Here is a 59,173-nt window from a genome sequence, read left to right on the forward strand (position 1 = left end):
AATGTAATCTCCATAATTTGTTGTAAAATTTCTAAAGAAGTGTAGATTGATGTATCCCCTCTCTTTGCCCTAGTATCATATCCGCCTGTAACAACCATTTGTATCCGCTTTTTGTGAAATATACCGCTGTTTTTTCACCCGTCCACACCCTTTCATCATGAATATCCACTGCAGTGAGTGGGATGGATAGAATTCTGGAAATTTGCTCCTCCTCAAAAAGCTGTCGTAACACATCAATTCTCTAGGTAATATGATTAGAATTAATGAGGTCTGCTACTAATGTAAATTTAATATTAATATGCTGAAATCTTACTTTGCCATTCCCAAGTCCTGGGATCCAAGTTTCATTCCAGATGTTGATCGACTTTCCGTTCTCCACTCTCCATCCCATTCCTTCCTCCAATAGTTTCCTCGCACTCTAAATACTTCTCCAGGTAAACGAAGGGTGAGATCCTAACCTCGCATTCATAAAATCATTATGCGGAAAATACTTTGCTTTCATAACACGCGCAAATATTTGGTTTCGTAATTAATCTCTAACCTTATTTTACAAGTAAACCTATATTAAACTTCATCAAATCCCTAAAGCCCAACCCTCCTTGATATTTCGGTTTACACATTTTTTTTCCAATCACACCAATAAATTTCTTCCCTATTTTAGAATTTCTCCACCAAAATTTACTAATAATATTTTAAGCTGACGACATAGTGAAACGAGAAATAAGAAACATTGCATAGCATAAACTAGAATGACTTGTAATATAGTATTAATAAAAACTTCTTTTCCTCCAAGAGATAATTGACGAACACTCCAACTTTCAATACGTTTAATAAATCTATCTCTGAAACTTGCAAACGCCTCCTTTTTTTGCCTTCCAATCATAGTCGGTAAACCTAAATATCTCTCTAGATTACTCGAAACCCTTACCTCAAGAATTGCTCCGATCTGTTCCTGCCTATTGAGTTGAATATTGCTACTAAAAAAATCAGTGATTTCTCAAAATTAATCACCTACCCTAAAACTCCATATTCGTTCACAATTGTTTTAATAACACCTGCGCCCTCTAAACTTGCTTCCCCAAATAATATACTATCATTATCGAAGAAAAGATGAGTTAAAGTAAGTCATCATTTCCTCATCCTTACGCCTTTAATAGCTCATTTTCTTTTTGCCAATTGAATGAGTGAAGAAAAACCCTCTGTACAGATAAGAAATAAGTATGGACTCAAAGGGTCCCCTTGTCTCAAACCCCTTGAAGGATTAAAATTTTCTCCTCTAATCTTATTAACAGAACCGAATATTTCACCGATTAGATGCACCCCATCACAAGATTCATCCATTCATAATAAAAACCCATTCGTTTCATTACTTGTTCAATAAAATTCCATTCAACCCTATCATAGGCATTGCTCATATCTAATTTTAATGCAAAATAACATTGTTTTCCCTTTCTTTTTTGTTTTAATGTTTGTAAAACCTCTTAGGCAATGATCGTATTATCTATGATTTGTCGACTAGGAACAAAAACTGCTTGTACCTCATCAATGCATTTGTCCAACGCAGTTCTAAATCTATTTACAACTGTTTTGAATATGAATTTATACACAACATTGCATAAACTAATCGGCCTGAATTGTGTCATGCAATTTGGGGAATCAACTTCTGGAATAAGTACTATACTAGTATAGTTAATAGCGTTGACCACTTTTTTTATTAAAAAATTCTAAATAGAACTTTGTGACCTCATCCCCCACAATATGCCAATACTTGTGGAAACAAAAGCTAGGAAACCGTCCATACCTGAAGCTTTCAGTGGTGCACTACCTTTAACTACTATTAGAATTTCTTCTGGTTTAAACTCCTTAACAAGCTCAGCATTCATGTTTTCTTGAATGCATGTCGAAATTCTTGATAGTACTTTATCAGTGTTCCTCGTATGTGATGATATGAATAATTCTTTAAAATATTTCGTTGCCACCCTTGCCTTCTCCTCTTCTCCCACAATCCACTATTCATTTGACCCTTTTAGTTTTTTTACAGTGTTCCTTTTCTTCTATTGATTTGCAAAGTTATGGAAAAAATATGTATTTCTATTGCCAAATCGAAGCCAATTTACCCTTGCTCGTTGTTCCCAAAAAAACTCTTCTTTATCGGCTTCCAAATTTAAAGCTAATTTAACTTCTTTCATTTCTGCCAACGCCTCATCGTCTGGATCAATTGAGCACAAATCTTCCAATCTTGTATTCAATAAAGCTAACGCTTCCCTTTTATTGGCCAATATTCATTCCATCTCTTTTTTAAGGATGTCCCGTAATTTATTCAGCTTCGTAGGAATCTCATCCATATTTTTTTCCCAAAATTCTTTAACTATTTGTTCACAGCCGTCCTCCATAACCCAATTTGCATTAAATTTGAAGTTTTTTCCTGGATTCGAAGTTTCAATCCTCTCTAATCCCAAATCCACCAGGATAGGACAATGATCAAAAAAAGCATGCGATAAATGTTTTAAATGATATCATGGAAAAGTCCCTCCACCAAATTGAATTTGCTACCCCTCTATCAACTCTCTCTCGGATATTATTTTCAGGTAACCTCCTTCTTTCCCAAGTGAACCATCTCCCCGAAAAACCCAAATCATGAAGATCAAACTCCTCTAATGCTTCTCTAAACTGAGTCATATTTCATTCGTTTCTCAATCGCCCTCTTTTTTTTCAAAAGATTACATAATTTCATTAAAATCGCCCACGACTAGCCTATAAATCGCCCTCTAATGCTTCTATAATTTCATTAGATCTTGATAACATCCCAAACTCTTTAGTAGTTCCCACGACACATTTTTTTTATTCTCTTCCGGGGCACCATAGAACCCTATAAATCTCCAATGTGGCATACCCTCTCTTTCCATAACTTCCATATCAATATGATTAGCAGAATAACTTTTCAATTGTACCACATACTCTCCCTTCCACTTAATCGATAATCCCCCTTTAGAACCCCTTGTTCCCACATCAATTCCATTACTAAAGCCGTTTTTTATTCTAACCTTTTACATTATGTTTTCGCTTAACTTTGTTTCAATTAAAAACAAAATATGGGGCTGAACATGCCTCACCTTATTTTTAAGGCGATTTACCGCTCGTGGTTGCCCCAGACCACGAACGTTCTAACTTAATATTTTTATTGCTCCCAGTAGACACACTGACCAGCGTCTGCCGATCTCTCAATAGATTCAACCATTGTACAAATAGATGCATTCCCCATTGTTGTTTCTTCCCTTGTTCTCTGTCTTTTCTTCCCCTCACAAATCCTAATTGCCTTATTCTCCATTATTTCCTCCCTTCGGTCACTTGTACGTGCTTCTATATCAACTGCAACTCTTCTTTTACACTCATTATTTCGTCCATCCACATCCATGGTTGAAGAACCAGTGGCCCTTTAAAAATCACGCGTCACATCCTCTCTCAACCATCTATTTCTAGTTAAACGTTGATTCCTTGACGGCGCTTAAATCCCACCCAAATTTAACTTCTTACACCCCAATTGTCATTCGTATTGGGCAAAAACCTTCCCCACGTCCCAATTTTCCACATAAGTAGCAAAACAACGTTAAACATTCATATTGAAAGAAGACATATCCTTCTCGCCCTTGCCTCAAATTCAGTTTTTTCTTACGTTTCAAAGCAAGTCTGACATCAACTTTGACTCTAAATCTCATTAATCTTTGTTCCCCATTGTAATCAATGCAGCATTATATTGTAAAAATTGTCCAATAAAATCACCTAGTTGTCTTGCCAAAACCTCTGATATAAACTCATAAGGAAGATTGTGAACTTGAACCCAGAAATTAGTAAAAACCAATGAGACTCTCAGTGGGTCTTCCCCTCTAATTAAATGATGAAAAACAATAAGATGTCTATTGAGAGACCAAGGTATGCCATCTAACACCCTTTTTATATCCACTTCATAGACAAATCAGAATAAATACCTTTTTTCCCCTTAAATCCGAAATAACTCATCCCAATGGGTGCCATAAATTTGCTAAAGTTCTTTTCAGAGAGGAAAAGTGAACCACACAATTTATTAGAGCTCTCCCTACCAAGCAAAAATGATTATTATCTTCTATTGCAATTTGATCCTTTTCACACGTTATTAGATCCTCTTCATCATCATCAATGTTTAAATTCACAAGTTCTGCCTCCATTGTCCAAAAAAATCAATTAAGCTAGATCCACACCAATAGTACAATTCGAAAACCAAGAGAGAAAGATGTGCCTTTAGCAGACGAAGAAAAAACTTGAAGCGTGCTAGCGTAAAAACCCTAGCAGACAAAAAAACTTTTTTATTTGGTACCTATTTTTCTATAATAGAAACATAATTCAAATATAAAAAATTGAAATATGTATTTTAATTATGTGATCAAGTTTTTTTTCTTTTAATTCCATCAAATAAATTGACCTGGCTTATTTTTAAAACTTGTGATGACTTGACATATATATCTTGATTTTTTATACAATTGGATAAACTTGTTGCACATTTAAAAAGAAAAAGAAAAAGAAAAAAATATAGTAAATTGTACAGAAATATTAAGTTATATATGTTACATTATCATATAATTTTTTAAAAATAAGTAACATCAAATTATTTGAAAGAATTACTAGAAAAAAGTTGACCCAAAGATTAAAAATATGTACTTGAAAAGTAAAAGGACAAAAATGAACAAATCATAGAAGAACTAAATCAATTAAAATGTATAATATGAGAACCTTGTGTAAAATTTGACGAATCTCAACGACATAAATTCTCTGTTAAGTTTTGAGACACAACCACGTAAAGCTTTCGAGATCTTTAATATCAACATCTATTCACTGTACCCTAACATGTATGTAAAATTATGGTATAAAATAGTGACATCATGTTATCTATATTTTTAATAATTTTATGTCACATCAATATTTTTATCTTGAAAATAATTAAATCCAAATTAAAATTCTCAAAATTTAAGATAAAATTACTAAAATGACATAAAACTATTAAAAAGATAATATCTCTAGTTCATACAATTATTTGAAAAAACTTAATACTTTGTCGTATAAGGTACGTAGGCACAAATGATTGCAAAGTCAGTAGTGGAAAAATTATACTCTAAATCGTGGTGTTAATTGGAATTATCAGATATGTTTGAATAAGTCTCCAATTGTTACTAGAGGTTGTTAACTATTTTCTTGTTTCTAGTTGTTAGCTACTTCCTTATTCTTAGTTGAGTAGTTGCTAAATAAAAAAAAGTATTTTGCTGTAATTTGTTAGTAAGCTTGACTATATATATATGTGTCAAGCACATGAATAAAATGTAGCAGTACTTTCAATCAAATACTTTAGCACTTGTTTTTTCTTTCTAACATTCTGGTATCCGAGCCAAGTTCAAGCCTGGTAAAGCATAGCCGCAGCTAGCTAAAACTAAGAGAGAATGAGAGTAATGGCAACAGAAAATATGTTCGTGCAACCTGCAATTCCTAAGTTCGATGGTCACTATGATCATTGGACAATGTTGATGGAGAATTTTCTACGTTCAAAAGAATACTGGAGTTTGGTGGAAACTGGAATTTTGGTTGCACTTGTTGGAACGACACTTACGGAGGCCCAGCAGCGTCAATTTGATGAGCAAAGACTTAAGGACCTGAAGGCGAAGAATTATCTTTTTCAAGCTTTGGATCGATTCATTCTCGAGACGATTCTTAAGAAGGAAACATCCAATGACATATGGGACTCTGTGAAGAAGAAATATCAAGGTTCGACGAGGGTTAAGCAAGCTCAATTACAAGCATTGAGAAAAAAGTTTGAAACACTCCACATGAAGGCTGGTGAGGCTGTGAATGATTATTTCACATGTACACTTACTATTGTGAACAAAATGAAAGCTAATGGTGAAAAAAAAAAGTGACAGAGTAGTTGTGGAAAAAATATTGTAATCCATGACAATGAAATTCAATTATGAGGTTTGTTCTATTGAGGAGGCACAAGACACTAGCAAACCTGTCCATAGATAAATTACAAAACAGTTTGCTAGTGCACGAGCAATAGATGATTAGCCTAGAAGAGGAACAAGTTTTGAAGGTGACATATGGGGAATCTTCTACTCGAGGACGAGGTTGTGGTGGCTATCGAGGACGAGATCGAGGATGTGGAAGGGCAAACTTTGACAAATCCACTATTGAGTGCTTTAATTGTCATAAACTAGGGCACTTCCAGTGGGAATGTCAAAGCAAGGAAATCAATCATATAGAGATTTCTGAAGAAATGCTGCTCATGGCATGGGTTGGTCAACTCGAAAGTGACGATTGGTTTTTAGACTCCGGTTGCAGCACTCACATGTGTAACAGAAAGGAATGTTTTGTAGACTTCAATGAGCAATTGTAGACAATGTGAAGCTAGGAAGGAATGTTTTGTAGACTTCAATGAGCAATTGTAGACAATGTGAAGCTAGGAAATGATGCTACATTGGTGGTGAAAGGTAAAGAGAATGTGCGGCTACAGATTAACAATCAAATACAGGTAATAACAGAATTTTTTTATGTGCCTGATTTGAAAAATAATTTGTTAAGTTTTGGTCAGCTTCAAGAGAAGGGCTTAGCTGTGCTTATTCAACACAACAGCTGCAAGGTTTATCATCCTGAGAGGGGTGTTATCATGAAATATGTGATGCCTTTAAATCGCATGTTCAAAATTGCAGCATTGTTTCTACCATCTGGTACAACTTGCTTCAATACAATAACTAAAGATGTTGGTCAATTATGACATTATTATTATGGTCATCTAAGTTTTAATAGACTCAACACTCTACAGCAAAATGAGATGGTTTTTGGTCTACTGCAGTTGACAAAACCATCAAGAGTGTGCAAGGAATGTCTGAATAGAAAGCAACAACGAGATCCATTTCCTAAGAAGAGTTCATAGAGAGCTGAGTTGTCGCTGCAATTGATTCATTCTGATTTATGTGGCCCTATTCAACCAATGTCTAACAGCAACAAGAGGTACTTCATCACTTTCATTGATGATTATAGTAGAAAGATATGATTTTATTTTTTACATGAGAAAACAGAAGCATTTAAATTCTTTAAGGAATTCAAAGCTAAGGCCTAACGTGAATCGGGTCGACAAATTAATAGTCTCTAAACAGATCGTGGCGGTGAATTTACTTCATCAGAATTTTTAAATTTTTGCGATGAAAATGGGATAAAAAGGCTGCTTATTGCTCCATATTCGCCATAGCAAAATGGTGTTGCCGAGCGTTATGAATATGGTTCGAAGCATGATGATCACAAAAGGTATCCCCAAGACTTTCTAGCCAGAAGCTATCAATTGGGCAGTACATCTTCTCAATAGAAGTCCGACAATAGTAGTGTAGAACAAGATACCAGAAGAAGCTTGGAGTGGTCAAAAACCTTCTGTGAGATATTTCAGGGTCTTTGGATGTGTGGCTCACGTGTATGTGGGAGATAACTTCCGAACTAAATTGGATAAACGTAGTGTAACCTGTGTTTTATTGGGAGTTAGTGAAGAATCATCGACTCTATAATCCAAACAATGGAAAGATAATTATTAGTCGAGATATTGTATTTGAAGAGGACAGAAGTTGGAATTGGGAAGAAGGATTCACAAGCTCAATTCAATCCAAGTTAGATTGGAATGCTAGTGAAAGTAATGCTAAAATGGATGATAATCAGGAGGAGAAGGAAATATTGATGATGGTTAATATGAAGTTGCCGAGAAAGAAGAAGTCCAAGGACAACAACATTCAAGAAGGAAACATAATAAACCTTCTTGGATACGAGATTATGTAACGAGTGAAGGGTTGTCTGATGATGATTTTGAATCACACCTTACTATCAACAAAGGAGATGACCCTGTTCACTTTGAAGAAACTGAAAAGAATCCAATTTGGAGGAAAGCCATGAAAGAAGAAATTGAAGCTATAGAAAAAAATGGAACATGGGATTTAACTAAGCTTCCAAGGGGTGCTAAAAAGATTGGAGTCAAGTGGATCTTCAAAACTAAGCATGATGAGAATGGATATGTCAGTAAGCATAAAGCACGATTGGTGGTTCGTGGATATACTCAAGAATATACTATAGATTACACGGAGGTGTTCGCTCCTGTAGCTCGCTTGGAGACTATTCAATTGGTCATTGCCATAGTTGCTCGTCATGGATGGTCCATTTACCAATTGGATGTCAAGTCTACTTTCTTGCATGGGAAATTAACTGAAGATGTTTTTGTTGAACAATCACAAGGGTTTGAGAAAAAATGGGGAAAAAGAAAAAGTCTACAAGTTGAAGCGTGCTTTATATGGCTTAAAACAGGCTCTTCAAGCTTGGTACAGTCGTATTGAAGTATATTTTCTTAGCCATGGATTTGAAAAATGTGAGTATGAACCCACTTTATTCACTAAGATGGAGAAAAAGAGTATTATGATAGTAAGCTTGTATGTAGATGATTTGATTTATACAGGGAATAGTGATGAGTTGATGATGGAGTTCAATAGGTCCATGAATATAGAATTTGCTATGACTGATATGGGAAAAATGAAGTACTTTCTCGGTCTTGAAGCAACACAGAAAGTTGATGGTTTTTTTGTATGCCAAAAGAAGTACATGACAGATCTTTTAGAAAGATTCGGAATGAGCAACTCAAAATCAGTTCATAATCCAATGGTTTAAGGAAGTAAATTAAGCAAAGATAAAAATGGAAAATGAGTTGACAATACACTCTACAAGTAGATGGTTTGAAGTCTAATGTACGCGACTGCCATACGGTCGGACATCACGTACAGTGTGAGTCAAGTGAGTCATTTTATGGAAAATCCAAAAGAGCTTCATTTTGCAGCAGTAAAGTGAATCATACGCTATCTCAAAGGAACTTGTAAATTTGGATTGTTCTATTAGAGAAATCGAGGGAAGGATCTAATAGGTTATACAGATAGTGATTATGCTAACGACGTTGAAGACAGAAAAAGTACATCATGCTATGTATTCATGTTGAGTGAGGCTACTATCTCATGGAGTTCGAAGAAGCAACCAGTGGTAAGTCAATCAACAACTGAAGCGGAATTTATAGTAGCAGCAGCAAGCTCATGTCAAGCTGTGTGGCTCAGACGGATACTTGAGGCAGTGGAAAGAAATGAAACAAGTCCTACGGTAATATATTATGACAATAGTTCTGCCATAAAGTTATCAAAGAATCCAATTATGCATGGGAGAAGTAAACACATCGATGTACGGTTTCATTTTCTAAGAGATCTTACAAGGAATGAAATAATTGTGTTGCGACACTGTAATTCTCAAGAACAAGTAGCTGATGTCATGATCAAGCCACTCAAGCTGGAATATTTTGTTCGAATGCGAAGCAAGTTAGGAGTTGTAGCAAATGTAAACTGAATGTTTGCGATAATTCAGTTTCAAGGTGAGAATATTAGATATGTTTGAATAAGGCCCCGTTCTTTATTGCGTTTTAAATGGACTTTTGCGTTAAAAAGTCCTTTTCTCTTAAAAGGAGAGAAGAACGGCCTCCATCTTCTCAAAAAATTCTCCATCTCAAACGTCATTTTCTCCTGATGGAGAAGCTGAAAATTTCACCATCTAAAAAGCTAGAAGTGCTTTTGGCTGATAAATGACCAAAATAACCTGTCTTCTCCCCCTTGGAAAAACGTTCTTTCCTCTGCTGTGAAAGTTTTATACCCATTTTTTTCACATTTTCACTGTGAAAGCTCCTTCCTGTTCTTTGTTCCTCTTCCGTAGGTGAGTTCGTTTTCTTCTTCTTCTCTTTAATTATTAGTTATGCTTTGTTTTTATTTACTTTTTAATTCTGGCTTTTGTGCCTCTTTTGCTTTACTGTTTTGTGCCTCTACTGCTGCTTTGCTCTGCCTCTTTTGTTTTGTGCCTCTTTTGCTCGCTTCGTAACTCTTCCAAACTATTTTAGTTGATAAGAATAGAAGAATCATGGTTTTAACCTTGTGCTGTGAATCAGTCGAGAGAAGAAAGTAGAAATATGACAATGGAATTTCCATGAATTTATAGTAAACTCAAAACAACATAATTCCTAACTAATTGTCTGACTCTAAACTCAAAGATAGACTCAATAGACCACTCTTTTTCTGTTCTTGGAAGCAAATCCCATACCTTTTGTAATGGGTATTTGACTTCAATTTGTCCCAGACCTTTTCTGTTCTGAGTTTACTTTCTATAATTTTCCATGTGATGTTGAAAATGGAAATAATCAGGCAGGTTAGAATTTAAATGATAGGGATTCTGGGAAAGCAATATCCTCTTTGTATATCTTATGTCCAAGAATATTTTGTAAAGCGAGATGTAATTTGGCTTATGATATTGTTTTCCCCTTCTTTTACATACGCGTCTGTATCATGGCATATACAGTTGTTTCTGCTTTCATTTTTGGTTTGATATTACATGTTACTTCACTGTCATCATATATAGCTCAAATCTGTTTGCTAGACTTTAGTTTTTGGCCCTATAGGATGTTCCATAATTTCTAATTTTTGTGAAACAGGCTGCTCATCTGAAGCATCAATCTCTATTTGTGCATCAATCTCTATTCAGGAATCTTTGATGTTGAATGTGTAATCTCAATTAAAGTTATTCTCTTGATGCATGCATTCTCTTAACTTTTTGATATATAACCATTGAGATGATTTCATTTTGCTTGCTGAAGTAGCCCTTTTTTCCTTTGCTTTGTGTACATAGCTTCAAGAGTTAGTGTAAGTTTTATCCTCCCAAAGTTAAGAGAGGGGACTGCTGATGGAGTTTCCTGCTTTAAAAACATGTTTTGCATGCTTTAACTGGCCCCTCCAAATGCAAAATTATCAATTTTTGTTAGTGTTATAGGCTGAAGGATAAGAGACCAAGAATGTATTTGATAATATTGAATTGCAAGTTGATGCGAATCATAATTAAATTTATGTATCATTGCTATAAATGTAAATTGTTTGACATGCAGAGATGCTCTTGATGCTTTGGGATTGGTTCGGTAGTGCTGTAGGAGAATGCTTATGACTCATGTTGACCTCATTGAGAAGCTTCTGAACTACAACAGTAAGCTGTCTTTCTTTCTTGCCTTCATTCTGTTTGGACTTCCTCTGTATCTCATGCTTCTGTTCATCTTAGTGCTGGCTTTGTTTAGAATTGCTTTCTCTACTTACTGCCTTTTTTTTTCTTTTTTTTTTTGTGGTAGCATTGGAGAAGTCGGAGACCAGTTGAGGAAACATGTAGAATCTAAGGGTTTGTTGCAGTTTGTGTGAGTGCCTGTCAATGATTCTCAGTTTTGTTTAAGTGGGGCCGTGTTTGAATCCAGAAAAGGGAAGGAAAGGACTTAAATAGTACTAGTCTAGTTTGTTTTCTTCAGCTCTATGATGGATCGTTGTATGTACGAAATTAGTGGGATTTGAAATGCTGAAAGTGATTGGAATGCTTTGCTGTTTGCTGGGATAATTGTAGGATCAAAGACTAACTTTTGTTAGTTGCATTGCTACAGATGTGTTAGTAAGTGTAGGATGAATGGGAACCTTAACCGAGCATTTTAAAATCAATAATGACATGACCTTCTGGTAGCTTACAAGCTAAGTGAGGGAAGTGGGAATGAAGCAAAAGACACCATTTAATTATATCATTTCCTTTTGCTTGTGTCTGTTTGTCTCGACTTTCATTTTCATATGCTTATCAAATATAAGTATTATATTAATCAACTCATTTTCATATGCTTATTAAATATAAGTATTGCATTAATCAAATCATTTATTGAATATAACCAAATTATTTTCATATGCTTATCAAATATATCATCTAGTTTAATCAATTCATTTTAAATTGTAAATGTTATTGACAAATTTTTAGTATTTATATTTGGTATATAAATATCATCCCTTTTAAAACTTTAATCTAAATATATGTAATATTTTAATTGTTAGGTTTATGTTTTTAATGTTATGTTAGTATATAATATGAGTTATATATTGAAATACATTTTAAAATAAAATAATACAAATGTGTTAAAAGCATTAATTAAAAATAAAAATAATTTTATAATAATACAATCGTGTCAATATCTAATTACAAATATTTAATTTTTATATTTAAATATTTAAATATAGTTTATATATTCTAATTAAATTTTATAAATAATCAATATTAATTACTTAGAAATATTTAAAATTAATATTATATATTAAAATATTAACAATAAGTTATAATAAATTATTTTTTTATATTTTTGCTAAAATATCATAATATTAACTAATTTGAACATTATTTAAATACATATTTATTACTTTATAATCTCATGTCTAAAATGGACATTTTATTCTTCAAAAGTACTTTTTGACAGCAATGCCAAACACTCAAATTTCTCAAAAGCACTTCTCAAAAGCACTTCTCAAAAGCACTTCTCAAAGTCTCCAATTGTTACTGGAGGTTGTTAGCTGCTTCCTTATTCTTAGTTGAGTAGTTGCTAAAAATCAGCAAAGTATTTTGCTGCAATTTGTTAGTAAGCTTGACTATATATATATATGTGTCAAGCACATGAATAAAATGTAGCAGTACTTTCAATCAAATACTTTAGCACCTGTTTTTTATTTCTAACAGGAATCACGAGATAATCATATTTATAAATACATTATTCTTTTGAATTTAATAAAATGATATATATTTAGTAGAAAGTTAAATAACAAATAACTAAAACATCAATTAAGGAATTTTTCTTAAAATAAACAGAAAGGTTTTAAATCATTTGGATGCCATCTATATATTCACAATTAATTAAAGATTATTTAAAATAAGTTTAAAGTTAAGCTTGAGAATTCTAAATTGTCACCTATTCACAATATGTTTATCTTTTATAAAGTTTAGGTTTGAATAATCTTTGTACAAAATAAAATTTTAATTTTGGAGATTTATATAATTCACTTTTAATTTTCACTATTGTAAAAGATTTTATTGAATTCCTTTTGAAATAAAATGTTTTATTAAATTTGGTGTCACACTAAAGTTTTATATGATAAATTGTTGAAAAATTAAATCAATTGAAAATTAATATTTTCAATGATTTAACTTTTAAATATGTTTGATAATCTAAAATAAAAACAACATGATAATTTTTCTACAAAATGTGAAAAATATTTTGAATTAAGTCAATTTTATTTTATTTATTTTAATATTATATTATCCTATAAAAATTTACCTTCAAATTTTGATTTTGTTTAGAATAATGTGCAATTTTAAAATTTAAAGATAATATGTAAAATAATTTTTTCATAATTTAAATTTTATGTTTAGCAAGTAATCTAATTATATTCGGTATTTAATTTTAAATAATATATTAACCAGATTGTATAACTTAAATTGAGAACCTATATTTTTAATACTTCATTTTTCAACACTTTCTTTAAAATTTAATTTTTCAGTTTATCAAACAACACCTAATTTAATAGTAATTTTAAAAAATTCATTATAGTATAAATATCAAATTAAGATAAATATATAATATACTTTGGAAAAAGATTACCCTCTAAGATTTTTTTTTTTTTTTATCTATAGTAGCAAATAACTACCATACATTATTTAAAAATTTGCTTTTATTTTATTTTATTTTCAAAAAATGATTTTGAATTACTATTATAAAAAAACTCATAAAGTGGATGATATGAATCTAAAATTTTGATTTTTGCAATATCCTTGTGTATTCAGAGAAAAATAAAAGGATAGAAATGCGTTTAGTTAGATGTTAAAAGTTATTAGAGATGTTGTTTAATTAATTTACGACTCACGTTTTCAAATCTTTTAACTTAAACATTAATTGGTTGATTCATTTTATAAAAATATACAACAAATGTAATTTAAATCCAAGCCACACTTGAGGTGATAAACACTCTTGACCATCAAACTATCACATAGGGTTTAGATCTAATTATACGATATAATATTATTTTTATTACCAATTCATCGTTTAGATCTAATTCAAAAATATATTATCCGAGTTTTAATTTATATGAATAAAGGTGTACTCCTACAGGCCTACGAAATATATTAGAGTCAGCTTTGGTTCAGGCCCACTGGTCCTTCTTCACCTTGAAAATAATTTGAAATATTAAGGGTAGAATTGGATTAGCCATGAAAATAGTTGCTGTGAAATTGTAAATAGTGGTGATATTGAAATTGGTTATTGAAGTGAGTTTAAAATTAATAGTGAGGAATGTTTAAATTTAATTTTGATGAAATAATAATAAAAAATGGACTATTAATAACATTAAATTAAAATGACTCTATAATTACTATCTCGTTAAAAACTATTAAGATTATATTTATTTTAACTACTAATAATTAAGAATTACCTAAACAATATTTATATTAAAATTAATTTAAATAAAATATAGGTGAGAGAAGCAGTCCAGTTCATCAATTGGATCCCAAACTTGAAGGGCCATTGAGTTTGAAATTCTCTCTGGAAATGCATCTAAATGCACTCAAATAATTTCCCATCCTTTAAAGTTGAAGATGCAAATGCATTCAAAGGAAATCTACATTCATAAAATATTAGTCCAAATTAAAAGTGATTTAATTTGGTTAAAGTTTATTAAGTTTTAGTTATTAAATAAAATATGGGTTGAATATGTGTAGATACACTAGTAATTAATTTCTAACGATGATAAGTTTATTAGAAATTAGGGTTAATATGCAAAAGTTATATATTAGGTTATCCTCCTAAATTACATACATACATAACTTTTCTATTATCCCATGTGCTAATTTGAAGGTTAAAGTTACTAAATCAAAGATTCCAAGAAATCAATGAATTTAAGTACACTTTTGCATCTTATTTTGTTCTTGATAAATTTACATGACAGATTTTAATTTATTAAGTTTTCTTTTTCAACCCACTAATTTTGGATTTTGAATTTTATGAGTTTTGGATATTATTTGATAAATTTTCAAAGTTGTTGTATATTGGGATAACAGTAATATAATCTTTTCCAAAAATCATGAATTGAAAAGATTTTCAATTTTGTGTTGTTTAGAACAAAGACTGAATGCAAAAAGTCCAGTCATGTGCTTTGGTTCCATTACTTACGGTGGAAAGTGAAAACAAAACTATGACAAGGTTAGAAGAGAAGTATTAGATTTGAGTAAAAAGGGTTAAGTCTTTGAATTTAATTTGTTTGTACTGTCAAAGATGAGACCAAGATAACAATGAAGCTTTGACTTGACTTTTGTCATTTTTGAATGGGTTTCAAGGGCAACCAAATTGAGAAGAAAGAGGGGAGAAAGGGAAAGTTTTGGTGCCAATTATGTCGCAAAGCAGTGGATTCTGGGAGGTAATGCCACATCATCGCCATTTAAAGATAAAAATTGGATAACGAAGTAGTTTGGGTAGCGTAAGTGTGGTTATGAAATTGTTTTTTCTTTCTAATTTTAACCAGAATATGAAATGCACGTGTTAGGTTGTATTTGGAAGATTGGGCACATGATTTGATACAAGATTGTTGTCAACTCATTTCTTCAAATCCAGCTTTGACATGCTTCTATTTCTCTCTCTCAACTCTTTTAATCATCTCACTCAAATCTCATTCCCTAATCCACTTTTAATAAGAATCACTTCTAGGATTTAATTAGAAAAGTTATAATTACTCAAAAGTTTCCATTTCTTAAAATTGATGTTATATGATTTTTTCTGTTTGCACTTCTCTTTTACAGTTTAATTTTTCTATGAAACAACTTTAAACGTCACAAAGCTACAAATCAAAATTCAAACAACTTTTTTTTTTAATCCCCGATACTAACCGTCAAATCGACTTGGATCTAAATTATGTTCTTCTACTCGTCAATGGGTACTAATTCATCGTACGGATCGTCCAATTAATCGTCACTTGAAACTCACTGATGGAACTTTAAAAAAAAAACACTTAATAGGCCAATAACTTAAATAAAAACTTTGGAATAGCTCAATGACAAATTATAACTTTTTTTAATTAAGTGACCAAAACGAAATGGTTACCTATTGCTTAGTGAATAATAGTATAGTTTAGCCATTGTGTTATTTTGGGTGAAATTGTTTGCCAACTCGCTTTATACATATTGGATTAAATTAATTAGTCTATTATTAAAAAGATTCAATGCTAAATTGTAACATAGTTAACATTTATTGTGTCAAAACTTTCATACAAAAATATTTTTTGTTTGTAGTTCAATTCTAAATAAAATACTCCATTTGTAGAACCATAAAAAACTTTCAAAATATTGATTCGCTACATAATAAATGACATTTTTAAACGGTAAATGTTAATTTTGTTGAAAATTGTCTTATTTAATTTTTTAATAGTACGGAGACTAAATTAATTCATATAATAGTAGAATGACTAATTTGATCCAATCCTAGAAGGACGTACCATGTACATTCACATATCATTTTAGTCCTCAATAATATGTGATATTTTGATCATATTACATGTGTAATAAACTATTTTTATAAATTTACAATGTTACCATTGTTATTATTTTTAGAATTTTATGATTTTTATAAATTTTTAATTTTATAATTTGAACCATATTTTGATCCTATTATATGTGTAATAGACTATTTTGACCATGTTTTTACAATTTAATTGTTTTTATAAAATTATTATTTTTAATAAAATTTTAATTATGGAACTCTGAAATTTATGATATCATTTTCTTTTTCCAATTTTTCTTGTAAATGTAGCGTATGCTTTCCAATATTAGTTTTCACCATGACAAAACGAATAAATATTTTCAAAAGAGAACCCTATTTTGTAATTTCCTATCGGTTTATTAATCCTACCCGCCTTTTACAGTCATATGACACCGTCTCTATCTCTATCTGCCTCCTTTATATAATTTTATTGCTTCTTAGATTACAATATCACTATAATCAAATCACGAAGCTGAGACTTTAAGATGTTCTTCTGTTTCTTTTCACACTGCCAGTGTGGCCTTTGCTTCTATTTTTTCTGATCCTGTGGGGGATATCCCTAAGATTTGCCTTTTTAGTTTCCCTAAATCTTGAGAGGATGAGTTGGCAGTGAACTTTTACTTAAAGCTGCAAATGAAGAACACCCTTTTATTTAGACACTTCGTTTCCTTGCTTATTGTTGGATTTTGTTGTTTGAGCTCAGTTCCAGTTTTGGCTCAAAATGGACCGCTCACAGATCATGTCAAGCTCATTTCTGGTTGGTGTTCTATAATTCGGTTTAGATTCCTACTATAATGTGAAGTTCCTGTTTAAGTTTTCATTTCCTTTTGTATTTTGATTGTTTGCTTTATGTTTCCTTTCTCGTGTTTGGTTGCTGAATTGTAAGGCAGATTGAAGTAGTTGGTTGGGATCATTGCTGGTTTTGAAAGATCTGATCTTTTGTTTTCTATTTTTGCCTTTCCCCACTCTTACTGTATGCTTAACCCGTGCGATTAAGAGAAAGGAAAGGGGTTTTGTTCCTACTTGTTGTCTCAAATTGTTTCATATTTACTGTATGTTTGTGGTGTATGCAGGAGGGGTGAATTTAGGTGCATGGAATAATGAGATATCAGAACTGCCACAAGCACCAGCGCCAACAACTTATGAGTCTCCAAGCACGCTGGTGTTGGCAGCACCAAGGACAAATAGGCCAGACCTTCTGCGCCATTTCAAGCATTTTCACGGTGGTTGGAATATTACCAACCGCCACTACTGGGCGGTAAAGTCTTTAGTCTGCCTTGCTTTCTTGATAGCTTTTTGATTGATCTGTTTAATCTAATTACTTTATAGATTGTTCACTTTTAGCAGTATTGGACTGTATATACATATATATATATTATACTTGAACTAACAAATCTGCATCTTTATGCTGATGTTAGATTGCAATCTGTGTCAAATGATAATAGATTGTTATTGTCAATAAGAAAGTGTAATTTATTCAACCAAAAACCGAAGAAGTTATTTTATACTATTTTAGGAAATGTTGAAGATATCATTACGCTAACATGTTTCAGCGTGCACCTTGTCCTTAAGGATCGTATCCTGCTTGCTAATATGTGTATCAGATATTTCTGATCAGTATTTTCAACTGTTTTGTGTGCAGTCAGTTGGATTTACAGGGGCAGTGGGATTCATATTTGCTGCGTTGTGGTTTGGTTCTTTTGGCATATCATTACTGCAGATGGAGAGTAAACATCAAAGGAAAAAGAACGGATCATTCTCAAACAATTTGTCTTATACTACTCATATTGTTCACTAGCGCTGCAGCGTAATAACTCGAACTTATAGAACTTCAATGTCTACAATGTTATGGAGCTTTTACTATCTTATTTACTTTGGTTTTGATTTTATTGGTGCCTTTGCTTTTCAATAGAAAACAAAAACGATAAACATATAATTAACTAAAAGCAAGATGTGGAAAGCAAAAAGTAAAAGCAAAGCACCGAGAAAATTATCTTGTACTTATTTATGCACCTTCCCATGACTGTGTGTGTGTTTTATGCTCATGTTCTTTCTTGTACTTATTTATGCTCATGTTCTTTTCTTTATCTAAGCCGCAAATTGTTTCTTAAACAGGATTGGATGCATTCTTCTTTCATGGTGAAGTGTTGCATACTTTGAAATATGTTGTAACCCAGTCAGACTACACTGTGCAAATCCTAAATAATGTTACACAATACCTTTCTCTTGCAAAAACCATCAATGTGGTCGAGTTGTTCCTTCCTTCCAATGTCATTACTGACACCGACAAGTTGAACATAGATCTAAATGCAGCAGCAGATACACTTACAGAGAATACCGATGAAAACGCTGTCAAAATAAGAAGAGTCTTCAATGCCGTGTATAGTCCCCCTAAACCATTTGATATTGCCTCATTATTGTCAAACTAGCATGCAAATCAAAGTATTTCGAATTTGTTTTCAGGCGATTGGCATTGATCTCCGTGGCAGCAGTGATGCTAATTTTGGCCCTGCTTGGTCTTTGTAAGTATATCACTATAAGATATTACTGACTTGTATCTTATATGTTTCTCGACCATTACCATGTCTTGCCGATCTGAAATTTTGTTCATAATTTTGTTGCAGTGTTGTCTGTTCTAGGGCACCAACATGCCATTCACATGTAAGTTCTTTCGGGGCCTACATAATGTTTTTCCATTTTCCGTCTATACTTTTACATGATGAAATAACTAAACATCAAACTTTTTACCACATTTACAATCCCTTGTTTTCCGAATTTTCAAATTAGTTATTTTCCTTATCTTATTGATCACATTTAGAATATAAACAAAAATGAAAAATAGGAAACTTGTTCTGAAATTAAATGGCACTTAGTCTGGGAATTCTTCTCTTTCGGTTATTCTACAACTTCACATCTCTTTCTGACACTACCAACAAATTGTTGCAGATTCATAGTGAGCGGTTACTAGTTTCTATTACTTTCATCCTTTGTGGAGTTTTTGTAATCCTGAACAAGTAAGATGTTAGACTTAAAACTTTTCCTACATGCTTTCTTGTAAGAAATCTAAAATCCTGTCGGCATCCGCATGTTTAGAGACTGCTAACATTTGATACAAGATGCATTGGCACCTTTTTGCATTTGCTAATTCAAGGTTGCATGCTGAAACAATATCTCAAATGTATGAGTTTTGTGGCCGTAGTTTGTTTGAAGAAATTGATCCTCCATGTCATTTCTACTTATTTGCTTTTCCCCCCTATTACTGTATATGATTACTTCGCTGCTGTTCTTTGTTGGAAGAAAGCTTAAAGAAATTTAACATTGAGTTGTCTACAACAAAATGCCTATATAGATGTCATCGTCTGATGGATGAATGACCTGTTTTGTGTGTTTCAGTGTGATTTCTGACACTTGTTTGGCTATGGAAGAATGGGTGGAAAATTCGCATGCAGAGACTGCACTTAGCTACATACTTCCTTGTGTTGATCAAAGAACAACAAACCATACACTCACTCAGAGCAAACAAGTCATCAATAGTTTAGTAAAAGTTGTCAATACATATATTTACACATTTGCCAATTCTAATCCTTCCCCAGATGACAATCGTTATTATAATCAGTCCGGGCCTTCAATGCCTCATCTATGTTCTCCATTTGATTCTCAACTCCAAGATCGTCAATGTGGGTCAAATGAGGTGTCTATGACAAATGCTTCTCTGGTATGTTTATCAAATTTGATAATTTGGTTTGAGTTTTTTCTTCTTTTTGTTCACAATTTATTTCCCACAGACATTACCGAAACAATTTTGTCTATCCAAAGTGAACAAAGAGTCTTTGAATATTGAATAGTTATCTTTGCATGTGAAGCTTTTCTACCTTCAAGCTTTAGCTTTAGGTGATACAAACATATTTAGCCATCGAAAAATAAATAATTATCCATTCAATATTGTGTTACCAATTTAGTCGAGATTGTAATCTAAATAAATTGTTGCTCTTAGCTTTTGCATGTAAAGATGTTCCGCACTCCACAGAAATAAGGTTTGTTGTGTGTTTGTGTTAGTAGCCAAATACCTAAGACCGATGCATAACTGGAAAGAGGTACGAAGATATATGATCCCCCAAGAACCATTCAAATACATGAAAAAACTTGGAAAAGAAATGAGCATACCTGTGTTGAACATATGTCCATATCCGACATTCACACTCAAGTCCTAGTAAAATAGCCTAGCCATTTAGTGTTTGAGGATAGCATGATATTATTTGTCGTTACAACTAAGTTTCTATGAACTTTCAGGTAGAATTCACAAATAGTATAACTTTTACCCTTGACAATGATGAACACCACATTGCAAATCATGTACTAAAATTTAGAAGGCTCCTATTCATGCACGAAAAGTTCGACTAGACTAAATTTTTATATTTTTCAGGTTTGGCAAAACTTCACGTGCATATCTAGTCTGTACATGCCATAGTTAGAATTTAAACATTTTAATACCGAGACAGTAGATAGAGTGATGATCTTGCTGACAATCCCCGAGCTTGAAGCTCGATCTTTAAGTCTATAAAATGGAAAGACATAAACAAACAAAGTAAGCTTTTATAGCTTAGTAAGTCTATAGCATAACTAAACATATATATAATATAACTTTTAAATTTAATTCACTGAGATTGCAATTAACACATATAACTAATATTCATACATTTTTTGTACTGAGACCATTTTATTTATAGTCAAATATGTGTACTGTCGAATGCGTTTAACTGAATATATGTATATTTATACCAAACAACATTACAACCGAATGTATATAATCGAGCATATATATATATATATATATATATATATGTTAAATACATATCATATCCGATTGTGTATGTATACTCATGATAAACTTATAACCAAATACAAATCTAATACATATGATGAATGCATTCATCTCCATCAACTGCATATTTATATGTAGATACTTCTCAATTTCATATGTAGATACTTATCAAATACATATCTTGAATATTTATACGTATACATTTATCAACTGCATAAACTGAAAGCATAGATGTATATTTTACAAATTCATAGATCAAATATATACATATTCATTAAACACACTTAACCGAATGTATATATGCTCATCAATTAAAGATAACCAAAATCATATAACTGTACACTTAATCACATACTTTAAACAGATTCACTGGCACTTAGCTTGCTAGGATTAAAGCCTGATTCAGTACACCGGCACTTAGCCTGCTAGACATATAGTCTGAAATGTTTCACCGGCATTAAGCCTGCTAGACGTAAAGTTTGATATTGTTTCACCGGCATTAAGCTGCTAGACGTAAAGTCTAAAATTATTTCACCGGCATTAAGCCTGCTAGACGTAAAGTCTGATATTGTTTCACTGGCAATAAGCCTGCTAGGCGCTAAGCCTGAAATCCCAATTTCACATACACAAAATAATTCCTCGAAAAATTCTTAATAGCAAACACATGTTCGTTGTAGTGCATGTTCAATTATAAAAGAGTTTACAAATCATACTTTCAATTCAATTCAAGTATTTATAAATTTATAAACATATATATAATCAAACCTCACATATAAAAATATAAGATTTTATATCTTTAATTCAATCCAAGAACCTATATACGAATATACATATAGATATACTCGAACTCCCATGTACGTATTTAACATTTATACCTTTAGCTAAAATCATAAACTCATACATGTATATACATTTATATTCGAATCTATATGTATATATATACACATTCTTGTCTTTATCTAAGTTCATAATTTATTCATGTATATATATAATTACTTAACTAAATTCAATACAAGAAATTTACATGTATATATACACGTTTATTCGAAATAACATATATATATTTAATTTCATACCTAAGTTCAATATAAAACATATACATGTATATTCATACATATTTAAATCTCCACATGCATACTTAATATTCATGCCTTAAAATATATTCAAGATTTATTCAAGTATTTTCATATACATTCCAACCCACATATACATACTTATTCAAATTACCTATACAATTACAATATACATACCTTTAATTAAACCAAGAATTTATACATGTATATACATATATGTATTCGAACCTTGTGTATACATATATAACCCTCACACAATCAACTAAATTTAAGAACATATACATATAGATACCTATATAAATATTTGAACATTATATATATATATATATATATATATATATATATGCCATTCATACTTTAACTTAATTCAAAGATTTATATAAGTATATACCTATATATTCGAACATTGTATATACATATATACCATTTATACTTTAATTTATTCAATCAAATTACTTTTATTTATAGCTCAAAAAATACAATAGACATACATACATACATACATACATACATACATACATACATACATACATACATACTAATTTAATAACATTAAATAGCTAATAGACTTACCTCGGACGGTGAAAAATCAAAACCGGACAATTAGTCAACTATTTTAGCTTTTCCCCGATCCAATTCCAATTTCTTTGGTTCTTGATCTAAATATATTCAAAATGAGCTAGTTTAAATATTATTACATTCAATTTAGTCCAAAAACACATAAATTGGAAAATTACCATTTTGCCCTTGACATTTACACTTTTTACAATTTAGTCCCTATTGCATAAAACACAAAATACACAAAATTTGCCCACACTATATAAGGGCCGCATATTTCTATACTCCTACAAGTCCACACATTTCATTTATTTCACATTTTAGTCCCCCAAAAGTTTAATTTCACAATTTAGTCCTAACTACTCAATTTCACCAAAAATTCAAAGACAAAACATGTTAACTTTCACATATCTTTCATATTTCATCATTAACTAACAAAAAACTCAAGCATTCATCAATGGCATGACACAAAATCAACACCAAATTCTAAAATTAAAGCATGGGTCTTGTAGTACACAAAACAACGATATCAAAAACGTAAAAATTTTCAAAAACAGAATAAAAATGAACCTCTAATTTTGGATGAACATAGCCAAACCTTTCAAAGCTTCCATGGCATTTTCTTCTCCTACTTTCAGCTAAAGAAGATGAAGGCTAATGTAATTTTTATGTTTTAATTAACATATATATTAATATTTAGCCATTTACTTAATTAACCTTGGTTTCTAAATATATAATATATAAACATTAAGGTTAATTTAGTCCATAACCATCCACTATCTATATAGTGGGTTAATTTCACTTTTAAGCCTCCTAATTAAAAAGACAACCACAAATAGATGCTTTTAAATTAAAACCCTAAATTTTTATTTTACGCGATTAAGCCATTTTTATTAAATTGAGCACTCAAACAATCAAATTTTCACACGAATTTTTCACACATAGTAATTCACATACTGCAAATACCATAAATAATTTTAAAATATTTTTTTACTCAGATTTGTGGTCCCAAAACCACTTTGTCCGATTAGGGTTAAAATCGGGTTGTTACATAACTAGCTAACTAACTAACTAACTAACTATTAGTTACTCTAACAAACCAAACCAAGATATAGCTTGTGGCACTGTCTCTGGTACTTGAACCCATTGATGCACCCCAAGGTCTAGGCCACTGAAATGTAGAAGATAAGATGGGAAAGGGAAAGCAAAGTGATGGGTGCTCAATAGTGGCGACATTGGAGGCGAGTGGACTGAGTTTGAGCCATGAAGATGAGGGTTCTACCTTCAAGTCGACTGGATGCCGAGGAGACCTTATCGACGACGATGGGTTGAGGCTTGTGACCTTCGAATGAACTAAAAGGGGAAAAGTCTAAAAAATCTCATTACTTTTCTAGGTAGAACCTAGACTTTCTCTATCAAATCATCGGTCCCAACCTTTAATCAAGCTTTAAGATAAAAAAGCCTAGAGAGAAAAAAATGATTGGCCGAGATGTTTAACTAATTTTTGATCTGTTTAGTCTAAACCGATTAAAATACCAAAATATTTTTGTATTTAGATCGTAATAGAAAATCCAACTAAAGCTTAGGAACTTCTTCCATCAACGAGTCTCCTTCCACCTCAATACGTTCAAAGCCTTCTGATGATGTTGGATGATGGTGGAGGAGGTGAAACTATTGGTCGTCGATTTGGTATGTTAAGAAAGAAAGTGAGAGTTCAAAGAAAAAATGTGAAAAAGAAATAATTTAAAAAAAAAGAAAAAGAAAGAGAAAACAAGAGGAAAATGTGAAAAAAAATGTAAATAAATTAATTTTGGAAAGAAAATATTTTTTTAGACTTATTGCTAAAACACCATTGAGTTCTTAGTCAATAAGTCAACCATAAGCCACGTGGCACTATTTTATTAATTAATGTGTCATGTCATCAATTTTTTAAATCACGTTAAAGTTGGGTATCGTTTTGATAAAATAAATTAAACTCCAAGTATAAAATTAGACATTTTAAAAATAGAGGTACCATATTAGAACAAACCCTAAAGTACAAGGATCATTAGTGCCATTATCCCAATAAAATAACTGGATGGTCCAAACCAAATTAACTAAAAAGACCCTCCCATCTTTTAATGAAAATGGGGCGTTTTATAACCCTCAACCCTAGCACATTTTCTTATATGCAACTATTTAATTCTTTCCATTGCTGAAATTGCAACTTTTCTATTCTCATTTTCATCAATTGGTTGTTTCTTCTCTTCTCGTCTTCATCAGTTGATTGCTTCTTCTCCATCTGTTTCCTAGTCGTTTGTGTCTTTTCGTGTTCGTTTTCTAATATTGATATCTTGATCGTGTCCAATATCTCTCTCTTGATGTATTATGACGTGTCTAGTACATATCTAGACATATCTACGGCATGTACGTGTTGGACACCCATACAAAACCGATACGACGAATAGAAAGTCCATTTTGCATAAAAGATCGAACGTCCATGTATTCGCCAATATCCCTAGATAAACTCGTGGGATCTCTTGAATTCTATTCAACAACGTGAATTATGCCTGCATTACCAATAAGTCTATTATTAGCGCCAGTAGTTATCATAAGGGGGTTCACACCACTTTCTTGATCCCTTGCAAGTTTAGAGGACCACAGATGAGGCTTTAATTTACAAAAGGTATAAAAATAATTTTTAGATTCTTCCTTCTTTCCTAAGAGAATATGTAATAGCCCGATTTCTGGCTTAGTCGGAACAGTGGTTTCAGGACCACAAATCCGACGAAAAAAAAAATGTAATGGCTTGAATTTTCAGAGGTGTCGGAACGGTGATTCGAGATCACTAAATTCGACAAATGGGTAGAAAATATTATTAATTTAGTAAGTATAAGTTAAATATGAAGTTAGGAAAATTTTGAAATAGTGAATAGTGCACTAGAAATAAATATTAAAATAATTAGAATCAAAATGAGGTATCAAGACCTCGGGATTTTAAACTGAGCCATAAATATTTTTATAAATATTTATGGAGTGTTAAAAGTTAGTATTAAAGTTTCGTTAAGAAATTTTAAAGTTCGATAATTAATTGAACAAAAAGGACTAAATTGTAACAAATGCAAAATTTTGGGAAATGATTAAATAGCTTAAATGATAAAAGGAAGAGGGCTTAAAAGGCAAATAGACCCAAGGTCTATTTGGGCTGGACAACAGAGGCATGAAATCAGCAAGAAAGTAAGGAGAATTAAGGGCAAAATTGGAAAATTACAAAATTTGCTTAATAAAGTTAGGACCCAAGTGGAATTATCTAGATTTCTCTTCATTTTCTGAATTCTCATCAGCTAAAACACCATGGAAAGGCTTCTTCAAGCTGGTTCTTCATATTTTATTACAAGCAAGTTCAATTCTTGACTATTTCTTGAAATTTTGTATTTTATGACTTTTACAACTAGGCCCACTTGTTAAATTCATTAGTTTTAATTTTATGAAAGAAGTTGAAAGTTTATATGAATATGTGCTGGAACTATATGATGATTTATCATGAAATTAGAGCTTTAAATTGTTCATATGCTGATTTTATTGAAAGAATTGAATAGAAAGTGAATGTTTGGGACCTAATAGTAAAAGAGTTTGAAGATAGAGTTATATGTGGAAATTCTGAATTCCAATAGTTGTGTAACAGCTTATAATGTCTAGGTAAAGTATTAATTGAGAAAATTAGATTAATTGAGGGTTAATTGAGAAAGGACCGAATTGTATAAACTGTGAAATTTGGGGCAAAATGGAAATCAACATTTTGCACTAAAGCAGTTTTGGACAGCAGCAGTAGTGTAACTTTGAAAAATCACTAAAAATTGTAGAAATTGAATTAGAGGATGAATAAAATATGAAACTAAAACTTATTGAGTCTAGTTTCTTATAAAATAAATGGTGTGAGCAATGGAATTGTAAATCATGAGATATAATAGATTTTGTGAGACAAGGTCAGAATGAATTCGGGTTCCCCTGTTCTGACTTTGAAAAATCATTAAAAATTGTACAAAAATGATTATGAGTTATAATTTATATGGTTAGAATCCTTAATGTGTCTATTTTTATGAGAAACAAAAGAAAATATTATCCGAATTCTGTACAATGAGATAATTAATTTTTAGTGAAGAGTGGTCGGAACTGTCAGACAGCGAAACAGGGGAAACTTTAAAGAATAAACTGTTCTATTTGGCTGAACCAAAAATTCTGAAAATTTTATGGTATGAAGATATGTGAGTCTAGTTTCAGGGAAAATTAACGGATCTTAATTTGGAGCTCTGTAGCTCCAGATAAAAATAATTTAGTGACTCTGACTCGAATAAACAGCTTTGAATATACATGTTAGTGAATATTGAAATTATGGTTAATGTTGTTTAAGTGTGTTATACACATTAAGGATGTGGAGTGGAGAGGAGGAGGAGGAAAATTGGGAAATATATGAATGATTCGTGTATAAATGGTCATATGTTTGATTATAACTCATAAACGATGAAATATGAATGATGCTTATTTTTGTGCATTATTGGTCATGGTTTAAGCTCATGTGTGAAAATAAAGTTTCATAGTATGTGTGTATGGTATATTCAGTATATGATTTGACATGAAATAATACCATGAATGGTTTATGAATTAACACATGTTGGTAAGCCTGATATATGAATAAATGATCAAATTGAGCGGAACGCCGGATTTGAGTACTTCTGATCAAGTGACAAAGTGATAAGTGGTAGCTTTAGCTACACTTATCTGATCAAGTGACAAGTGGGAAGTGATAAGTAATAGCTTCGGCTATACTTATCTGATCAAGTGACAAAGTGATAAGTGATAGCTTCGGCTATACTTATCTGATCAAGTGACAAAGTGATAAGTGATAGCTTGGCTATACTTATCGATCAAGTGACAAAGTGATAAGTGATAGCTTCACTACACTTATCCGATCAAGTGACAAGTGGAAAGTGATAAGTGATAGCTTGGCTACACTTATCGATCAAGTGACAAGTGAAAAGTGATAAGTGATAGCTTGGCTATGCTTATCGATCAAGAGACAAAGTGATAAGTGATAGCTTTAGCTACACTTATCGATCAAAGACAAAGTGATAAGTGGCTACACTTATCGATCAAGAAACAAAGTGATAAGTGGCTACACTTATCGATCAAGAAACAAAGTGATAGGTGGCTACACTTATCGATCGGGGACAAGTGATAAGTGATCATACGTAAGACCATAGTTATACTATGGCAAAGTGAAAGTGAAGTACTCAATTTTTCCGTGACCGTTCCTAATTTGATTAAGGATGGTAAGTGACAAATGGGCCCAAAAGAATTAAAGTAAATGGATAAGTGGTAGTGTATTTATATCGAGACGATGTTGTTATTCAAACTAAAGTGATATTTTCATTGCTAAATTGAGAATTTCATAAATGTGTTATTGAATGGTATAATCAATAAACATTGAGTTAAATGGTAAATACGTATTAGTTTTGAATTTGATGTCATTGAATTGTACGTGAATTAAATGGAAATTGCTAGTGATATGATTTAAATTATGAGCATGAGAAATTGCGAATTGAATGAAATGGAAATGAAGCATTAAATTGCATGAGTATGTATCGGGTCTCGCAGGCCCTAATTATTATGATTATAATATTTTGAGGATATATTGTGAAAAGTTATAGAAACATGTTAATTATTTTGAAAGTTTTAATATTGATGAAATTTTATAACTCGGTTAAATACGTTTACAAGTGTATGTGTTTTGGTAATGCCTCGTACCCTATTCCGGTGTTGGATACGGGTAAGGGGTGTTACAGAATAAGCCTTAAATAATCAGTGGCTTCATGTGGCCATATGAACTGCACGGGTAACACAGTCACGGTGTTCGCACCATTGTTATCATCAATTAGCTGCCATCTATTAGGGCTCTGATTTACGAGATAGTGCTGAAACATGTTTCTAACAGTTAGAACTTCCTCCAAATATATTACGCGACCTCAGAGAAGCCTATAATATTAAGCCTACCCTACTTCAGATATAAAATCTCATTTTCACAAGCACATATTCTTACTAGATATGGACCATTTGGTTGGAAAATCAAAACCAATCCCAAACTTGTATTTGACTCGTATGGATTTCTAGCGATTTAGGCAAAGGTTTGAGGATCAATTGGAGATGATCGATTCTGCTCCTTCATGATGAGTAAAGTAAAACATTCCCACCGAACCTCCTCGGTTGCATGCTTTGATTTGATATATATTCTAGAAAAGAGAGATCAATGACATCTCCTTTCGACGACTACATTCAATGAAATAGGCCACTACGACCCACCACAAGAAACCAGATAGCTGCCCCAGAGCTATCTTGTATTTATTGAGAAAATGGCAGAAGAAGGGGTGGAGTGGTAGATGAAAATTCGCTTCTAACACATGTAAGAGAACTAGAAAACTTCCATCGGTGGTGTCACTTAATCGGTTTGACCCTTTAACAATTGAGAAGTCATAGGAAAATTTGGGTATTTGAATTCCCCAAGAAACCAAATGACGACTCATTTCTTCCTCTTTGGTGGTGCAAACATGCTTTCGCCTCCATCGGAGCATTTACTTCATGGCGTTGTGAATGTTCACTCCTTAAACCACTATAGATGCCTTGAATAACACGATCACTTCCTCTAGCCCTAACCATTGTGCCTGAATAAACCTAGAAAAAACTAAAAAAAAAATTGGGAAATTTTAAGAAAATCACCTCTGAAACATGATTATTCTCCCCAACAACAGCTCCTTCTAAAAAATTTCAAATTTAAATAGTTTGATTCTTAGGGTTAATGTAACCTCCTTTTAAAAGAGTTTTACACTTTTAACTATTCGTGTACCTGAAAATGAAGGCACAATCAACTATATGTAATTGTACTACTCCTCAACATGTGGTGAAGTGTATGTGACAATCTAAAGCAAAAAACATATGCCATAAGCTTCTCTCTCAGCAATCTCTCACCTCACGAAGTCAAGTTCTCAAAAGAGTCACTTTGTAACTCTTCTTTAAACTAGGTGGGGGACAAATTGTTATGGTACTTGTCATTACCAACCTACTACCTGGTTACCCGATTGGGTCCTAACCTGTAGTCTGCATGTTCGCACGTGAGGTGTTCGCATTCTTTTATGAGATCGTGCGATGTGGGTTCGCACCACTATGAAAGCAAACGCACATCTAGAAAACACATGTTAACCCTAGAATAGAGTATGTATTGGCATGCATGGGGACCTACCTACAGCATCTCATCCATGAACAGTAACCATATCATATAAATAAAGAATCTAACCCTTTTGAAGGAGAGACACTCAAAAACATTCAACAATACACATATAATTATATTTATCCAATATAAAAGTAATTGATGTATCTATTTCTTTAAATGTGTATGATTGAATTAAAATTAAAGTTTCATGGATACATTTGAACCACAATCAAAGTTTATGTATATAATTGCACCAAATCAAAATTCATGTATAAATTTACATATTAAATCAAAGTTCATGTGTAATTTTAAGATTTACCCCTATTTTATTTGATTTTATTGAGTTCCATGTTAGAAAATTATATAATCATATCCATCAAATTTCTAACAAACATGAAACATTATCTACGAAGCTTTCTAATGCTATTTCTTTACGGTTGATAATATAAACGTAAAAGAAAAAAAGGAAAACCCCATGCTTTCCACGTGATATTATGGTATGCCATCTTTGTTCCAAGTCAAAGTCCAGTTTTGTCATTTCCATTCTTAGACGGTTTCAAATTCAAACTTGAAGTTTAGGTCTAAGTTCCATGTTTCTATATATGTTCCAAAGTGTTTTTGGTTGAAAAAAACCAATCCCATTTTGGTCCATTCACTTACTCATCAAATTATTTGATTTCTATGAAATTTTAATTTTAAGATTTAACAAAGCGATAGAAAATAATTAAAAGATAAACATCGATTTTAGATTTTTTTAAATTTTAAATCACTTAATTTTTTTCTATTTTTTTTAAATATTAATTTTACTATAGGTTTTTATACAATGTCTATAACTACTAATCATTTATTCTCAACTTTTAAATAAAAGAATAATATACATTCAAATTTATATCTTTTATCTTGACAATAATATTAATGCTAAAAATATAAATGTCTCCGTAGATAGTAATAATGTCGACACTTTATGGAAATTTAGACGTGGCATATTTAAGATTCCAATTAATTTGTGTGAATTTGTTCAACGTTTCTCTCATTTCTTAAATGAAATGGAATGCAACTTCCAAACAATATCCCCACATCCTCTGAAGAATCATTGAAATGAATATCAATATTTTAGGCCATTCAATTTAAAGTTGCCTTATTCCCTTTTACATGTTTGACTCTCTAGAAATAGAGATGTTGATAATTGAGTCGGGTCGGTTTGGTTCAATCCAAAATATGAGTTTAAAGTTTTGTCTAAACTCATCTAGATTTGTAAATAGTTAACTCAAGTCTCCATTTTAAATCCGTTTATATTATTTTTTTCAAAACATTTAAAATATATATTTATATTATTTAATATTTAATTATTTTATTTATTAAAATTTTATATATAGTCACTTACCAATTTTTAATATTTAATTTTCATATGTTATACATTACATAATATATAAAAATAGCATAATATAAAACATTACTAATTTAAAACGGATTAGATCAAGTTCAAGACTTAAAAGTACAAGTCTGAGCTTGACCCATATTATAAATGGACTTAATTTTTATTTAAACTTATTTTTCGAGTTTAAAATGAATAATTTATTTAAGAATATGCTTGGCCTCGGGAAAGTTGAAGCAGAGTTGTAGAGAGTAAAAAGTACTTTATAGTTTTTTTTGAATTATTCTCCCATAGAACGGTGCATGGATTAAGCATTTTTAGAAATTACAGAAAGGAATACGAGAATATTATGCAAAGCTAAATAAATAAATAAAGCAATGAGAATATATGAACAATGAAAACTCAGATATCCCTCCATCCATCCAAAGTTGAGAGAATCGCCTTGTGAGCATTAATTCAACCACCTATCACATCTCAGTTTTAGATTTACATGCATGCGCCCCGCTTTATTAATTATCCTCAAAATTACTTCTTTTTTTTTTTTTTTACTAACTTGTGGTTAATTTTTTTTGTGAGGAATTTATATTTTTGTATTATTAATATTTTAATAGTTATATTTCACATTTTAGATCATACATGTTAAATAGGATATAAATTAATAGTTTTAATTATTTATTTTATATTAAGAACTTTGAACAGTTCAATAAATAATAATATATAAGACAAAAATAATTTTATTGATAAACTTTAAGAGTATACAACAATAATGATATAGGAATAGGAAAGATATATAATATATGCTTAAAAGAATTCTAACAATATTAGATTAGTTCAAAATTTTATTAATAAACTTAACATCATATATACGAAAATTCAAAATATGGATACAACTGAAATCATACAAAAATATATACTAATACCCATACAAAAACAAAAGGGATAGCGGTATGGACAACAAAAAATAAAAGGGAAGACCATAACGCCAAAAAGCAATAACTTTAATTCCAAATCTCTTGTTTTGGACCTTCCTCGATTTTCTTTTATAAGAACCATACAAAAGCCCACTCATTTTGCATAGAACTTATCCCGCCTTCTCTCTATTTGCCGGAATACCAAACCCTATCTTCTTCTTCCTCTTCACTTCACCACATACCCCCTCTTCCCTTGTCCCTTTCCCTGTCCCTTTCATCACCATTACGCTGTTAATCCCCATCCCAATATCTGGGTTTCTGAAGGAACCCCTAAAGGAGAAGGGAATAATAATAAGAAACACCTCTCTTTTTCTTGCCCCCTTTCTCACTGATTCAATTTTAGCCTTTCGTTTCTTTTGATTCAATTTATCATCTCATTCTTATTTTTCTTTTTTAATTTGAACCTATTATTCTTTATTAACCCTCAAAAGATGGCGATTGCTTGGTCTGAAACTGCTGCTTCAATGGAGGCTTTATCTTTGTCTCCTCCTATGTCCCCACCCGTCATCCTAACCCAAGACGAATTGAAAAAAATCGCCGCTTACAAAGCCGTTGAGTTCGTTGAGTCGGGTATGGTTTTGGGTCTGGGCACGGGTTCGACAGCCAAACACGCCGTGGATCGAATCGGGGAGTTGCTCCGGCAAGGCAAGCTCAGCAACATCGTAGGAATTCCCACATCGAAGAAAACGCAGGAACAAGCTGTTTCTTTGGGCATCCCACTTTCAGATCTCGACAACTATCCCACCATTGATTTAGCCATCGACGGGGCGGATGAAGTGGACCCGCATCTCAATCTGGTGAAAGGGAGAGGTGGGTCGCTTTTAAGAGAGAAAATGGTGGAAGGAGCATGCAAGAAATTTGTTTGTATTGTTGACGAATCCAAATTGGTTAAACATTTGGGAGGGAGCGGTTTGGCTTTGCCGGTTGAAATCGTTCCCTTTTGCTGGAAATTTACTGCAAATAAGCTCCAAAAGTTGTTCCAAGGGTCGGATTGCGTGGCCAAGCTGAGGAATGATGGTGAAGGGAAGCCATTTGTGACAGATAACGGGAATTACATCGTGGATTTGTATTTGAAGAAAGAAATGGGGGATTTGCAGGTTGCAAGCGATGCTATTTTGAGGATTGCGGGTGTGGTTGAACATGGGATGTTTCTTGATATGGCCACCACTGTTATTGTTGCAGGTGAGCTTGGAATTACTATCAAGGATAAGTAGAACTATTTGGGGGGGCTATTATTCTAACCCTTTTTCGTATTTACTGAATTACAACTATTGCTTTTGGCATCTATATTGATTGATGATGGGAAGAGGTCGAGGCAATTAATTATAATTGTAAGGGAAGATTGGGTTTAGGAATGTTAGGATTGTGACAGCAATTGAGCTATCAATTGTTATGATAATTTTAATCTTACACTTCATAGTTTTTCCTAATAAAAAAAAATAGTCCAATTCAACTCATTTGATAAAACTTCAAAGTCATGCTGAAATGGAGATAAGCAACTCATGTTTAACAGGTTTTTGATGCTTATTTATGATCTAATGTTGAATGGGGGAAGGAAGATGAGATTCAGCTGCGTGGGCGTCTAACTCTGGTATACTTGCGTCGCCTTTTTGACTTGATCAAAGTCTAATCGTGTTGGAAGACCAAAACCAAACCTACGACTGAAAAGTGATTTATGTACATAGAAATATTGGAATGAATTGGACTTTGGCATACATTTCAGCAGCTAAAATCTCCATTATGTGTGTGTGAAGAAAGAGGGATGATCATATTACATTAATGCGCACAACCTAGAATTGCAACAACAAATACAATAGACCTATTTGGTACTATTTAAAAATTAAAATATTTTTCACTTCAAAAATAATTAAAATATTGTCAATTTATCATTAATATCAAAGTATATAAATGTGAAGAATAAAATGTATTTTTAATATTAAATGAATTAATAAATTAATCTTGAATAATTAAAACAATAAAGAAAGAAAACTGGCAAGGTTACCGAAATACAACCCTTACATAGGGGTGTGCAAAATTCGGGTAAAACTGAAAAAATTCGGTTAACAGACTAAATTCGGTTAATCGGTCGGTCAACCGAATTTTTTCGGTCAAGGATCGGTTAATTATTTTTTGATTTTTCGGTTAACGGTTAATTCGGTTCGAAACTGGTCGGTTAACCGAATTTTTTTGGTTTAACCGAAAAAATTAATAAATAAAATTATAACATATAAATAGGCCTACTATTCACCTAAACTCAATCCAAACCCAAGTATTCAACTCAACCCAATTACCCAACCCAACCCAATCATAAAAATTACAAATAATTTAATAAATAAAAAAAATTCTAAAACTAAAACTAAAGTCTAAAAGTCTAAAAATAATTTAATTATGTAGTGATTCAATTCGGTTAATTCGGTTAATTCAGGTAATTAGGTTAATTCGGTTAATTTTTAACCAAAAATAAAAAACATATAATTTTCGGTTAATTCGGTTAACTGGCCGAATTAACCGAAAAAATTTCGATTCGGTTAATTTTTTTGAAAAAATTTCAGTTCGGTTAACTGTTAAAAATTTTGAAAGGTCAGTTAATTCGGTTAATGTTATTTCGGGTCGGTTAACCGAATGAACACCCCTACCCCTACTATCCTGGCCATATAAAGTGATTTTCTCCCCTTATAAGAGGCTCAAGCCATTATTTACGGAGTTGGTCTAATAGTTTATTAAAGTTTGGTCCTTTAATTTTATCTATTAATTGCTTAAGTAAGGTACATGGATTAAATTGTAAAAGTCTTTATCACTATAAGCTTTTAAATAGAAAAAGGATCAAAATGACAATTAAACCATAGTATATTATGTGCTAGTGGAATATGATCTCAAATTCCACCTAGGAATGTTAATGATTGATTAAGTTAAACTAGTTATACTTATGTTAATTAACCTAGCATAATCATATTCTAATTAGACTATATTTATTAAATTAGTGGGAAAACATGAAAACATTAGTCATCTTCTTCATCCTTGCCGAATTTGAGAGAAAGAAAAACCTAAGAAGCATTCATACATCCGGTCCTCAATTGTTAAGATAATTCAAGTTCTTTTCTTGTAATTTTCATGTTTTTTAGGTTATGAGAGCTTGATTTAGCTAGCCTATGTACCAATTTGCAAAATTGTTCAAGTTTTTGAAAGTTTTTATTATTGATTTCTTGAAGAAATTGGTGTTAAGTTGATAGGTTTTAAGCTTAGATGTGAAAAAGACTATATTGTAAAGTTTAATTGTTAGTTTTGTTCAAAAGGACCAAATGAATAAAATGTAAATTTATGTGAAATTTCAATAATAATAGATATTAGAGGGTTCCTAAAGGATGTAATTGAGATCGATTTTGAAACCGAAGCTCAAAATTGAAAGTTATTGTTATTTCGGTTTTAGGGACTAAATTGAATAAAATGAAAAACTTAAGGAAAATTTAAAAAATGGAATTAAATATGTTCACGCATATAATGAAATGATATAATATGTTTGGTGTTGATGAATTGTTTAAAATAATTATTCAAATCGAGAATTGGATCAAACCAAAGATAATTGGGAAAAATCAAAATTATCGATTGTTCATTGCAAATTCAACTTGTTTGCGATTTTGGCTAGGTAAGTTCATATGGTATGAATGTGTCTTAATTATTATGTATTTGATTTGTGTATATATGCTTGATTGTGGATTGAATTGTGTCAAATTAGCATGAAATGTGAGAATTGGACTAATTTGTAAAGTTATGTTTATATGTGTTTAAGATGCCCGAGTGGACTTAGTAAATATCAGGATACGATTGACATGTCAATAGGGTCTTGTATACACTTGTACGAATTGATTACAAATGATTACCGAGATACTGCATTTGTTACGGATCCGAAGATACATGTGACACAAGTTTAGTCTAGACTGGTAACCTAATGTTGTTTTAAAGGTTTAGCCCGGACAGATAACCTGACATGTATATTTTCAGCTTGGACAAGCAATCGAATGTGTCGTTATAAAGGTTTATCTTGGACTAGTAACCTTACATGAATATATTTAGCTCAGATGAGCAACTAATGTGGTATGACTACTACTTATGTATCCAAGTCCATTTACTAGGGTTCATCGGACTATATAGCTAATATGAAATGACAAATCAAATTGTGATAAAAAGAGCAAGTTGTTCAAATAGAAATATGTTGAATTGATTATGAATCTTATGTATAAGTGATCATAAGATTGAAACTGTGACCTAACATGTCATGTGCTAACATATTGAGCACTTATAGCATCATATAGTTTGGTTTTGGTATAGTACTCACCTTATTGATTTTTGTGACATGTTTTGGTGTAGTACTCACCTTATTGATTTTTGTGACATGTTATGTTAGCCAAACTATATTAATACTGTGAAAGCTTAATGTATTTTTAATTGAAAGATAGGGTAAATAGTTGTTTATTACCTATGAACTTATTAAGCATTGTATATGCTTACTCTGTTTGTTTTCCTTTTCCCTTATAGATCTTCACCTTGCGAAACACATCAAGCCGGATCAACTTGAAGCTCACACTTCCTTATTGTATAAGGTGTTTTGAGTAACTTGAGGTATATACTTCCTTAAGGTGGCTATTTTGAGTAACTTGAGTCAGGGAATTGTGGCATGTATATAAGTGTTTTGATATAAGTTTTGATGTATAAGGTGTTTTGATGTTTTGGTATCTTGTGATGATATGGTAACTTGATTCATACATGAATATGAATGAAGGCATTTCATGCTTAGGATGTGATATTATATAACTATATGAAAAGTATATAGAATGATATGAAATGAGATGAAAATGGTAGCTTGTTTGGTTTGTGAATGGGATGAAGTGGATGTGAACATGTATACGTTGTAACATATTTGAAAATGTTGCCTAATTTGGATAGTGATTGTTATGTGTAATGCCTATAAGTTATGGATATACATTTATTCGTTAGTAGTTATAATGTAATTGAAATGGTATGCCATAGTTGAAAAGTTGGTATTTGAATGCTTGACCTAATTGGTATGTATTGATTTCTTTCCAATCAAGTGGATGTAGTAATTGAATGATTAGTCATTATAGTCCTTCTGTATTGTATGAATTGGTTGGAAATATGGTTAGAATATGTATATAAGTTAACTTGAAATTGTAAGTGAATGTTTCATTTAGAAAATTTGTAGAAATTTCAAAAATAGAATGTCACGTTGCAACGTCGAGCGATGGTCGTCGCGACGAGGCCTACTCAGTAAGTTGCGCCGCACTAAGGAACTTCCTCACGTCGCAACGACGGATCAATATTTTGAAACTTTTGCAATTAAAGCATATCATATTTTGAAACGTTAGCATTAAAGCATTTGTAAGCTCATGTAAGATCTCTGGGAATGGTTGAATATCATTTTTATTGCATATAATGTTTGTATTTACTTGCTTAATGATTCAAATCGATTATTAAATGATTGGGGTTGCTTCGACAACAAACATAGCATTCCGTAGCTCAGACTCGACAATTGAGTCGGGCGAGGGGTGTTACATAAAAAATCTATATAAAAATTATTTTTCAAAAATTACTATTTAAGTGTTATTGTGTAATTTTTATTTACTTGAAAATTTATTTTTTTAGGAATATTTATGAAAAACTTTGAAACTTAACTAAATAATGTCCAAATGCCATAAAGTAAAGATTATTTTATTAAAATTAATCCAAAAACCCAACCAAAAATTGGTATGGGAAATTTGAGAACCAAACTAATTTATACAAACAATTCAAAAAATCCAAAAAAAAATAATAAAAAACCTACTATAAACTTGAATCTAAAAATCAGAATCTCCAAAAGTTGTTTCACATTAAGTCAAAGTTTTATCGGCGGTAAAAGTATCATAGAAGCCCTTGTACCCAGAGTCGGATTGCATTTCCCCCCTCAACTAAAAAAAATGGACAAATTAGTCCCTACATATTATATTAAAAGAGTAAACTAATCCTTCTATTAAAAAATCCCATCCTTTTCTACTGTTAAAAACTGGTGGTTGTACGTTAGCATAAGGTACACGTAGCATGCCATATATCACTGTCTAATTATTCCATAAACCATAATTGTTTTAATAGTACAAATGGATAAATTTTTAATAGAAATAACCAATTACTCTTTAATATAACAAACATGAACTAATTTATCTATTTTATAAATAAAAAAATAAAATACAATCTGTCAGCCTCTTAATATTTTTACCTTTTATCAACGTTTCTAAAAATTTTACTAATACCTTAAATAGAAATATATAAATAGATGATGCAATAGTATGTAAATATATAAACTTTTTGAGAGGATATAAATGAATATACTTATTCATATAAGATTTTTTTTATAAATTATATGTATTTAAAAAGTTACTATTCATGGAGTTTTAAAATAAAAAATTATATTATTAGTGTATTAAATATTAACCTTTCTTTCATTAAAAAATATGTCCATGGTCTAGGACAGGTTCGGCTACAAACTGAATTATTGAGCCCAAATCTGTTTTCTATTGGGCTCATGGCCTTAAAATTGTTGTTCATCTTTCGGCTGAAAACTAGTGTTCTTTAAATTATTGTTTTTTGAATATTTGAATATTAATATTAATTAAAAATATTTTTTAATTAGTAATAATAATTCTAATCAAATAAGGTTAGCTTAAATTGCAAAAAAGACTTCGTCCACAATCCCATTTGGGCAAATCTGGCAAATAACCCAATTCGAACGGCTTTCGGAGGGGTATGTATCATACTAATAACGAGTAATAGGTTAAAATGTACTATAGTCCTTATAAGTTTCCGAAATTTAGAATTTAGTCTCTGTACTTTTATTTATAAGAATTCAGTCCCTCTATTTTTTAGATTTCAAAGTTCAAGTCCAATTTTTAACACTATTAAAATTATTTTGTTAAATTCAGGTTCATTACAACGTTATTTTTAGTTACATGACTCTTGAGTGAGTACATTTTTGTTTTAAAATATACCACCAAAAAATTTAACGAAAATTTTTAACAAGATTAACAATTGGATTTGAAATTTAAAAATTGAAAAGTAGAGAAACTAAATTCCTAAAAATAAAAGTATAGAACTAAAATTTAAAATTAAGAAAAATAGACATATTTTAACTTGAGTAATAATGTGTTGGACATTAACGGTGGGTCAAAGTTAAAAAAATCATTTTAAAAATTGAATAAAATATATTTGAAAGAGTGAAAATGCAAAAGTTATATTTAATTAAAGAATAAAAGAATTTAAATTAAATTATTAACTTGTAAAATAAATTAAAAATATAAAATTTATTTAATAAGGAGACCAAATCCCTGCGGCGGCTCCATCGGACATTAAAAATAGAAATTACACCTTATTTTCCTCCCATAAGCCTTAAATCTTCTTCATGGCCTACATTTCTAATAATTTAATCCCAAAAGATATCCAAATTTAATTTATGTCTATGTTTATTTAATTTTCAGCTTTATAAACCACACTACCATTTTCTTCTTCTTCTGTTTAACATAATCTGAGGAGAATGAATATGCGACAGTTTTGTTAAAATAATAATATAAATTTAAGAAAATCACTTTCTTATAATTAAATATTTTTGTCAAACTTTGCCTTGATAATGACCTGATGAATGATTTGTTTATGTTTATAGTATACATAGTTACATCTATAAATTTAGTGTATATACAAATTATTTTTAAGGAGTTCATTATATACATATAAATAGGAGAGAAGTGACTATTGTAAGTGTACAAGCCCATTTTTGCCCGGCCCAGAACCTAAAATGAGCCCAACTACCCGAAGCCCAAATTAAAATGGCCCAAGACCCAATCACCAGTCAAACTAGGGTTTCAGAAAACTGAAACCCTAGCTTACCTGCCCTCACCGCCGTAGCCACCAACTGCTCTGCCACTTGTGCCGCACACATCCCATCGCCCAACTGCTCATCTGCAAACAAGCAAAGAAAGCAGCAACAACAGCAAAGAAAAAGGAGAAAAATAACAGCATAATAGATTAAAAAAGAGAAAGTTGTAAATGGCTATATAAGCCATTCAAACCGAAATGAATATGGGGCTTTTGGTTTTTTGGGATTTTCGGTTTAAAAATCGATGATAAACTGATTTGTAGGGGAGCTGGTTTTTCTTTTTCTTTTGGTAACATTTTCGAAATAAAAGCAGAAAAAAACATTCAAGGTGACTTTTTTACGATTTAGTCTTTTTATTGTTTCTCTTCTAACAACAATATATATATTAGTACAAGAGTTTTAAATAAAAACTAATAAAATTTTTACCTTTTTCGAAATTTCCAAAATCAGTACGCATTGGTGCCAGTGCGACGACGACGACGCGCGACTTGGCGGCCCTGTCATTTGGTTTCGGGAGAGAGAGGATTTTTGAGAGCTTTTCTGTTTTTTAAGAGAAAGAAGAAAAATGAATTTTGAAAAAAAACCGACTTAAATAGGCTTCTAAAACGGCGTCGTTTTGGCGACCTTCTCGAGCACCAAAAGCGGCGTTGCTTTTGCCTTGGATCGGACCAACCCGACCCAATACCCAGGGTCCGCGTGTTTTTGTGTGGCTGGGTTATTTGTGATTCAGGTCCTTCCGTATTTTCAACTTATTTTGATTTAGTCCTGTTGCTTATTTTCAACCTTTTTGAAATTTGCCCCACGAATTTTGCTTAGATTTCGATCAAATCCCTGACCCATCGGCGAACTGAAAGTGGACACGTGTCCGAATTTGCGCATTTTGCCCATTCGGTCCTCCCCTTTTATTTCACTTTCGATTTTGGCCCCGAATATTTGTCTTAAAATTCAAATCAGTCTTTTCCTGTTATTTTGCCTTTTTTATAAATTAACTCAGTTTATTTATTTATTTATTTCTCATTATTATATTAGGTTATGATTTTTACATTGTTATCATTACTATATTTCTATTTTATTTGTTCATCTAAATGTAAATATCTTTTAATATCTTTATTTTTTTTTATACACTTATATCATTTTTAGGCTTTGTTTTATACACATACCTATATTTTTATGCTTTATCATTCTAATAGACACACACACACATATATATATATATATATACATATATATATTATAATGTTATCCATTACTATTGTTTCATTTGGTGTTAGTTTATTTATCTATTTGCATGCTTATTATTATTATTATTATTTGCTTAGGTGCTTTAATTTTTATTTGTTTATTTACTTTTATTTGTCGGTTTCTTTTATTTATGTATTTGCCATCTTATTTATTTATCTTTTCTTATTTTGCTTGTATTATTTGCATTTTCATCATTATCATTATTTTACATTTTTACTCGGATTTATAAAAAAAACAAAAAATTTTATAAATAAGGCAATGTTTTGCGTTTGGAAATTCGAGAAAACATGCCCTAAGGTGCTGGGTGTCGATTTTTCTCGTTCAACCAAATGGCTTAATATTCTTTTAAAAATTTTAAAATAAGGCAATGTTTTGCGTTTGGAAATTCGAGAAAACATGCCCTAAGGTGCTGGGTGTCGATTTTTCTCGTTCAACCAAATGGCTTAATATCCTTTTAAAAATTTCAAAATATGGCAATGTTTTGCGTTTGGAAATTCGAGGAACGTGCCCTAATGTGCTGGGTTTCGATTTCTCGTTTAACCAAATTGCCAAATATCCTATTGAATTTTAATCCATGCCATTCGAGTTTTTTTTTTAGGATCGTATTTTAAATTTCTTTAAAGTTTTTAGTTTTTCGACACTAAGACATTAAGTAATCAACTAGGTACCAATTTTGGGCGATCGAGGTGCTAATCCTTCCTCGTGCGTAATCGACTCCGAACCTGTTTTTTCGAATTTCGTGGACCAAAATTGTTGTTTTAATAAAATCAAATTGTTTATTAAAAACAACCATTTTTCAAGGTGACCCGATCACACCTTATCAAAAAGGATTGGTGGCGACTCCCGTTTTATCAGTTTTCGTCAAAACCCAAGTCGACCCCATTTTCATCCAAAAAATGGTGTCAACAGCTTGACGACTCCACTGGGGACTTTTTCAAAATAAGTGAGTCGAGCCACGAGTTGATTACTTTTTGTCTTTTTGTCGAAAATTGAAAATTTGGTTTAAATTTACGATCCTTTCATGGCATTTCATTCTTCGTTATAATTTTCATTATTGTGGTTTATAATTGCTCTGTTTGTTTAAATTTTGGTATTTTTCTGTACATTGCATTGCATGACCGTTGGTCACACCCTTTTAAGTGGGAGTGAGAAACTAGTCCTTCGTGAGGTTTTCACCTCCGTGCAGGATAGTGGATTACTTCAGGGATACATCCGTACCTATGTCTTCGTGAGATTTTCATCTCCGTGCGACCATAGGGAAATGTATTCCCCGAACCGAACTTCGATGCTGTATGAGCCTATAATGGGTGAAGATCGAGGAATCTGCTGGTTCGGTACCTTATTTTAGAACCAACCTCATATAGTGGACTTAGGAATTTAACCTAGGTAGAGCCACTCAAAATCCCTAGTATTTACCTGATTAGGTTTTTTTTTGTTTTCCGTGCTTGCTTATGTTTTGTTCTAACCATTCTTATTGTGTTTTGATTATGATTGCATTACATTGCATTTGCATATTAGGAAAGAGATGTTGATTCAAGTTCGATTACTAAATTAGAAAGCTTGTCATGGAATACGGATTCCTTGATAAAGTGGAAAACAATACGACTTCCCGAATATATTCTGAGAAACACAAGAATGGCGATGGAAGAGTTCGTAATCCTGCTTCGTGGCCTGAGGATTCAAGGCAATTGTCTAAGAGCCTTCAACATCCCAATCCCTTAAAAAGGTGGACGAGCCTTATGAGGACTGGCAGGTGATGGATTGCAACCAAGATCAAGAGTGGAGCTAGCAATGGCATCTATTGGCGAGATTACCTCAAACATGCGGATGAAGAAAAAGACCGATGTTTCTTGGAATATGAGGGTGAGGCCGTACATGTATCCGTTTTATGTAAGGGAATTTGCTTTATAGAAAAGTTTCCTAAATGTAATTGAATCAGAATCAACATCTCTTTAGGCATTCATTTCATGCATTTGCATTACATTGCATTACATGCATTAAAATCCATTGAAAGAGTCTAAACGAGTAAATTTATTTCAGCTAACCTGGAAACCAACCTACCAAACCAACACGCTTGCACTACTGGAACAGGAACTAAAGAAATGGATCAAAGATTAGAGAAACTGGAGCAAATGCAGAAAGAAATGCAAGAACAGCTACAGGTGCAAATGAAAGAACATATGGAAAAGATCCAGAAAGACATGGTACAAAAGATGAAGGAGTCTCAAGATGACTTAATGACTAAATTGACGCAATTAATAACTAAGGGAGTGGATAAAGGGAAAGGTCCTATGATTTGCGATGAAGAAGAAAACAATGATGAACCACTTTTTCCTCCAGGTTCCACGCCTCTGCATGCGCAAGTTCAGACTGAACCACATCCACGAAGACCTTCTGTTTCGATTAGGCCTCAGCATTTTCAAGGTGATGCTTCAATGCCGAAGAACCTTCAGGTTAGATCTGGTTCTAGTCCTAGCGATAATCTGGTTAATTTTGTTGTCCCAGATTTCGATGAAATAGCTGAGAAAGACAAGGTGAAGGAAGAATTACCAAAGCAGTTTGAGGAGAAATGGAAATGGATTGAAGAGAAGTTTAGGGCGATGGAAAGCATCGAAAGCTATCATGGAATAGATGCAAAAGATCTGAGCTTAGTTCCGGATTTGGTGCTTCCTTACAAATTTAAGATGCCGGAATTTGAGAAATATAATGGGACCAGTTGCCCAGAAGCCCATATCACTATGTTCTGCAGGAGAATGACGGGGTATATTAATAATGATCAATTATTAATACACTGCTTTCAAGATAGCCTCACAGGGGCAGTGTCTAAGTGGTATAATCAATTGACGTGTACCCAGATTAGTTCTTGGAGGGATTTAGCACAAGTCTTTATGAAACAATACAGTCATGTAGCTGATATGGTCCCTGACAGAATGAGCCTACAAAATATGGAGAAAAAGCCTACTGAAAGTTTTAGGCAATACACACAAAGGTGGAGGGAGATTGCCGTACAAGTTCAGCCACCACTCCTGGAAAAAGAGATAACAATGCTTTTCATCAATACGCTGAAGGCCCCGTTCATTACGCATATGTTAGGAAGCGCAACAAAAAGCTTTTCTGACATAGTTATGAATGGTGAAATGATTGAGAATGCTATAAGAGCCGGAAAAATTGAGGCGGAAGAGAGTGATAAGAGATCAACCCTAAGGAGAAGAGAAAATGAGGTGAACAACACAGGTTACTCAAGGTCGGTAAGTCATCCAGGTAAAGGGGTCACTAGTCAACAAGGTTCATCAAGACAAGAATCTTATGTGAAACAAGGCACTGAGAACCTCCAGTTCACGCCAATTTCGATGTCGTATAAGGAGCTGTATCAAAGCTTATTCAATGCGCATATCGTTGCCCCTCTCTACACGAAACCTCCACAGCCTCCGTACCCCAAATGGCACGATGCGAATGCATAATGCGAGTATCATGCGGGAAATACAGGGCATTCTATAGAAAACTGTATTGCCTTTAAGAAACTGATTGAAAGGCTTATCAGTATGGGCGTCGTCAAATTTGATGATTCCTCCAGTGCAGAAAACCTATTACCCAATCATAATTGACGAATGGAGTGAATGCAATGCCCAAGCAACTGAAGAAGGGACCTTGTTAGATATCCGCCTTATAAACGTGGAAGTGTTCTAAGCAATTTGACTGCGGAAAAAAACCCTATAGTCTCTAGAGCTTTTTAAAGTAATGTTCAGAATATTTTTGTTGTTCTTAGCCTAAAAATGATAGAAATTTCTTTGTGAAATAGGCTTATGTCTGAACGTTATTATAAAATACATCTTTACGATTATTTTTGAGCCGATATTTTCATTCTTTACGGATAATTCTATATTCTTTCATTCTTTTGGATTTTCTTCCAAACCATCATTCATTCATAATCATATTGTAAATAATCATTCATAAATTTATACATTATTTTGTATATTCCTCGGTGCTTATTATGGGTCCTCAGATATCAATGACGTGAATGACTCTGCTACAAACCCAGATTTTTCTTTTGAGTAAGGCATGTGTTCAGAGGGATCTTAGGACTTTGAAAATGACAAAGATTGTAGCTTACCTCCGGACTTATTGAGGATGGTTGAGCAGGAGGATAGACAGATCCTACCTCACAATGAATCACTAGGAATTCTGAGCTTGGAATTGACTTGTCCTCAAAAATGAAGCAAGACCTTGTTCAAAGAGGTCTTTGTAGGATCATACCAGGATATGCCGGGTTAAGCACTGATAATGAAATCTGCACAACAACACGATGTCCAATCTTGTATGAATGATACAATTCTTTGCTGGGGCAATGCTGTTCTCGTCGATTCAGCATAGCTTTGCCCGTTTGAAGTCGAGTTTCTATCCCTTCAAGATGTTGGATTTTATCCCGATGGAAGAAGAAGATCAAAAGTTTCCAGTTGTAGTTTTGCCCCAAAAGGCTCTATAAAGGAAATCAGATATCAGAGAAGATCCTTTGAAAGGGATAACGAGGACTTGCCTAATCCCAAGAGTTCAGATCCGATTCAAAAAAAAAAGGAAAATGAAAAGAGAGAAAAAATAAAAATAAAAACAAAAAAATAAAAGAAAAAGAGAAATCAATCAAAGTCAAAATAAAAATATGAAAAGCAAAGAAAAGAAAAGAAGAGGCCAAGGTGAAAACCCAAAAAGGGCGCTTTGTGACCAAAAGAGGTTTTGAGTTGAAAACCCAAAAAGGGCGACTCAAATTTTGAGTAAAATGGGGCATGGACATCACCATTATCGAAGACTTCTAATGGGCATTGCTTCACTATTGAGATCATTAATTACTTCATCAAATGGATAAAGGCTACTGCATGCGTCAATGTCATCATATGCCAATATAGAATTCCAGAGAGGATGGTATTGGAAAATGTATTGAACTGGAATGACAACACGATAGTTGAGGGCTGTAATCGGTTCAAAATCAGACATCACAGTTTGTCACTGTATTGTAAGACAATGAAGTTCAAAAAAGAAAAAGATGAAGAATGAAAATGGAAAATGAAAAATGAAAAAAGAAAAGAGTAAAAATGGAGAGGCTAAGGGGAAAACCCGCAAAGGGCGCCTTAGGCCAAAGGGGATTTGAGCTGAAAACCCGAAAATGGCGGCTCAAATACTGATTGAAATGGGGCTTGAGGTGATATAAGCTGCTCAAGTTTTGATCATATTGGGGCATGTGTTGATCTTGCTATGCCTGAATCAACAGGAAAGGATAGGCGACATCTTGGGGGCATCGACAGAGCACTGTAGATCTCCTAAACACATGTCCAACTCAAAAGGGTCTTCAAAAAGTTTGTATAGAGAAGTTCAAGCTGCGATATCTGGGGCACCCAATTCTCATATTATTTGTTGTTCTTGGAATACTTTTTCTTTCTTTCCAAGATATACATTCCCAATTAATTCTTTTGTCGTCCTTCTTTACTATTTTCGATAATTTGTTCTTTCGAGCTATGCTCAGAACCATCTTTATTCTTATCCATTGTTATGACCATTTTTGCAAGCATTGGAATAATGATTAATGGGCTAATAAAACTTTCACAAAGAAAGTTTTGTATATTACTCTAAAAAGTTTCTAATTAATATAGGAGCCTAAAACAGGACTATTGTTTAGAACACACCAAGTTTAAAGGTTGGAAATTTGAGAATGAATAGTCTAAATTTAGACTTTCTCTTTGGATTTTTGTTGTCAAATGCGTTGATTGACAAGCCGCCACATTGGTGACAAAGCTTGCATAAACAAGTATGCAATGATCATTAGACAATAGGAAGAGGTTACCCTGGAGAAGAGAACCTTCATTTGCACATGAGTACGACACCCTGAGAATGGTGTAAGGAACCAGAATGACATAGATCCTGTATCCTTGAATTGGACAAGAGAGGACTGAGGAAAAGCCACATATTTCTACCCTTAGATTGCGGTGGGAGAATAATGGTACAAATTTTGCGCCCCAATGGATTAAACTTTGAGGTCTACAGTGGGGGCAACCTGGCTAAATGTTTCTTCAGAAAAGTCAGTCAAGCAAGAAGGCGTTATAGCACGTCAGTCACAAAGCCTCAATAAACTTCGAGTAATGACAACCTGAGCGGGATCGTTCTCGAAAAAATAAAATTCTGCATTCATGCAAACACCATTCACACATGTCTAGTTAGGAGCATTTGATTCATTTTGATCATGTCATCCTAATCATTAGGCATAATTAGGTTCATTACACAGGTCATGTTCCCCAGAAAACAAATCAGTGAAGATGGAAAACAAAGCCTTGCCTCCATCGGTTGTAGTGGAGCTGGTTGAAGATAGCAGATCTTGCCTTCCTGCGTTAACAGCGAAGCAGATCGAAAACAAAACCTTGTCTCTCTCGGTTGTGATGGAGCTGGTTGAAGACAACAGATCTTGCCTTCCTGCATTGACAGCGAAGCAGGTCGAAGACACAAACCTTGCCTCTCTCGGTTGTGATGGAGCTGGTTGAAGACAACAGATCTTGCCTTCCTGCATTGACAGCGAGGCAGGTCGAATACACAAACCTATCCTCTCTCGGTTGTGATGGAGCTGGTTGAAGACAAAAGATCTTGCGTTCCTGCATTGACAGCGAAGCAGGTCGAAGACACAAACTTTGCCTCCCTCGGTTGTGATGGAGCTGGTTGAAGACAACAGATCTTGCCTTCCTGCATTGACAGCGAAGCAGGTCGAAGACACAAACCTTGCCTCTCTCGGTTGTGATGGAGCTGGTTGAAGACAACAGATCTTGCCTTCCTGCATTGACAGCGAAGCAGGTCGAAGACACAAACCTTGCCTCTCTCGGTTGTGATGGAGCTGGTTGAAGACAACAGATCTTGTCTTCTGATTGACAACAAGCGGTCGAAGACACAAACTTTGCCTCTCTCGGTTGTGATGGAGCTGGTTGAAGACAACAGATCTTGCCTTCCTGCATTGACAGCGAAGCAGGTCAAAGACACAAACCTTGCCTCTCTCGGTTGTGATTGAGCTTGTTGAAGACAACAGATCTTGCCTTCCTGCATTGACAGCGAAGCAGGTTGAAGACACAAACCTTGCCTCTCTCGGTTGTGATGGAGCTGGTTGAAGACAACAGATCTTGCCTTCCTGCATTGACAGCGAAACAGGTCAAAGACACAAACCTTTCCTCTCTCAGTTGAAGTGGAGCAGGTCAAAGATAGCAGATCTTGCCTTCCTGCGTTAACGACGAAGCAGATCGAAGAAACCACCCCGCCTTACGATGCGGCAATGGAGCAGATCGAAGATGGCAGATTTTACCTCCCTGTGACTACAGTGGAGTACATTGAAGCCAGTAATTCTATCTCCCTGAGGTTGCAGTGGAGCGGATTAAAATGATGAATTTCGTCCCCCTGAAGTTGCTGCGAAGAAGATTGAAGCTATAAGCCATATCTTTTTTAAGTACAGTGGAGTGGATTGAAGCGACAAGACACAGTGGTCTGGAATGAAGCTACCTGAAAAAGAAAGGCACCAAGAAGTCAAGACTCGGCGAGACCGGGCAAAATTGGTCTTTCTTAGTCTTTGCTCTGTTCTCGTTACACGACAACGAGCAAAGAGGGGCAGCTGTACAAGCCCATTTTTGCCCGGCCCAGAACCTAAAATGAGCCCAACTACCCGAAGCCCAAATTAAAATGGCCCAGGACCCAATCACCAGTCAAACTAGGGTTTCAGAAAACTGAAACCCTAGCTTACCTGCCCTCACCTCCGTAGCCACCAACTGCTCTGCCACTTGTGCCGCACACATCCCATCGCCCAACTGCTCACCTGCAAACAAGCAAAGAAAGCAGCAACAACAGCAAAGAAAAAGGAGAGAAATAACAGCATAATAGATTAAAAAAGAGAAAGTTGTAAATGGCTATATAAGCCATTCAAACCGAAATGAATATGGGGCTTTTGGTTTTTTGGGATTTTCGGTTTAAAAACCGATGATAAACAGATTTGTAGGGGAGCTGGTTTTTCTTTTTCTTTTGGTAACATTTTCCAGAAATAAAAACAGAAAAAAACATTCAAGGTGACTTTTTTTTACGTATTTAGTCTTTTTTATTGTTTTCTCTTCTAACAACAATATATATATTAGTACAAGAGTTTTTAAATAAAAAACTAATAAAATTTTTTACCTTTTTCTGAAATTTCAAACAGCAGGTACTGATGGTTGTGTGACGTCGGCGATCTTTGCGACTTGGCGGCCCTGTTCGCCGGTTTTTGGGGAGAGGAGAGGATTTTTTTGAGAGCTTTTCTGTTTTTTTTTAAGAGAAAGAAGAAAAATGAATTTTTGAAAAAAAAAACTGACTTAAATAGGCTTCTAAAACGACGTCGTTTTGGGCAGCCTTCTCAGGCACCAAAACGGCGCCGTTTTGCCTTGGATCGGACCGACCCAACCCAATACCCAGGGTCTGCGTGTTTTTGTGTGGGTGGGTTATTTGTGATTCAGGTCCTTCCGTATTTTCAACTTATTTTGATTTAGTCCTGTTGCTTATTTTCAACCTTTTTGAAATTTGCCCCACGAATTTTGCTTAGATTTCGATCAAATCCCGACCCATCGTGAATCGAAAGTGGACACGTGTCCAATTTGCATTTTGCCCATTCGGTCCTCCCCTTTTATTTCACTTTCGATTTTGGCCCCGAATATTTGTCTTAAAATTCAAATCAGTCTTTTCCTGTTATTTTGCCTTTTTTATAAATTAACTCAGTTTATTTATTTATTTATTTATTTATTTCTCATTATTATATTAGGTTATGATTTTTACATTGTTATCATTACTATATTTCTATTTTATTTCTTCATCTAAATGTAAATATCTTTTAATATCTTTATTTTTTTATACACTTATATCATTTTTAGGCTTTGTTTTATACACATACCTATATTTTTATGCTTTATCATTCTAATAGACACACACACACACATATATATATATATACATATATATATTATAATGTTATCCATTACTATTGTTTCATTTGGTGTTAGTTTATTTATCTATTTGCATGCTTATTATTATTATTATTTGCTTAGGTGCTTTAATTTTATTTGTTTATTTACTTTTATTTGTCGGTTTCTTTTATTTATGTATTTGCCATCTTATTTATTTATCTTTTCTTATTTTGCTTGTATTATTTGCATTTTCATCATTATCATTATTTTACATTTTACTCGGATTTATAAAAAAACAAAAATTTTATAAATAAGGCAATGTTTTGCGTTTGGAAATTGAGAAAACATGCCCTAAGGTCTTTGGGTGTCGATTTTTCTCGTTCAACCAAATGGCTTAATATTCTTTTAAAATTTTAAAATAAGGCAATGTTTTGCGTTTGGAAATTCGAGAAAACATGCCCTAAGGTGCTGGGTGTCGATTTTTCTCGTTCAACCAAATGGCTTAATATCCTTTTAAAAATTTCAAAATATGGCAATGTTTTGCGTTTGGAAATTCGAGAACGTTCCCTAATGTCTTTGGGTTTGATTTCTCGTTTAACCAAATTGCCAAATATCCTATTGAATTTTAATCCATGCCATTCGAGTTTTTTTTAGGATCGTATTTTAAATTTCTTTAAAGTTTTTAGTTTTTCGACACTAAGACATTAAGTAATCAACTAGGTACCAATTTTGGGCGATCGAGGTGCTAATCCTTCCTCGTGCGAATCGACTCCGAACTGTTTTTTTTAATTTCGTGGACCAAAATTGTTGTTTTAATAAAATCAAATTGTTTATTAAAAACAACCATTTTTCAAGGTGACCCGATCACACCTTATCAAAAAGGATTGGTGGCGACTCCCGTTTTATCAGTTTTCGTCAAAACCCAAGTCGACCCCATTTTCATCCAAAAAATGGTGTCAACAGTAAGTATATGTTGGTGTTGCTCTTGTAACTATTTTAGTGTTGATAGCATTTACTATAAGCTACAATTTCAAAAGGAACCAGAGATCCTATACTTCAATGAGAAATTTTATTTTTGGTATATAAAAATTTTTAATCCCAGCCAATTGAGTATATCAGTTTATTATTGTAACTCTAAATAGCTTTTATGTTCATGAAAAAAAGGATCCATAATAAAAATTTGCAATAAATATAAGGTTTCTAGTTTAGCCTTTTTTTTAATATTATTTTTATTATATCTACTCTTTTTGATATAATGTTTAGAATTATTTATAGTCCCCGTATCCTGTTGCACTGGCAACAATGCCAATGCGAATCGAGCTGAGACTCAATCTGCTCAACTTTTGCTTGTAATTATAAGGTACAACTTATTTTGTCTCTTAATTATATGATTGAGAGTTTGGTTCCACGAAACACATTTTTAAATCACCTATAATAAAAAAGTGAATGAAGTAGAGTTTTAAATTATTAGCGTGTGAATATAGTTTTGTTACGCAAACCCTGAAATCTAAAGCCAGGGTTTTGTCATGCACGTTGATTTGCAAAATGATGTGAAGAAATAAAGACGTTTACCAAATCTTCAACCAACTCCGCCAAGCTGGCCTTCTCTTATATCTCATCATTTTCTCTTCTAGGTTTTACATTTTTATATATAATTAAAAGGATTCTTCCGCAAACACTGCATTTATAACTCTTTCCCAAGTATATTTTTAACTAAATATCAACTTTGTTTTGAATCCAAAATGGAACAACACAAAGCTTTCAATTTCATAAAAGCTTGCGGGATTCAATGTAAAATAATATTAAAAAATACAATTTTCATTAGTATAAATCTAAAATTGAATCACCTCATATCACATTAATTTTCAATATTACTTAATTATCAAATAATATTCATATCAGATAAACCATTTATTGTTAATTCAATAACTTAAATATAACATAAAAAAATGTATTTTGGATGGTAAAAGCACACTCCTCCTTTTGTCAATCATTTCTCACATAAATCAAATTTTCAATATAAACCCAACACATCCTCGCAAATTAAAAGAGAAAAAAACCATTACCTTCACTGTTAAAGTTTTACTTGAAAATTCATCTCTTGTTCACAACTATATTTATTAACTTCATTTTGATTCTTTTTAAGAGAAGAAAAGAAAATATGGAATATAGGATTTTATATTATTGAATGTATTATCACATTGATACCAATAATCATGTTATCCCTCGGGACCGTCCATGCTAATAATTCACTTGGATTTATAACTAGATTTTCACATTTGAATTTAGAAATGAGTGGATTTAATTTAATATGATACGATTCCTAAAAACCAAAAGGGGATTAGATTCTTCTCTAAACCAAGTACATGCTTGACATCTGACACAACTCCACCTTCAATCGGATTATGTGCAGAGCAACGAATCGTCAACCTTGTCCTCACCCACATTAGCTACTTTCGTAATTATTTGAAACTGTCAGAAACTGAAATTTGTGATCTGTCGAACTTTTCAATATCCCAAATCATTGTTGTGTCACTGAACGAGTTGATTTGCGGAAGCTGAACTAGGCTTTAATACAAATTTGTTGGGGATCGACACTTCGGGAAGCTATTTCTATCGTAACAACAATACATTGAAAGAATTATCGAGCGATTTGGAATGCAAGACTCTAAACTGATAAGTACTCCCTTAGCTGCCCATTTCAGACTTTCAATGTAACAGCTCGTTTTCAGTGAAATCAGATCAGTGGCTTCAAGACCACATATCCGAGTCTGTAAGAAAAATTATTTTAAAATTTTTTATGGTTTACCGTATGATAGGAATATCATATAAAAATTTCGTTAAGAAAATTTTACTGATTTCATGTTTAATTAGATGGAAATGACCAAATTGCATAAAATGAAAAAAGTTGAATTCTAGTAGCTATAGGTATCAAATAGCTATGGAATTCAAAATTTGAGGTCCTTATATGGCAAATAGACCATTAAGAAGAGTTAGTAGATAAATATGATTAGTCATCAATGGAAAATTAGAAAAAGAAAATGACTAAATTGAAAAGTAGAAATAATAAAAGATGATAAATAATCAAATAACAAATATCATCTTTTTCATCATCTTTCCCAAATTATTTTACATGGAAACCCTAGCTAAGAGAAAAGAACTCAAGCAAGCTTATTTGGCTTAATTGGATCCGGATAGACCAAATACGGAGCTAGATCGAGGTAAAGAAAAAGTAATGGATTAGTAGCATACAAGTTCATGAACATTGTCACGGTAAGTTCGTGTAACTAAATTGTATATTTATATGTTGAATTGAATGTTATATATGTGAATTGTATAAATGCCATATATATGAAATTGATCACATATCCGATAATACCGATAAATAATAAGTCTCGTTTGAATAAATGAAATTCGATTGGATACAGGGTTCCCGTATTGGTTGTGGTCTTGTATATGTTGTAGACACACCATAGTTCGAAAGAGCATCCCGATATTAGCCCTCTCAAGCTTCCCGTTATATGGTTCTTGCGAGCTTCCCGTTAATAGCTCTTCGGAGCATCCCGATCAGTTGTGATCTTGCATGTGTTGTGAACACACCGCAGCTCTTATAAGCGTATCGATATATGGCTCTTTGTGAGCTTCTCGATTAAAAGCTCTTTGTGAGCTTCCCAATTAATGGCTCTCCGGAGCTACCCGATATGGCTCACTTGAACTTCCCAATACATGGCTATTCGAAGCTTCCCGTTAATGGCTTTTCGGAGCTACCTGCTATTGGCTCGCATGAGCTCCCTGAATATGGCTCGCATGAGCTCCCTGAATATGGCTCTTATAAGCTTCCTATTATACAGCCCGAATAAGCTTCCTGTTATATGGCTTATATGAGCTTCTTGTTATATGGCTCAATAGAGGGCTTCTTGTTTATGTGCTCTAATGAGCACCCTCGAATATGATTGATGGATTTCAGATTCGTACACTTCATGTGTACTACTCTTGTATCCATCGATATTTTAAATGATTCAACAGGTAAAGTTTTGATATGAGGTGATATGATTTCAAGATGAATTACTATGAAAAATACTTGAAATACAAAAATATGATATGTACATGTTCATGGATACTTGAAATAATAAATACATGTATGTAGAAATTGAATATTGATGAGCTCATACATGTTTTTTTGTATTCATGTGAATTACATGACTAACATGCTTGATGAGGATATGTGTTTAGGCAATTGGCCAAATTACTTTGGATGTATTTTATATGCTTACCTTAAATGTAAATGAATGGTAAGTTAATTTCTCGTTATACGAACTTACTAAGCTTTAAAGCTTACTTTGTTTATTTTCCCTATTTTATAGTATTCGGAAGCTCGCAAAGGTTGGAAGCTAGTCGGAGCTACATCACACTATCCTTTAGCTTGTTTCGGTATAAATAGCAAAATTTGTTTTGGGTATAATGGCATGTATAAGCTAAAGTTGATCAAATGATGACATGTATGTGTTTAGTTGTGAATTGCCATTGGTATGGCTTATGTTTGATATATTTTGATATATAAGTATATGGCCTTAATATGGTTGATGTGTGTTTTGGTATAATTGTTTGATGGTTAACTAATAGGCAAATTGTAACATGGCTTGAGTTGGTACAAATATGAATATATATATGTGTAAGTAATCAAATTGTTAAGCATGGGTACTTGATTATATAATATGAAATGTTATGCATAAGACTTGGTTTTGGTTTGATTCAAATGTTAATATTGGATTGAGAATATGTTTAAGTGTTAATGTAGGTGGAAGGCCTGTTTGGGTGAGAAATAAAGCTTAGAAATGGCCTTATTTTGTCCGCACAGGCAGAGACACGGGCGTATGTCTCAGTCGTGTATGACACACGGCCTAGCACATGGGCGTGTGTTTTGGCCGTATGTCCCTTGCATCTTTAAAATTTAAAACAGGGTGCTCAGGATGTTTCACATGGCCTGGCACACGGGCGTGTGGCTTGGCCGTGTGACCCAAGTCAGTAACCTCCTTAATTTGGACACAGGTTAGGACACGACCGTGTACCCTATTTCGAATGTCCACACAGCCTCAGACACGGGTGTGTCTCTTGGTCGTGTGAGCCACACGGCCTAGCCACACAGGCGTGTGTCCCCTGCACCTAGAAAAAATTTTGAAATTTTGCAAAAAATTTTCTGAGTACCCGGTTTAGTCTCGACTTATTTATAATGCATATTTTGAACCTAGAAGGCTCATATAAGAGACTTTATGAATAATTTCTGATATAAATGTTAAATAATATGAAATATCTATATTTGATCTGTATATTATAGTAATGCTCCGTAACCCTGTTTCGGCGACAAATACGGGTTAGGGGTGTTACATTCAATTTTAGATGCACCACAAACCGAAGATGAAGAAAGTTACATATCCTCGATTCTTTATTTTAGTGCAGTCGGAAGCCTAATGTATGCAATGGTTTGTACTCGTCCCGATATCTCACATGTTTTTAGTGTAGTAAGTAGATATATGGCCAAACCTGGAAAATTGCACTAGCAAGCTGTGAAGTGGATTTTAAGATATTTGAGGCGAACTTCCAATACTTGTTAGGAATTTAGAAAATGTTCAGAAGGTCTAATTGGTTATGTAGATTCAAATTATGCCAAAGACTTAGACAAAAAAAGAGCTCTCACAGGTTATTTGTTCACTTTCAGAAATAAGACTATTAGTTGGAAAGTTATCCTTCAAGCCACTATGGCTTTATCGACTACCAAAGTTGAACACATGGCTATCACAAAGGTTGTGAAAGAAATCATTTGGTTGAAATGTCTATTCGGAGAGTTGATTGATAGAAACGACAAGACTACCGTATATTGTGATAGTCAAAGTGCCATACATCTTACTAAAGTACAAAGTTCGGAGAGCTGATTGATAGAAATGACAAGACTACCATATATTGTGATAGTCAAAGTGTCATACATCTCACGAAAGTACAAAGCACTCTAGCTAAAACCCGAAATTTCTCAAAACTCACAAAGCTTTCTCAATCTCAAAGATGATAAAGATAATTATTCTAGGTTACAATAGTCCCTTTTATAGGCTAAATTTGTAGATTAAACATGACTAAAATAACCTAGACTAATTAGAGTTTAACTGGGAAACAATAGCAAAGTTTAATTAAGAGAAGAAAACTTGGTTGAATTGGGGGACACGTCGCCATGTCGCATGCTCCTCGTCGAGACATCGTTCTTCGCGTCGTCAGAACGTGGCCAATCTTCTTGTCGAGACGTCGTAGTCGTCTCGTCGCGACATCAGCTCGTAAATACGAGGCACACTCCACAAGTATCTAATTTAAATTTAATAATTATGGTTAATATAAGAATTTAGAGCTTAAACCAATTTGTTTATACAATTATTTTTAAGAGATAATATTAAAAAAATGTAAAATTCAAATCTCAAATCTATAATTTTTTCCTTTTATTTGGAGGCTAAGACTTTTTTGTACAAATAAAAATAAAAATCGTTAATGTAATAGTAAGAATAATAATTAGAAAAGAAACTGGACCCTAAAGGAAAAGGCAAAGGGATGGATTCATTCTTGATAAACAGCAAGGTGTAGGAAAGAGGGGAGCATAGCTACTAGGGGTGTTCAATCGGTTAATCGACCCAAACTACCATTAACCGACCTTTTTAAACCCTTAACTGTTAACCAAAACAAATTTTTTTAAAAAATTAACCGAATCGAACTTTTTCGGTTAAATCGGTCGGTTAATCGAATTAACTGAAATTTATATGGTTTTTTTTTATTTTTGGTTAAAACAAGTATAAAACATATAAAAAATTAACCGACTTAACCGACTGATTAATTTATATTTCTAAAAAATTAACCGAACCGACTGAATACTTATATATTATAATATTACTTATTAAATTTGGTTAATTCGGTTAACCGACCGATTTTGAACCTAATTAACCTTTAACCGAACTTTCAAAAAATTATTAACCGGCCCCGACCGAATTAATTCGGTTAATTGACTGATTAACCGAATTCGGTCGGTTAACCAAATTAATTCAGTTTTACCCGAAATTTTTGTACCCCTAACAACTACTTCAAATTATTGTCCATACTCTGTTTTCATTCCTATATCATTAGGAGGTGCTTGAGGTTTAGATGCATGTCCTTTTCACATGCAAATAAAAAGCTATCCAAATAGGCAACTATCAAGTTGCTTGTATGATTTATATTTGATGTATGATTTATATTTGATGTATCTTTTAGAAATATATAAAATTTACAAAATAAATACATAAAGTTTTATTTATAATTGTTAAATTTATTTATAGCTAATTTAGGAGCAAAGTTTAATTTTTTTAAGGGCGAAATTAAGTTATATATTTTATAAGAGTTAAAATATAATTTTAATCTTATATTGATTTATATCTTTATGGTTTTTAAAAAGACTAAATTAAAATTTTAATATTTTTAAAAGATTAAATTATAATTTTACCATATATTAAATTAAAATTTTATAAAATTTTCCTGCCACCCCCGAGCCCCTGAGCTAGTTTATATATTCATAAATAACAATGTATGTATGAATATAAGGGTCTGTTTGTTTGCCAGTAAAATATTTTCCGTAAAATCATTTCTGGAAAATGTTTTACTTTTCTGTAAAATGATTTACTGAAAATATTTTCTGGTGTTTGGATGAATCTGTGTAAAATATTTTCTACTGTTTGGCAGATTTTCTGAAAATATTTTCCTGAAAAGTTGTTTTTACATATATATATTAATAAATTTTATATATTAAATTATTTTTATATATTGTTTTTACATATATTGCAATGATTTTGTTGTTTTTACATAATATATATTAATAAATTTTTATATTTTAAATTATTTTTACATATATTGCAATGATTTTATAATCAAATTAAATATATAATAATACTCAATTATTAAGCTACAATATTAACCGTCATAAATTGAAAACAACTAATATCAATATTTGTAATTGTGTTAAAATAATAATACTCAATTATTTGTAATTGTGTTAAAAACAATAAAAACAAGGATTGAAATTAGCTTCGAAACCACAAGTACTACTAGAAATTAATAATATTATCCAAATGCATAATTAGTAATACACCACATAGTAACAACATTGTCCAAGTGCATAAATATTACACCACATAAAAGTATCAATATCTTCAACCTTGAGAAAATTTTTGAAGCCAAAATTTTTTATGCTAAGACTGAAGCCACGACCCCGACAATTGCATTTTGATCTTGATTACGACCCATCTACACAAAATAATGCCACACAAATATTTGATCACTACAAAAAAGATGCAAGATTTTCATAAGATCACATATTAGAAGTTACCATGACTAAAGTGCATACATACATATCAAGCTAATTATAATTGCATTAATAAATTTTTGAGAAATTTAACTACTTTCTTTGTACCAATACTTCAATAAATATTAATATATTTATAATTGGAAGAAAAAGAATCACATTATAAGTTATAATTGGAAGTCTA

The 59,173-nt window shown here is 32.5% G+C and overlaps 1 protein-coding gene, 1 long non-coding RNA gene and 1 other non-coding gene across 4 annotated transcripts; all 3 read left to right on the plus strand.

Annotated features, from left to right (window-relative positions):
* The first annotated feature begins 9,528 nt into the window (after positions 1 to 9,528).
* Positions 9,529 to 11,672, plus strand: LOC105764352 (uncharacterized). 2 transcript variants are annotated; one of them, XR_001124620.2, is made up of 4 exons: positions 9,529 to 9,792; positions 10,562 to 10,631; positions 11,009 to 11,103; positions 11,243 to 11,672. It is a non-coding gene; the product is annotated as an uncharacterized LOC105764352 (long non-coding RNA). The 2 variants fall into 2 exon arrangements; XR_001124619.2 differs by lacking the exon at positions 10,562 to 10,631 and having other exon boundaries at positions 9,539 to 9,792.
* Positions 11,673 to 16,896: 5,224 nt separating this feature from the next.
* Positions 16,897 to 20,367, plus strand: LOC105764350 (uncharacterized). The gene is made up of 7 exons (XR_008191827.1): positions 16,897 to 17,246; positions 17,563 to 17,747; positions 18,132 to 18,296; positions 18,605 to 18,869; positions 18,953 to 19,011; positions 19,114 to 19,150; positions 19,883 to 20,367. It is a non-coding gene; the product is annotated as an uncharacterized LOC105764350 (transcript).
* Positions 20,368 to 32,620: 12,253 nt separating this feature from the next.
* On the plus strand, positions 32,621 to 33,985 carry LOC105764356 (probable ribose-5-phosphate isomerase 2). The gene has a single exon (XM_012582891.2). The coding sequence runs from the start codon at positions 32,960 to 32,962 to the stop codon at positions 33,740 to 33,742; it is 783 nt and encodes a 260-aa protein (XP_012438345.1). The 5' UTR covers positions 32,621 to 32,959; the 3' UTR covers positions 33,743 to 33,985.
* Positions 33,986 to 59,173: the final 25,188 nt, after the last annotated feature.

This window comes from Gossypium raimondii, chromosome 12 (assembly GCF_025698545.1).
Source record: "Gossypium raimondii isolate GPD5lz chromosome 12, ASM2569854v1, whole genome shotgun sequence".
NCBI classification, from domain to species: domain Eukaryota; kingdom Viridiplantae; phylum Streptophyta; class Magnoliopsida; order Malvales; family Malvaceae; genus Gossypium; species Gossypium raimondii.

Excerpts from the sequence above, each read along its gene's own strand:
- LOC105764356 (XM_012582891.2), top strand. The coding sequence starts at position 32,960 with ATGGCGATTGCTTGGTCTGAAACTGCTGCTTCAATGGAGGCTTTATCT.